The 60,948-nt window shown below is 38.6% G+C and overlaps 3 protein-coding genes across 6 annotated transcripts; 2 read left to right on the top strand and 1 right to left on the bottom strand.

Annotated features, from left to right (window-relative positions):
• The first annotated feature begins 602 nt into the window (after window positions 1-602).
• LOC127627471 (pterin-4-alpha-carbinolamine dehydratase 2-like) lies at window positions 603-10,779 on the top strand. Its single transcript, XM_052103858.1, has 4 exons — window positions 603-744; window positions 2,866-2,991; window positions 8,411-8,491; window positions 8,917-10,779. The coding sequence occupies exons 1-4, from the start codon at window positions 640-642 to the stop codon at window positions 9,010-9,012; spliced, it is 408 nt and encodes a 135-aa protein (XP_051959818.1). The 5' UTR covers window positions 603-639; the 3' UTR covers window positions 9,013-10,779.
• A 1,261-nt stretch (window positions 10,780-12,040) lies between these two features.
• LOC127627468 (cation channel sperm-associated protein 3-like) lies at window positions 12,041-19,426 on the top strand. 2 transcript variants are annotated; one of them, XM_052103854.1, is made up of 8 exons: window positions 12,041-12,472; window positions 12,576-12,681; window positions 12,794-13,042; window positions 13,137-13,319; window positions 15,039-15,179; window positions 16,843-16,962; window positions 18,202-18,278; window positions 19,025-19,426. In XM_052103854.1, exons 1-8 carry the CDS (start codon window positions 12,438-12,440, stop codon window positions 19,122-19,124), a joined length of 1,011 nt encoding a protein of 336 aa, XP_051959814.1. In that variant the 5' UTR covers window positions 12,041-12,437; the 3' UTR covers window positions 19,125-19,426. The 2 variants fall into 2 exon arrangements, with proteins under 2 accessions (XP_051959814.1, XP_051959813.1); XM_052103853.1 differs by having other exon boundaries at window positions 12,576-12,723.
• Window positions 19,427-20,489: 1,063 nt separating this feature from the next.
• Window positions 20,490-28,019, bottom strand: pitx1 (paired-like homeodomain 1). 3 transcript variants are annotated; one of them, XM_052104460.1, is made up of 5 exons: window positions 27,912-28,013; window positions 27,384-27,420; window positions 23,794-23,895; window positions 22,884-23,086; window positions 20,490-21,552 (listed from the first exon to the last, which is right to left on the bottom strand). In XM_052104460.1, exons 3-5 carry the CDS (start codon window positions 23,876-23,878, stop codon window positions 21,004-21,006), a joined length of 837 nt encoding a protein of 278 aa, XP_051960420.1. In that variant the 5' UTR covers window positions 23,879-23,895; window positions 27,384-27,420; window positions 27,912-28,013; the 3' UTR covers window positions 20,490-21,003. The 3 variants fall into 3 exon arrangements, with proteins under 3 accessions (XP_051960420.1, XP_051960419.1, XP_051960421.1); XM_052104459.1 differs by lacking the exon at window positions 27,384-27,420 and having other exon boundaries at window positions 27,912-28,019; XM_052104461.1 differs by lacking the exons at window positions 27,384-27,420; window positions 27,912-28,013 and adding an exon at window positions 24,137-24,275.
• Window positions 28,020-60,948: the final 32,929 nt, after the last annotated feature.

Below are 60,948 nucleotides of genomic sequence, written 5' to 3'. Positions count from 1 at the left end.
TTGTCACTATTTTTACCCATCCCTAATCCTTATTATTTTTATTAAGTTGAGGTTCAACAGCAAAATCCAATTATTTTGGTGTACCCCTGGATGGGAATGACTGCTCTATTGTACTACCCGTATGTAAAAAAAAAAATTATGTTTGTGTTTTTGGAAAACTTCAGACTGCATACTACTGGGGAATACTAAGCTTCCTCCAGGTATATGAACAGGGAGTAAAAATAGCTGTGATTTTTAACATGTTATTTGATTGGACTGCTATGATTTGAGATTGTTTTTTATACATATATAAATAAAATAATATTTCAAAGATAATATTAACTGGATGTCACAGCAAAATATTATTTTTGAGAAAATAATTGCGAATGTTTGACTAAGTCATGTGACATAATAAAGTACACTAAAACTGTATCGTTCCATACTGTTTCACATACTATATAAAAAAGGCAGCGTATATTGTGCAGTAAGCCGTGCTTTAGAATTCCATTAATCACAGCCCATTATTATTTTATTTATTTGTCATTTTGAAACATTAAAAAGTAGGTTTAACGTGTTCTCGTGATATTGTGTATGTTATTTCCATCAGGCAGTCTTTGGGGCAACCCCGCGGTGTTTGTGAGGAAACGTGCTGCTGGGGCGATGAGCTGGTTAATATTTACTTTGTGTTCAGGCCGTCAATGGTCAAGTGTTGGAACTAAACTAACCCGCTGTAATCTGTCTGCACACAACCGCACAGGTCAAATGGTAAGACGCGTTCGTTTGTTTCAAATAAATGAGCCAGAATGTCTTTCAGGGATGTGGTTGCCGCTGACGTTGGCGGACAGTCGACCAATCAGATACTTTTTTAAGCGAACGGTGCGACGCGACGCGACCAGACTGGAAAGCTTCATGATAATACACTACCAGAGATGCTCTAGCTATTTAGTACCGAAATAACAATAAAAAAACGGCCAGCTAGCGTGCAACGACAGTAAGTCACCGTTTGCGGATACCATACAAATAAATGGGGGGAGTCGTAAACTGAAACGTACCTGTCGCAAAATTGTCAGTGTCTTCTCTATTAAAACAACAATTTAATCGTAGTACACTCCACACATGGTTCATTCCAAAAGGATTGTTTAGTGTAAAGAAGGTTAGTGAAAAGGTGGTCAATTCATGAAGTGATGAGCTGTTTCCTCAAAAAAGCATTTTATTCAGCGTCGCGAAGCATCTGTTAAAAAATAACGACCTCTTGTCTTATCGCCAGTGTACCACCCATAGAATGTCAATGGGACGTGTAGGGTTAAATTGGTAAAACGGTTCTGTACACTAGTGGCGCACTTTGTTTTTTGTGTCGCGTTGGAAGAATAGTGATTGTTTAAATGCTATAGTAAGCGTATGTGCTTGTATTATCTGTAGCCTACTCAAAATCACGACGAACTGAACTCGAGTGCTGTCTACGGGATGTTAAATCTCAAGAGCGGTGTCGCCAGGTGTCTATCCATCCATCAATCATCACTTTTTTCCATCCATCCTCATCAGTCTTTTCTCTTTCTTCAGTCTTGTATCTATCTTAATCAGTTTCTTTACATCCATCCATCAGCAGGCATTCCTTTTTCCATCCATCATCGGTCTTCTTTCTTTCTATCATCAGTCTTTTATCCATCCATCCATGTCTAATAATACAAATCTAGAAAGAGTCACAAAGTTCAAACATTTTTAACAAGATCATTATCCACTAGCAAACACTGAGCTGCTTTGAATCAATGTAATTCAGATGGCTTTGTATGTAGTTTGCATTCAGTTGGAACAATAATTTGTTTTATTTTACAGTGAAATGGGTTTCATCAACTTGAAAATTTTATAACAATCTTCGCCCAACAGATGGCGCAAAGAGACTGTAGTCTGTGACCAATTAAAAGCAGATTTAAATAACAAACCAAGCTGGAGTGTTAAACATGCACGTTTGTGTATAACGGTGATTTATTTTGACTGATTTGTGTTATACACATTCTGAAACCTTACAGTGGTGCTCTGGAAAAGAGCTAGATTAAAAGTGCTTTATGTTTTGTGTCTTAACCTAGCCTTTTGCTTACTGAGTGATCACTTAATTTAAGTTCAATTTAGGATAGGGTCAAATGTGTGATAGTTACATTTTTGTATGTTTTTCTATTGCTGCTAGTAAATTACAAAATCACACAAATCAGGTTAAAACTGGAGATGTGTACCAAGATTTGTTAACAGGGTTGCAAAAATGGTAAATCTCATATAAAATAATTGTAAATACATCAGCTTGATTAATATGAATATGAATTCCTGATGTTGACAATCAGCATTTTCTGGTTTCATTTGCAGGTCATTTTCTCATTTACTATTTTCTTCAGAAAATCACAGACTGAAAAAGTCCATATAAATATCTTTTAGATATGATCTCTGCTGTCTCATATGTGTTATCCCTTTTATGAGTGTCCCTTTTATAAAATATTGCTTATAAGACACTATATATTGTGATATGTATAATTAATTTTCATTTTAATTAATAAAGGTTGAATACATGAGGTTTATTGTTGTTAATAAGACAATTATGATTGCTGAGAGAACAACATTAGAGAACTTTTCATGTGAAGAGGAAATATCAAGGTGTTTTGTTTATTACACTAATTTTATATAATTGATGTAGTTAATGCATTTAGGAAGTAATCCAAAGTAATGTTTGATTGTTCAAGATTTTAAACAGATGAGGCAACACTCAATCCTGAATACATAAGTATATTCGTCATTATCCCAGATGACTTGCACACACAGTACAGTGCATGATGACTGTATTGAGTGTTGTAGATGAAATCTTGGGAGTAGTGTAACATCAGGTGTTGTTCATGTTCTCAGGCCTCAGACTGGCTCCCTCCGGCCGAGAGAGATCAGTTCCTCATGGAGCTCAAGGCCACGGGCTGGGTGGAAGTAGAGGACCGGGACGCTCTCTACAAGGAGCTACACTTCAAAACCTTCAACCAGGTTAACCTTCACACACACACCTAAATAATAAATCTGTGATGTGTGTCTAGTTCTGTTGGTCTCTGCAGAAAACAACTCTTAATTTCTTAATTAGCAAATAAAACTCTTGTATATGATCTGCAGAGCTCTTTCTGCTTGTTCAAGATTTTTCACAAAGGCCTTGAGTTAGTGCTGGTTTTTATGTTCAAAATGTGTGTGTGACACAGCTGGCTCTGTTGCCCAAATTCAAGTTTTCCTGCCTTTATTAGTTGCAGGTGGAAGTCAAACTACATTTTCTCAAACCCTTGTTAAGAAGCATGTTTTCTTGGCACTATTTGTCAGTAAAAATACTAAATACTAAAACAGTATTCAAAAGATAAAAGATGTATTTTGTTGTTGTTGTTAAATGCAGTAGATGTGCATGACATGAAAATGCAGCTATATGTGGAAAAACACATTGAGGTTCTTGACAGATTGCTTGGTTGTACTTCAGTTTCACAAGATCAACATATAAAGAAGGCTTTTTCAACAAAATAGTGCATGAACGTTGATCCAGATATTAGCTGATTTAGTCCTCCATCCATCTTTTTAGATGTCTTGTGTTTGAAGTGTGAGGCCTAACTTCGCCTGGCTCATTTTCTCTCTTGAAACTCCCATCCCCCTAAACTTGCTCTCTCTCATGTCAGTTTGTATAACCATGAGCAAGAACAGAGCCGCTCTTGGGAGTAATTGAAGTTTTGATCAAAATGATTTATTTTACAAACAATCAAATTGGTTCAAATGTTTCATCTGCCTTCCAAAACCACTAACCGTCCCGTCTGTCTGTATGTTGCTGTTTCACGATCTCTGTTCTTCACTTTGTTTGCCTCTCCTTGTAATAGTGACTCACATTTTTCCATTTGCACATATATCAGCCATTTTCAATGTTTCTCTTGTGCTGGATTTTATACACTTTAGGTAGCACATAGATTGAGAATGATTTCCATGTCTTTAGATGAGTCAGGTTAGAGATTAGCATACATCAGATTAAAAAAATAGATATATATTATCTATATATATGTTATCACTTTGGAAATCCAGACTCTGATTGCCCTTTAGTGATTTATTATTTATATATTTGATAATTTGTTTTATAAATTATAATTTTTTTCTTATAATGAATTGCTCTAAAGGAATATTCCATGTTCAATACAAGTTAAGTTCAATCAACAGCATCTGTGGCATAAAGTTGATTACCATTAAAAAATGTATTTCGACTCGTCCCTCCTTTTCTTTAAAAAAGAAAAATCAAATATCAAGGTTACAGTTTTGAGGGTTTAAAGACCTAAATGTGAAGCTTTTAATTTTATAAAAGCACTTACATTAATTCTTCTGATAAAACTTGTGTATTATTTGAACTGTAAATTTTAAAAAGGTCATTTTACGGTTTGTTGACATTACATCATCATGGCAACAAAGTTGTAAAATTGTCTAACTTTCCTCAGATGTGGTTAGTAAGTGATTTTTAATCAAAAGGAGGGATGAGTTGAAATAAATTTTTTTAATAATCAATATTATGCCACAAATGCTGTTAATTGAGCTGAACTTGTATTGAACTCAGAATATTCCTTTTGCACATTAAATTGATAGCCCTAGCATGTACACAATAAGTACAGTTGTATCAAATGCTTAATTATTTTAATGTAAGTATATAGTAGTTAAAGACACCTTATATAAAGTGGGACTTTAATGTTTTAGGCATGATGCAAAAAGGAGTACTATCAATGTAATGCAAGACCTCTTGTGGCTTATTGCTCGTTTAAAACCCAGCAACAGCGATATGATAAAATATTAGATTAGTAATTATATTTATGAAAAATATAAATCCCTATAAAAAATTCTGAAAGTAATATAGTAACTCTTTACTCTTTAGCAACTTGCCATATATGTGGTCACAGGTGTGTGTTTATCATCATTTTACGGTGGCTCATCCAATCTGAAATTAGATTTGGAACTGTTGGAACAACTGAAACAACATTACATGAAAAGAATGCAGTCAATATTATGACTTACAAGAATAGTTCACCCAAAAATTATAATTCTGTCATCATTTCTCACCCTTATGCCTTCCTAAACTCATATGACTGTTTTCCTTCTGTGGATCTCAAACAAAGATATTTTAATGGTGTTAGTGATGTGCAATGGTATTCATTCAATGCAAGTCCAATACTTTCAAGCTCCAAAAAGGGCATAAAGATTATTCATATGAATTCAGTGGTTTAATCCATGTCTTAAGGAGCGTGTTCATGGCTCTGCATATGCATCAAGAGCTAGGAAGTGTAATCGATATTCAAATCATGATTGCGTCAAGGAGACCGCAATGTCAAAATTTATAATGAAAAAGAAGTTATATTTTGGTTCATTTCTCACACAAAACTGATGGTATCTCTTCAGAAGACATAGATTAAACCACTGGAGTTGTATGAATTACCTTTATGCTTCCTTTATTTCCTTTTTGGAGTGTGCAAGTTTTGACCACCATTTACTTGCATTGTATGGAAAATGATACTTCTCTCATCATTTTCTAATTTATCTTTGGTAAATGGATCCTATTTTAAGCAATACTGGAATATAGCAAACCTACTGTTGACAACTTATCATCTTTGATGTTTCAATGAATCGCGGCACACGTGAACATTACAGCATTTGTTCTTGTGCCTTAGGACTGAATCTGCAGTTTCAAACTCTTGAGTAAATCTGCAAAGTGCCAAGATCCCAAACTTCCACTTTCTGAGATTAGATGTTTCTTTCTATAATTTCCACATGAGACTCTTCTTAACAAAATATTCTAAAATCTCTCTCCTTTATTGGACCCGTTCCAATGGTGTACAACTAAAGCAGACGCCATTGAAAAATGGAGCTCTTGGGGGCGCTCGAGTTGTTTTGAAGGAAGAACATGATTTTTTAAATCATGTTCTGTGCAGCTTCAGTTCAACAGTGTGTCTTTCGTTTATAGAGGTAGTAAATAAATAGTTTTTCTCTCTTGCACTTAGGACCATGGCACAGATGAAATCAGCAGACACGTTGTGCATGTTTTACTTGTATTGAGGGAAAATCTGTGAAATTCTGCAGAATGGATTTAAACATGGTAAAATATGTTGACCTGAGCCTATTTAATGTGCGCCTGATCAGAACCAAAGTCCCTTTCAAGGCAAGTCAGTTCACATGGCTGCCATCTTGAGAACATTCCCGGGCAGCTATTTTCTATGGATACAATCGGGCATAAAAGTACAGCTCCTATCTACTTGAATTGGGAAAGAGCATTGGTCAAGATTATGGTCAAAGAACATAATTCATATCAGCAGTAAAATTTACAACAATGGTATAAATAATAAATAAATTGTGCTTCTTTAGGTCCGATCACACTAAAAAAACAATGTTTTTGGCTGGTCCAGCTAATGCACATGCACATTCTTGAGTAAACTGATTGCTTTTTTACCTGTAATGTAGACTTCCTTTTTACCTCTGCCGTTTTATGCATTCTAATTTCTCTTATTCATTTTAATACAAGCGCCCAATCTTGGGCTAAATAGTCTCCATTAGTACCTAGAAAACGTAATTTTAGGAGTAAAAATAGAGTATTATTGGAGCCAACTTTTGTGTGATGGAGAGTCAGACACTTTTTACAATCTAAATGATCCAAATAACAGAGTTAAACCGTACACCAAAAATATGATGCACTTCTGTTTTCATAAACAATAAAGCCAGTCTGGAGATAAGACTGGAGTCGTTTTGTTGCCATGTTTCAGAGTATTATTACGCATTATAAAAAGCCAATTGGCATCTGTTGCTAGCAGTTCCTCACATTAATACATACAATAATCTGGCTAATTTTCTCACTGCATCAAGTTCTCGGTGATGGATTGTAAAGCATCCTCATACTCCAATCTGTCTGCATTTAGCCCTGGCTGGTGGAGCAGCTGTCTATAAGCCTTATATTGCACTACAGAAAACTGATCTGTAAATAGCAGGCACATGTGTTTGAAACTACAGCCATATTTCAGCCTGCTACGAGCAGCGAATGCCCCTCCAACGTCAGAACGGTCTCATCAGCGTTTTATGACAATCACGCCATAATAGCGCAAAATGCCCCTAAAGTGGCATGTAGAGAAATGTGCATGGCGGTGGTTCTGATTATTTGAGATGAGGGCCTGTTACATGTCAAGTCAAATTACTGGCTGTGCGCCGAGGCGTTGGCTCCGCACGACACAAAGTAAACAAAAGAGCCAGAGAACGGTGGTCCTTGACCTCTTGTGTGTGTGGCTGTCAGAAGCAGCGCACCTAGGCCAATGTAGTGTTCCTGTCCACTGAGCTCAAGAGTCATGAAGGTGTCTGCAATGTGCACATACTATAAGCGTTCACTCTCTTTCAACTTTATGAAAGCAAACTCCATTTGATTAGGTTGAGATTTAGAAGAGCACCCCGATACAGTATGTTTTTGATTTCAGTCTTTTTTCAAAACTTGTTTTGTTTCCACATATTACCATTACTTTTTTATTTGCCTGTCAGGTCAGCTCTGTAATGGGCATAAATAGGAAATGTTTCGACACAAATGCCCTGCGATTTTAATAATGGCCAATATTCTTAATGAACATTGAGCAAAAGCAGACTCGTGCTTAATTTGGCGGTGGAGTCAAGTTGCAGGATTCTGTCAATCACTTTAAATGGATAACAGGATGGTTTCCTTGATCGTTAGTTTGATAAAATAGCCGATTGTGTTACGTCATGTGTTGGAGAATGAGTTCCCCAAATTGCTTACAATATAGTAAACTCTGTGTAATTTCCACTTTTAAAAAAAATGTTTTGGGAGTACCTCTGTTTGATTAAGAGAATTTTGGCAAAGCCCACAGATTTGTGTGCAAAGATAGCTTGTGTACAATGGTGTTTCAGTTTACATAATTAGCTAAGGAAGTATTTAAAGGCTTAATTGAGATTGTGTTGGGAAATTGCTCTGAAATAGCCAGTGATGTGGATTTAACTTGCTCCTCTTTGTAGCTGGTTGGAATAACTGTGGAGGATTTTTGTTTGGAGGACACAAATGGCACCCTTCACTTAATAACTTTCTAACTTCACACAATGCACTCATATCATCATTACCATTATTTGAAATTCACATAAAACTTCTTATGATCATTGCTTTGGTTATCATCGGGGTTATTTCATTTTAACACTGATGCCTCATAAAGAATTTGTCCTGTTTTCCTCTTAAAAATGAATAGGTGATTTTTCACCATTAATTATCCTTGTGCATTCACAATGACTTTCCTTTGTAATTGAGTAAATACATTTGTCAGCATTATAAACATTATTGGAAGTTGTTCTGCAGCACTAATAATCACAGAGAACTTGTAATAGTGGAGAATTACACTTTCCAGTTCTCAGTCTGTTTTATTCTACTCAGGCTTTTGGCTTCATGTCTCGAGTGGCTCTGCAAGCCGAGAAGATGAACCATCACCCGGAGTGGTTCAATGTTTATAACAAGGTAATAACTTCCATTGAGCCTCCTTCTCCTCACCCTGAGAAGCAGTTTATAATGTTTTTGCAAATGTTTAAAATGAATACTTTGTTGAAAGTAACCAAGAGGCCCCACACACCAGGCCTTTGAAATCATTGCATTTACATGGCAAACAATCATCCTATGTTGTATATTAGCTCACATTTCATGTCAGGTCCAAAGAGAAATGTGGGGAGCTCAGGAAAAATGCTTGTGAATGTTTTCTTGGTGAAATAAGCTGTAGTAGAGATGACGGTGTGCGGTAGGCGACTGCGCTGAATGAATGTGTACATCTTTATGAAAGTGGTTCACTTTTCACTCCACTGCAGCCCACCACATGCCTTGCTTCTCATAGCTGTTTCTTGTATAATAGAGATTAATGGTGACTACTTTTCTTTCTAAATGTCTTTCAGGTCCAGATCACTTTGACTACACATGACTGTGGAGGATTGTCAAAGAAGGACATTCGACTGGCCAAGTTTATTGATAAAGTTGCACTGTCCCTGTAGCTCCTTCTTAAAAAAAAAAAATAATAATTTAAATGTTTGAAAAGGTACAACATAATACATTAAAAACTGAGAATGACATTTGTGTGAAAAGTCGTCTTGGTGGAAGTTAAGCTTATTTTCATTATGAAAAAAAAAAGCTTTGTATTTTATATATTTTTTGCATTGTATTGCTTAATAAAAATTTAAATAGCTTGTTTATTCTCAAAGTTGTCTTTTTAAAATTACTTTTCTTGACCTGATATTCATGATTATGGTAAATGCACATCAAACAATGCCCTTGGGGGGCAATGGTGGCTCAGGGTTACTGACCAGAAGGTCAGGGGTTCAAGCCCCAGCACCACCAAGATGCCACTGTTGGGTCCTTGAGCAAGGCACTTAACTCCAGGTTGCTCCGGGGGGATTGTCCCTGTAATAAGTGCACTGTAAGTCGCTTTGGATAAAAGTGTCTGCCAAATGCATAAATGTAAATGTAAATGTAAACAAGGGATGGAATGATGTATGAGATCTGATTTTTAAAATAATTATTTAGATGCATTTGTTTACAATAAACAGGAAGACCACATCAGTGTTACTGTAAAATGAAGTGCACACTTATAATCATATGGGTCATTCTTAGCATTCGGTGCCATTTGAGTCCTCATGACATAATGTGGTATATTTTGAGTAAAAATGGGCTAATACTTGTTTTTAAATGATCATCTTAAATACTTAACCCCCCTTTACCATAGAACACAATAATATGTACCCAGGATTAATTAATTAAAAAATATTGACCCTGATTTTAGTGCAAGTAGACTAAACTGCCATGTCCCCAAGTAAGCTTGTATAACTTCAGCCACAAATATAAGTAATAAAAATCTAATAAATTCGAAATTTTTCAATATTGTTGTATATTCTTATTTATAATATTCCTCAACAAAATATATTTTTTGTTAGTAATACATTTTTAATGCTTAAAGTCTTTAAAATATGTTGTCTCCCTGAATTGAATGTCCCCCGTTACTCTTATGGAAAATCCCACTGAACACGCCCCTTGACTGTTACTCTAATCACATGACTCTCAGGAATTTGAATACTTTTTGGCAGCAAATTCTCTTCAAGAAGCAGAGTAAGTATCACTCCTTAATTCACCCTTGTTTCAATGTTTAAGAATGATTCACTGATGTGGTAAAGCATAAAATGTCCACCCTGTTATGCCTATTTATAGTGGAAACTTATAATTGTTTTTAATTTTGAAAATATGGTTAATAAACAGGTTAAAAATCTTCCTCAGTGATCACTGCGCACTAGCTTGTTTTTCATCACATGAGTAGCAATGGCTAACTTTAGCATAAAATGTCCCTCCTGTTACTGTCCACCCTGTTACTGTTTTGCACAGTAACAGGGTGGACATATTGTAACACAGTAGGTGTAAATGCTAAATAAATAAGTGTTTAAAGCTTGAATTGGTATTATAATTTATTATAATACCAATATATAAGCCATTGCTACTCATAAGATGACCACAACCTTTAAACAAGAGGTCCATCCAGCTAGAGAAGACAGTGTGGGATTTCATAGAAAAACACCTGGGATGCTGGTTTGTTCAGTAGTTTACTGTTGCTATTACTGTTATCTGTAAACATATGAACTTCAAAAAAGTGTGAATTTTAAGTTATCTAAAAAATGTTTAAGTTTGAATGTTGATGTGGACATGTGTCTTTCTTCATCAGGGGGTGCCAGGGTAAATGAGTTGATGACATTTATTGTTGTTCAGTGGTGTGATGTCCACCCTGTTACCCCTCTGTCCACCCTGTTACCTCTGTGTTGGTTTAAGTTAATAAAATAAGTTCAACAAATGTTATGCATATTTTGTGGTTAATTTTAGGGAATGAAATGGCAAAATGAAATAATTTAAAAATGGGGCAAAATTCCATTGAAATGTCTTTTTATTCTAAAAGAAATGTGTTAAAATTACCACTGTGCCTTAAAATACAACAACTTTTTTCAAGATAATGCTTGTTAATGAATACTAAGTTAAAATACATTTGCAGGGTAAAGTGAGGGACGTGTTAGCTCTTAGAAAATGTAAATATTACAATAATTGTGAATTCAAAACATTTATTAATTGAGATGAGAATGTCCGGTAACAGGGTGGACATTTGGCCTTTGCATGTGTGAAGAATTTGGTCAAAATTATTAAAGAGTCATATCCTTAGCTGGACCAATATATTTTTCTTGTAGTGTAACAAGCCATTCTTCAGATAAAATTATTAAATCATGGAAATTTTTACTTTTTTTGATAGAAATTTACCAAGCTGAAATGGCTCTGAATAGTAGGAATGACCCATATACATGATAATTGATATAATAGACATACTGAAGGATAAATGCTTACAAATATCACAAATTGTTTTGTATGGTATCTGCAAAAGGTGACTAATGCCTCCTACACACTACAGGACTTTCAAAGACGTCGGATTGTGGTAACGTTCATATTACACAACTGTCTGTCTTGTCATGGATGTCGCAGGGTTTTAAAATGACACGAGGAATCGGTGACAGGTGTGAACACATTACAAAACATTTCACTATTGGCGAAGCCCCGACGACTCTGTTGTGAAACGTAATTTGGAGTCCAGAACACACGAGAAGTGATACGAGATACAAAAACAAATGCATGATCATATGTTATGCATTTCAGAATATGATGTGTATGTTTTTTTTATCATATATTTTATTTGTTACAATTTGAAAAAAGTACCTCCTACTGAAAAATCGAACTGCTTACCTGATTGTCCAAGAGAATTGTCAATTTCTCTCCAACACTCCTTCTTTCTACACCCAGTTGTGGGACAGTTCAGATGAAACATAAAATATGCACTGGTGGTCTTGCCGATGTTCCACTAATTTTTCCTCCATTTCTTGACTTTCTTGGTACTGCAGCCATGCTAGATAATGTTCTGTTGCAGGTACATCAGGACTCCTCCCACTGAAACTTCCTGCGCCCCGTTTCTTGCTCTCTCATTGGCTGTAGGTCAACGCTGCAGTTGTATTCAGCCAAAATACATTTGTCATTGCGCGATTTGTAATCACAGACAGGTCCATATAATAACATTCTAGATATAACATTCTCGTGACATCGGCGACACGTCTGCGCTTCTTTCAAATCGTGTAGGCTATTTGATCATGCATAGGCCTACATTGCGTTCGTCGCTCACGGGAGCGAACTCCGATTTGCCTATGATTTGGGGGCTTTTGTCGGCAATCTCCACAAAACTGTCGGCGAGTGAAAATCGGACCTAAAATCGTGCAGTGTAAACTCGGCAATTTACGCTGCTCCTGAAAATTCAGGAGATTGGCCGATATGTAACCATAACAACCCCCTATACACTCTTCACGAAACAATCGTCCTGTTGTGTCCGCTAAAAGAGATCTCGGAAGAAATGTGTGAAAGCGAAAGTCATAAATGTGACAACAGGTGAATAAACGTGTTCTTTTGTAAAGTGATTTGTCTTAGCTCTCACAACACTTTAGTCCTGTTCAATTCAATGAACGACAAATTACGCGTTTTCTTCTTGCAGGAAAGAGTGTGATTTCCGAAAATACAGCTCGTCAATCACTCAAAGTCGCTGGTTTGAAGCTTTCAACATGCTGACAGTTGTATTGGACAGTATTTTCATAGTCCATGTAATCGACCCCTCTCGGGCGAATTTTCCTGTGTTCTTTTATGTAAGAAGTCTTTAGCGCAGATATCTAATACAACATAAGCACTTGTTTTAGTTGCATGGTTCTTTTACAGGTAGCCGACGGCTTTTTTCTGTCCGTCTATCTGCTGGAGTGTGTGCTGAAGGTGTGTGCTGATCCACGGGGATACTGGAGAAGCGCTTCGAACGTCCTTTCTGCGGTCATTGTGCTCGTCTCCTGGATTTGTTGGTTCGTGAATGTGCTCTCACAGGTCGTGTCTCCAAAGACCGTCATCGTCCTACGTGTCCTTCTGATCATCAGACTCTTAAAGATGCTGCCTGACACTTACACACGAGCTTATCAGGTCCACATAGTGCCAGCAAACATTAATTCTCCCTTTGATATTCTCACTTTGTGCAGTCTGCAGTTGCTTAGATGTGTGTGTTTGTTCTTTGCAGGCCTTTATTGCAGCCTTCTTGAGGGCAATGAAGACTGCAGTTTATCTGATTGGATTGATGTTTGTGGTGATGATGATTTATGCTGTGGCTGGATTTTTGTTTTTTGGAGACCCTGACACAGGAGATCCTGATAACTGGGGAGACATCGGCAGTGCTCTTTTCACACTTTTCAGCTTGGCGACAGTAAGATATGAACTTATTCTTCAGATACATGTCACCTTCTCAAACGTCTCTTTAGTAGGATACAAATGATCTGTAGGATGAGCTCTTGACAGGCTTGTTAAATACAGGTGAAACTCGAAAAATTAGAATATCGTGCAAAAGTTCATTCATTTCAGTAATTCAACTTAAAAGGTGAAACTAATATATTATATAGACTCATTACAAGCAAAGTAAGATATTTCAAGCCTTTATTTGATATAATTTTGATGATTATGGCTTACAGCTTATGAAAACCCCAAATTCAGAATCTCAGAAAATTAGAATATTGTGAAAAGGTTCAGTATTGTAGGCTCAAAGTGTCACACTCTAATCAGCTAAACACCTGCAAAGGGTTCCTGAGCCTTTAAATGGTCTCTCAGTCTGGTTCAGTTGAATTCACAATCATGGGTAAGACTGCTGACCTGACAGTTGTGCAGAAAACCATCATTGACACCCTCCACAAGGAGGGAAAACCTCAAAAGGTAATTGCAAAAGAAGTTGGATGTTCTCAAAGTGCTGTATCAAAGCACATTAATAGAAAGTTAAGTGGAAGGGAAAAGTGTGGAAGAAAAAGGTGCACAAGCAGCAGGGATGACCGTAGCCTGGAGAGGATTGTCAGGAAAAGGCCATTCAAATGTGTGGGGGAGCTTCACAAGGAGTGGACTGAGGCTGGAGTTACTGCATCAAGAGCCACCACACACAGACGGGTCCTGGACATGGGCTTCAAATGTCAAACGTCTTACCTGGGCTAAAGAAAAAAGAACTGGTCTGTTGCTCAGTGGTCCAAAGTCCTCTTTTCTGATGAGAGCAAATTTTGCATCTCATTTGGAAACCAAGGTCCCAGAGTCTGGAGGAAGAATGGAGAGGCACACAATCCAAGATGCTTGAAGTCCAGTGTGAAGTTTCCACAGTCTGTGTTGGTTTGGGGAGCCATGTCATCGGCTGGTGTTGGTCCACTGTGCTTTATTAAGTCCAGAGTCAACGCAGCCGTCTACCGGGACATTTTAGAGCACTTCATGCTTCCTTCAGCAGACAAGCTTTATGGAGATGCTGACTTCATTTTCCAGCAGGACATGGCACCTGCCCACACTGCCAAAAGTACCAAAACCTGGTTCAATGACCATGGTATTACTGTGCTTGATTGGCCAGCAAACTCGCCTGACCTGAACCCCATAGAGAATCTATGGGGCATTGCTAAGAGAAAGATGAGAGACATGAGACCAAACAATGCAGAAGAGCTGAAGGCCGCTATTGAAGCATCTTGGTCTTCCATAACACCTCAGCAGTGCCACAGGCTGATAGCATCCATGCCACGCCGCATTGAGGCAGTAATTAATGCAAAAGGGGCCCAAACCAAGTACTGAGTACATATGCATGATTATACTTTTCAGAGGGCCGACATTTCTGTATTTAAAATCCTTTTTTTTTATTGATTTCATGTAATATTCTAATTTTCTGAGATTCTGAATTTGGGGTTTTCATAAGCTGTAAGCCATAATCATCAAAATTATATCAAATAAAGGCTTGAAATATCTTACTTTGCTTGTAATGAGTCTATATAATATATTAGTTTCACCTTTTAAGTTGAATTACTGAAATGAATGAACTTTTGCATGATATTCTAATTTTTCGAGTTTCAGCTCTAGATGCTGAAGTTTGATAACGAACAAAACTGCTGACATTAATATCTTTTGGTGATAGTTGGATGATTGGACAGACATCCAGCAGAGACTCGATGACCTGAGCATGGAATTCAGCTGCATCTTCACCATCACCTTCATCCTTATTTGCTCCTTCGGATTCCTAAACATGATCATCGGGGTGGTTGTCACGGAAATGGCTGTAATACTCTGTTTCACAATCTGGTCTCACAGAATCATGTTACTATACCAAGATTTTTGCAAAATGATTCTTACGCGGCTCGTTGTGCGTATCGTGGCAGTTTCCTGTAGAAATGAACTTAGAGGCGCTACAACAACAATGATTTTTCACTAGTAAAACGTCAGATTATCAGTTCATAAACACTTACTTTTCACTTTGTTCCTCACAGTGCTATCTTATGACATCTAAAAACTTTTACTATAGTGCATGATGTAATCAACTATATTTACAAGCTTGTTCAAGTGTGATCAAATTGTGCGGTAGTTCAACTGAGTTTTGCACTTGTAATGTAAAGGAGCAAGGTAGCAGTCGTGAAGAGCATGCAAGTCCACACATGAACCCAAAGTGTCATAGAAATACCACAAATGATGTAGTTGCTTTAGCCATTGTGTTTTTCATCTCCCATTTGCTTTTCTGACACTATCGGTTAGGTTTTAAGGTTTAGGGTAGGGAGGTCGGATTTGTTGATTTAAAAATCAATAGAGCATTTGTTTTCGAGAACATTTAAACTTTTTTGTGACACTAAGAGGACATTTCACATCGAAACTACTGCGATACATGTAATGAACCATATTATGTCTGTTTGTAAAATTTTTGTCACTGTTCCATAATTTTCATGAGATCAGACTGCTCTTTCACAACTTAAAATCCTTATATGAACATAGTTAAATGTCTATTATTCTAAATTTCCCCAAAACCCTGTATTTTTTCTTCTTCAATGCAGTAATATACAATAGCTAAAAACAGCATAAGTAACCAGATGTTGTCCTTTGCTTAAGTGGACCTATCTGACAGTCTTGAAAAAGTTGAATTAATTCGCTTTTAACTGAAAGCCACAGCACAAACACTTAACATGATCCTTAGAGATTGTGGGGAAACAGATGTTAGTGGAGTTAGCATTTTCACAGTGGAAAACATCTCAATTCTTTATTATCCATAGTTTTCATGAGCAACCACTGGGCAGTGCCATGAGGATTCTGATTCCCGCTGTCAGTTTTCTTTTTCCGTTCTCCATTAAAAACTGTGTAAGAACTACTGAAATGAGCAATCCATGGAGAATAACAACCATTTTAATTGTTAGTTGGAGAAAAAATTAGTTCAGACCTAACTTGTGCAGTTGTTGGCTCTCACAACTCTAAGTAGTTAACAATATCAAGTAACTAACCTCAAGTCATCGTTTCATGTCATCTACCCTCTTAGGTGATGCACCATCAAAAGACGTTCATCGCAAATGCTTTTTGGTGACAATTCTTTCCAAATGTAATATACTAAACATCACATTATCCGCAGCGAGTGAAAACACTGGAGATTGGGTATAAATTGTAGATCGTAGAACATTTGTGAGAAGCTCTAGATATTCTGATCATTCTCTAAACTACCTCAAGGAAAATATATTTTCCCAACAGTGTGGAGTTTGGGATTATCAGAGCAATCCAATCTGTGAATCATGATAACAGGGTCAGCGCAATCCCTCATTATACAATCAGTTATTATCTGTTCATCTACCACCAAAGCCATGAACAGCTGTCACATTGGAAAAATTTTTTTTTTAAATAAATGTAAACAACAAGCTTTTAAGTAATTATGATGTTATTTTCATGATATCTTTACTGATATCAAATAGAATGCAGCTGAGCAGATTCAGAAGGATATTCAGTGTGAACGTAAAGAATCGGTGGACAAAAAAAAAGAGATAATCGTCCAGCAGCAGAAAAAGAAGATCGAACGGCTGCTTCAGAGACAGGTTAGCATTTGACTCATTATCAGTGTACTGCCTGACATGAAGAAAGTGTCTAGTACATTTACACATGGCATTGCATATATTTTGTCATCTACATTGTTGTAATCTCTTAAATAAATAATGGAAATAATAAAAGAAACACTATCACAAAAAAACACACAAAAAACGTTTTTCAAGAATCAGCTGTGAAATACTGTACAAAGCCAGTTTGCAATTCTTTAGCAATCGCTCTTCGAAACTGCTATACCATAGTAACAGGTTTTCACATTTCACACACACTGTCCATTGGCATATTAAAAATTATAAAAGAGATTAATTGATTGGTCAAGTGTGCTCGCGCTCTGCCATATTATTTCCTAGGCCTGTGATATGAAGATATGATTATGATTCTGTTTGATCACAGTAATAGTAGTAAAGAATTACCATTATGTTGCCCTCTAAAAGCACAAAGAAAAGTCTGAAATGTGGACAAAGTTGAAGAATGTAATAGAAAAATTGTCTTCTTGACGTGTTTGTTGATAGTCTGAAATAGTCCCTTGTTACTAACTGATCTAAAATAGTGTTTCTCAACTGCTGGTTCATGAGTAAAAATTGGCTCTTTTCTGATAGGGCCAGCAAGGAAAAAACAACAATACTAAATGCAACTAACCAGATAATCTTACATGTTATGATAGCAAATAAAATATTCATATCAACTTTTTAAAATGCTTCTGATATCTTTTGTTTTTGACATCAAAGACTGTGTGTCCATTCAAACACTATGCAGTTTATGCTAATATTAAAAAAAATCGATTGATTGGATTGAATCTTATTTTTTGTGTACTTTAGTAACAAGAATTGTGTTGGGTCACTTTTTGATGTCCAGTGTAAATTCTGGGTCATGAAGCAAATCAAGTTGAGAAGCACTGATCTAAAATAAATTAACTGATTAAGCCCATGTTCTTGATTTGTTTGAATGGAATTACATTAAGCCAGATAATGCATTTCAGTGTCCACATGACATATATATTAAATGTTATTCATGAGTATTACTCATTACTTTACACTGTAACATCATAAACACCTCACTCTCATTTTTCTGTTACAGCTTTTACTTTCAATCCAATGACAGCTCTTTCATGAGAAATCTCAAATGTCCTGAGTGTCCTCATCACTATAAAATATCATTGTTTTGTACATTTAGTGACAATATTACAAATGTTTTCATTTAGCATAACAATTCCATTGCTGTCGTCCATACAGACGGATGATGACCGAAGATTATACTTCATAAAGGAGTATCTCCACAAAGTGGAAGAACAGGATAACACCACAAAGGAGTGAGTAACCCTCTCCAGCACCTTCTCACCGCTGCTATCACTAAATGCAGCTTGTTAAACTGGGTTAATAATTTTCTTTAGACAGGATAACAGACAATTTTGTGAGTCAATAAAAAAGCCTTGATAGCAGTGCCAGATTCCTTCAGGTTTAGTGACAAATACAAGCATTTGAATTTGTGCATATTAATGGCATTTCCTGTTTTATGTTTGTGGGCTGATCGTAAGCATTTTTTTAATGAACAAAAGTGCCATTTTATTAAGCTAAATATCTCAAATGATGGTAGTGTTACAATTTACTGCTTAATTTTGTGTTTAAATTATTTGTTTTTCAGATAATGCTTTAATGCCTTTTTTCAGTACAATTTTGTCCCCTTGTGTCGTCTAAAGGGGTGATTTTGGGTCAAAATATTTTCAGAACATTGAATATGTTCTGGTATTATCTGCTAGTTATCTGTCATTTGCTGATATTGTTATATTGTTTCTTATAAATTCCATGTGATTTAGATTTTCAGTCACAGGTCCACATTATCTTCCTTTGCCAAATAACGTTTGTGTTTTTGTGACAGAACTATTACACTGTTACACAGTAATATCTCACATTGCAAAGTATAGAAGTTATTGTACTTTATAACATATACATACTCTTTTTATGTTTACACCAATTAATTATGATTACACATACTCATCATTTAAATGTTTAGCACAAATTAAGGCAAAATATTGTCTTTTATTGTCACAATGTATAGGTGCCTGCAGCTCTTCACTGACATGATGCAAATACTGAAAGAGGAATTAGAGGACAGGCAGACTGATCAGACACAGAAAGAGAACAGCCAACAAAACTAAAGGAAAATTAAACCCCCCAAAAAGAAGAAAGAATAAAAAGTTACTGTTAAAATTGTTTCATTCTTTATGCTAAAAATATTTAATATTTTTAAATGTTCCAAAAAAGTGTTAATATTTTTGATGTCGTTGTTTTTATTAAATATCGACCACTTGCAGTATTTTAAAAAGTAATGAGTGTCATCATAGCTCAACCAATGCAAATAAAAAAGTAACACTAACCATCATAATTAACTTTTGTAACACTCAAATGTAATAATAGAGACCAAATCGATACCATATTATTATTGCACTGGTATATTTGAAAGAAGATTGAACTTGAATGAGTAATTAAACATGTTGAAATGACATATATTGTTTCCTTGTCAATACCGATTAGAATATTACACACTGTGGTTTGACAGCACATCAGTGATTGATTAACCCCTAGAGAAGACATTCTGCACCGGCAATTTGCGGCCAATTCACGAATGACCGGGATGCTATTGATAGCAGACTACAAATAAATAAAAGAATATTAAGATACTATTTAAATTGGACTTTTAACCTGATCAGTTGAAACCCTTCTCGAAGTCATTAATGTTCATTCTCCTCAAGCAGAGTCGCTTTTCAAGTTAATATAGTGTAAATGTGGTGGCACTTACACAAGCAACACAAGTTTCTAGTTTTGTTTTGTATAGTATACATTCCTGGACCGACCGGTGTGAGGCAGAAAGACTATTGTTTGAACTGGGGAATGGGTTTAACGTATCCTTGAAATGGCTAAATGTCAACATTGTGCGGGAATTCATTCTGTTCCACTAACAGCCCAAACTAAAGGAAGTGACCATTATCATTGGCCTCTCTTTTAGGAAATTAAAGGGGTTATTATCAGTGGAAAAGGATCAGGAGAATTAAAGAAACAATTAGTTACGACAGACCTTATCATTAGAGTACACAGAAAAACAGTCACTTAAAAAAAAGCTGTTGAAAAAGCACGATAAGGAATTCCATTAATGATTTTTGCATTTTTTTCTCCTGTCTACATAACACAATTATCTGCTTGAGCATTAAAACAAGCCATATGAAATATAAATGACAATGTCACACACGCCATTACTATGTGTGAGCTGAAAAAGTCATTTAAAGAAAATACAACCAAAACACAGGAGAAAATAATAGTTTGCTTCCGCCCACTAAATCATGACAATGTTGCTCAGAATACAGACTCTGTTATCAGCCTACGCATGTTATTATAACTTATTTTTATTTTAGCCCAAAATCTCGGAATCTCATGTCAATTTTGCTTCAAATTATCAAGCTTAGCCTATAGCCCACAAGATGACCATAATTATCTTGAGGAATAATTTACAAATTCTTCTTCTTTTTTGTATAGGTTTATTCGAAACATTGCCATAAACATACAAGCACAATTTTCAATCAACATGAGTACAATATAAAGTTATAGCTTTGTTGTTTAGTCTACACATTCATACATTTCATAAAAAATATTTTTTTCACTTGGAATAAGCATGCGGTAAATCTATCGAATGAAACAACTAGTCCAGGAGGACAACACGACCTCTGCATGACATGAAATAAAAGAGAACATCACTCACAAACACGATTTAAGACTAAAGGCGATCGAGGTCTAATGACAGGTTCGTGCTTTGACAAACCAATTGTTCCCATTTTCAAATGTTGTTTCATTGTTCCACGTTATAGCTTATGTAGCCTACAATGTGTGAATATAACTGTCTTCATAAGTCCACTTGAATGGACATTTGAATTGTTGTGCAAGTTCAGAAACAGACAATCCGCTAATCCGTTTTAAAATGCCGATTGCACCTAATCCAATACGGTTGTCATTGGTCCAGCTATCCATTTATTGCGGTTTAATTAGTCAACTATTATACTGGCACGCGTTCACACTAGAGCCGGGACTCTGCAAGCCGCTATATCCAAAAGATGGATGCTGCTTTGATTTCAGTCTTAACGTGGCAAGGCTGGAGTTACAAGTGTCTCTGTACACACTGTACGGGGAGCCCGGAGGCCCGTACGGGCATGTGGACGAACTCATGGCGGAATTGATCGTGGCGCTGCCGACGCCATTGAGATTGCCGATGTTATTCAGACCCGTCGCGGGTATGCCGGGCACGGCAGAGTGTCCCATTCCGGACGCCATGCTCATGGACGAGATGGAGTTTGGGGCTGAGAACATAGACTGGGACGTGAGAGGGCTCATGGAATTGAAGAAGGCAAAGTTCTTGGTGGACAATGGGGTTGGAGTCAGTCCTTTGTTGGTCCAGTTGTTGTAGGTGTACGCCGGATAGACGTCGTCGTAAGGCTGCATTAAGCCGCTGAACTGGGGCAGATAACTGTTCTTACACAAATCCATTTGCTGATTACGCTCCCTTTTTCTCCACTTCGCCCTTCGGTTTTTAAACCAGACCTAAAGACAAAAAACGCAAAAAAATTGTTTTGCATGTTACAACATGAAGCACGTTTTTGTTAGGTTAACATGTTTTTAATAGCTAGTGATGCACAGAAAAAAAAACTTTAAAGTAAACTTTAAAAATGTGCTTTGTTTAGTAACATGTAAATGAACAGGTTTTTATAAATGTCAAAATTTATGTAGGCTATTATTTAACACCACTAAATCAACCTTATACAAGTTTATACAAGCAAAACAAATTTTAACGGTAAGATTAGCTAAGTAGAAATAATAAGATAAAAATTGCAGGTTAACCGCTTTGTGCAGTGTAGGTGTACATCCACTTTGCATTATACGTTAGAAACACTTGAGAGCAGTCAACTCTTTTTTTTTAGCAGTGTAACAAACACATGAATAACACAATAAAATGTATGTAAAACGTGCTAAGGTGCCATTGTCATCTGTAATTGTTAAGGAGCTATTTCTACCTGACCTAAACCTTAAATTAGTTTAGTTGTTGAAACCATTAGGTATTCAGGTTGATTCAGACAATATTTTTTTTCTTGAATCAAATTAAATCCTAATATTTTTTTTTTTTTTAGGTTAAATTGTATGTATTCAGTATCTGACACAGATTTGGTTCCAGCCAAAGGGCCAACATAATTATTACAGTCTGTTAAACTCTCTAAAATTAAACCAATGTAATGTAATCATTAACTTTATTTTGCTTGGGTACTGTAAGACTCAAGCGCCATGCGATATTTTACATGTTTTAATATATATATATATATATATATATATATATATATATATATATATATATATATATATATATATATATATATATATAAATCAAGCCAACTTTAAAACGTCCGTTATTTGCTAACAAAATTACGTGGTTCAGAATGGTTCTAGAATAGTGTGGGATGAAACTTGTTTAAAAGATACTAAGATTTATTTATTTTAATTTCATTGTTTCTTTTACTTTATTATTATTTTAAATATGTACAATTGTTTCTAGAAGTTTCGTAAATGAATAAGGACATATTTTTAATTGCAAAATTGCGGAATTTACAAGCAATCAATGCACAATACATGACATGTCATTTTGTAAAACTGATAAACATAAAAGCAACTGAGTTAACCGTTTGAATAATACTCCTCTAACTATACTAGAGAGTATGTTTAATTTGCAAATAATAATTTTGTAATTACATCATTGGTGAATAACTTTTTGATTTATTTCAATCTTGGCTTGAAAGGTGTGGTCACGCTAGCAAATGATCCGAAAAGTGACATTGTCTGAAACATTAGCTGTATGGTTAGCAAGTTCGAGAGGGTTCGCTTACCCGGACTCGGGCCTCTGTGAGGTGGGTCCACACGGCGATCTCCTCTCTGGTGCTCATGTCCGGGTATCGGTTCCTTTGGAAAGTGGATTCCAGCTCCTGCAGCTGCTGGCTGGTGAAGTGAGTCCTCTGCCGTCTCTGTTTCTTCTTTTTGGAGTCATCCGCGTTTCCATCGTCACTTCTCTGCTCGACAGACCGCTCCTTTTCTGCAGAGATGAGATCGGACTTGATATCTGTGCTCAGTCGGTTGAATAGCGGACAGAAGAGAATCGTTTGATGGCTCGCTCGCACGGACTGAACTTATTTGAAAAGAGACCGGTTTGCCCGCCATACGTGTGACTGTTATGGACAGTTAAAAGAAAAGTCGCCTATGCAGGCCCGACTCACTGTTGTTTACAGCCGCTAGAATAGATGATGTGAAGGTTTGAGGCGGTCAGATAGATCAACAGAGTCAAACAAATATTTTACTGCACAATGTATTTATTTATTTTTGCTGGTATTGTCTTTTGAGGTAATGTCTCTATGATCAAGGCGACAACGCTCAATTTTTAATACACAAATTTAACCCGAAACAGATATCCACAAATAGTAGTAGATGGCCCATGTTTAGAACGCAACAATTCAAATAGTTAAAAGCATCCGGTTTACGGACGCAAAGCAGCACGCGGTCTAATGTAGGCTACAGCAAGCACTGCAAGCTTTCTATTGCCGGAAGAAATCAGTTAGACAGTTCAGTAAGTTATATCAATGTATTAAAAACAAAGCGATTGATATAGCAGGGAGGCCGGGGAAAAAATATTCCCGACATATTAAATGTATGCTTTTTAGTCAAATACGGTTGCTTATATTTAAAGTGTGTTAATAGGTTAAGTTTAATGTATAGAAGAATATGGAAATGTGATGTGTCTTTTACCTGCAGTTTCATTGTCAGAAGACTCGCTGCTCGTGTTCTCTAACGTGTTTCTGGTGCTTCTCGGCAGATGAAAAGATGAGGCCATGTCCAAATTCGTTCCACCTTCAAAACAATCATGCGTGTTACAAAACCTTTCCCAATGGTGTCAAATAAGAACAATCCAAGATCATGCTCCGATTAATACATATGTGGAGTTTTCATATTCTGGTTCCTTTAAAACAATGCAGGTAGCCTACTCATGTTGAAGAGTGAGTGTTCTGTGTGAACCCACAGAAGCGGAGCACAGAAGCAGAGCCCCCCATTGTCAGCCCCACCCACTCTGCACAATCATTTCTATACATACTACTCAAGTTTTTCCTTTAATATATCTCAGCCGAGCTTTTGGCAACAGTTTGTGTCGGAAACTTTGCCAGATGGAATACTGTTATTCATGGTCTCGGGTGCAGTGCGTGACTCTGAGCAGGAGTTCAGTTTCATAAAGAAACATTTGAGACCCACTTGCCCACATTCAATGATGTCTAAAATGAGATTTCCCTCCTTCCTTCTTGTTTGTCGTCTATTTCTTGTTTGCCTGCTTGATTGTTTGTGTGTGTGTGTGTGTGTGTGTGTGTGTGTGTGTGTATGTATGTAATTTAATGTAGCTTATATGAACGTTGAAATGAAATGCACATGCTACATATTTGCCCAGACATTTTACAAACACAAAAATCACCTTATCCGCAGTGGTAGGCCCAGACACGACAACTCCATTACTATGTGTATTTGTGTTGTAAGGGCATTCTAATGTTACGCATGCACAATGTTGCACAGTATTTTAAAATAGGCACACTTCTGTGGTCTATTTGTTCAAGCAAAAGTGCCATCTCGATGACGACAGAAGACAGAACCCGCCGACCCAATTTATGTTCTGATGAAAAACACTTTATTGGCTAATGCTTTATCAAGTTTTCCGAATCAATGACTTATAAATGCATTAATATGAGAATATGAATCACATAACTACGAAAATCACCCATATCTTCCAAACCATAAATTCTGTCTGAAAATCTGCTATGAAATGACCATTCAAATAAAATATAATATACGACCGTTGTGGCTGTTTCTTCGATACTCAATAACATATCTCTTTCACACGTGGTTTTATGTTTGATTTTCTTTTTATTTATATATTTTTAGATTGTGATATTTCTAATCATAACAATGCTATGAAAGATTGAAGATCAAAGAAGCGATTTTTCGGAATTGCAAATATTATTTGCTTGTTTGTTTGGAAACGTTGAAGGCTGGGTTTGCCGAAGCACCGAGTAGGACGTAAATCGCCAGTATAAACTAAATATATTTTTCTTTCAGAGACAAATTTTGATAATTGGAAAGTCCTTGTACACTATTACTGAAAATAAAAAGTGTTGGAAGAAATTCACATTTAAAACAAAAGAAAAAATTAGACGTGATAGGTCAAAATTTCAATGACAGAAAATACGTATGACACGATATGTCCTAATTAATACCACTGATTAAACATAAAGATATGTAGGTCTACCCTGCAATAGAACTAAAATGAATAATTCAAATATCATTAGATTAGAGTGAGACTGTGCAACAAGCGGTTCTCCACTACCCCCCCCCCCCATCATTATTCTCTCCTTCCTTCCTCCCAATGGCTGCTTCATATAGGCTCCAGTAGTCTATAGTCTGTTTATAGAAGTGAAAATTTGTATGTTGCATAATGGTAGCAAGGCTACAAACTAGCACAGTGATTTTAACCCTGTTCTGTGCACCTGTTAAGTGCAGCCAAAGCAACATAACCATTATAATGACTTAGATCGCGTGCTATTAAGTTGAGCATGATCTGGACTAGTGGCGTATTCTTTCAGACCTTTATTATTATTATTATAATTTTAAATAAGATAATATTGATTAACCTTCAGCGACAAGATTAGGCCTACATGAAATGTCCATGTTTGGTCAAATTATGTGCGACGTTAGTTAAGATGATCTTATAAATTTAAATTGCAACTTTACCGGGAAACCCACTTCACTTCACAGTGAGCATTTGTTCTTATCGAAAAGATAAGGTACTGGAGACATTAACATTTAGCAATGTGACACAAGACCCCAAGCACTTCCTTCCAGTACATTTAAAAGAGTATCCCTAATGTAAATGAAGGAAAACACCATCATCAGTGAAGACTGAAAGCGGTTTGGCTCTCTCGCATATTTGCTGTTGAATTTAACATTGTTTCATAATGTGCTAAATTAGGTCATTTGCTTTAAAAATCATTCAAGCGTAGTAAAATGATTTAATAGGTGTCCTCAATGTATTTTATATGGAGATTTGAGAATGTGCCTCAAAGTTAATTTGTAAAAACTAGCCCACCGGTACCTTAATTGTACAAATATTAAATTATATATTATTAATATATTATTTAATACATTGTTTAAACACCATGCATTAAACTGATGTAGGGCAGAAGGCTGGATGAAGGTCAAGGTGTCGGTAAGTTTTCAAAAGTCTGGTTAATATGTCCATTGGAAAAATAAAAAAATGATGTGATGTTTGATGAGGAGGTCATATTTTTGCATATATTTGCCATAACCTTCATTATACTCATTCTTCATTCTCTGTCCTATACCTGTCAGACGCGCTCTCAAGTTAACTGCTTCGAAACGATGTGTATTGTGAAAAGGGTTACAAAATGACTGACTGTCTTTCTAACTTGTCATCATAGTATAACTTGATTAACAAACAAACAAACAAATGTTGAAAGAGAGAGAAAAATACCCATTCGAAGACAAATAAATGAAATCATTTTAATTTTCTCTCTTGATAAACGTGAAAATGTAGAGGGTCTCAACCGCACATTGCCAGTGGTGCTTTTTCACATTTGGGCCTTGATGTTAATTTAGATTTCGAGTGTTTAGTTCTTACACTGTGTGTTTCCACTAAATAATATGGATTTGGATTTTTTTTTTTAGCATTAAGCAGAGCAATAATTATACTAAATATTACTTTTATTTATTTCTTTTGACTTTTTGGCCTAAGTTGCCTGTGTTTTGTTTAGGATTCAAGGATTTAAAATGGATGTCTATTATCATTATGTGTATTATATATTTTGGTGTACAGTGTATCTATTGGTCTTTAGTAGCAACAGTTACTTTGCTGAAAATAAATATTATTAAAAATTATGGTAACACTTTACAACAAATATGCTATTATTATTATTATGGTAACACTTTACAACAAGTTTCCATTTGTTAACATTAGTTAATTAGTACATTAGGTATCATTAACGAACAATTAACAATATATTTTTACAGCCATTATTAATTGTAATGTTAGTTAATAAAACTACAATTGTTCATTGTTAGTTCGTGTTAGTTCATTAACTAATGTTAACATGTACAACTTTTGATTTAAAAAATGTGTTAGTATGTGTAGAATTTAACATTAACCAAGATTAATAAATGCTGTAAAAGTTTTGTGCATCGTTAGTTCATGTTAACTATTGTTAACAAATGGAAACTTATCGTCAAGTGTTACCATTAATATTATTAACACTAGCCTACTACAACTAGTTAGAAAAACTCACGTGACGTGCGGATTATGAAAGTGGATTAGTTCCCTTCCTGCAGAAAAAATTAACAATAAGCATTTACTTAAGCCAGACAGTTCAATACATTTCATTGAGTATAGGTCTACTATACTGATGAACACTCAAACACAATAATTCGCCTAACTTTTACAGACAGTGACAATGCCCAAAATACATCGCAGTTCTGTACTGTTAAAATATTGATACTGTCCTTCGGGAAACATTCATATGTTCAATTTGCACATAAGCAGTATTATAAACAACTACCCGCTGGACATCCCGCGTGAGCTGAAGCGGTGTGAATAAAACTCTTTTTTTATCATCACTCTATGCAAAAACACACGCCTGTCATATTGAAACATTTCCCCAGTTAATTTATTCATTTGTAGCAGACGACATCATCCAACGAGACTACATGAGAAATACTACAACACAAGCATCATTATACGGACACAGTAACATTACAAGTGCTGCTATATAAAGTTCCAAACAAACGTTGTAGAAAAGAGATGAAGCAGGACTTACGGGTCGATTCTCAGAAAGGAAGCTTGTTTCTTCTTGTGAATTAAATCGCCTCCATGCTTGTAAGCAATGTTCAAGTGTGTATGCGTGTGGAGATGCGGCCCCGCTGCCTGTGTCAGGCTGATGGGATAACGTCACATGCCGTCTGGATGATGTCAGAGCAGCAGTACATGAGGAATCACGTGACGTGATGGTGGATGGTAAGATTAACATTTCAGTACACAAAAGACTGTCACTGCGCCCGATTTAACATATTTACAGTCAGCCTGTGTGGTTATTTATATATTGTATACTACATTTACACGTACACTAACATTTGAATTCACTACAAATTATTTTTATAGGCCTACTGTAGTTTACATTAATTTCCTGTACTGTTTGTGTAACGGTGCTGCTGTTTTTGAGAATGTAAGGATATATCAGTAGGAAAATGTTATTGTTGTACATTATGGAAACAAAGTACTCTGTTCTTACTCTTCTCTTTTCTACCCTCTATGTAAAAGGTAGCTGGGGCACCATAAGCATAAGCAATGATTTCTTTGAAAATACTGTAAAGCTGCTTTAGCGACACACACACACACACACACACACACACACACACACACACACACACACACACACACACACACACGTATATATATATATATATATATATATATATATATATATATATATATATATATATATATATGAATCCTTTCATGAAAGAACTTTAAGAACATATAAAAACATCCATCTAGGTCGAATGAAATAACCATTTTAATTAAAATGGCTATTGTCTGGTAATTTGAAGATAGTTCATGTTCACAAAATATTTAGATATAGGCTACATGTTCTCAAAACGTGTGTTAACTATATGCGGCATGAAGCGACCACCGAAAAAAACGGTTGACGTAATTTTGCAAAAAGCAAATACAAACAATCGCTCACACCTAAATTAATACAAAATAAATAGACTATACTAATTAGCCTATACATATTATGAGCTAAATAACGTTGTAATTTATGAGGCGTTGTCCCAAAACATAGAAATTGGACGTCGTAGCCTATTAACTTATGCCTAATATTCTGGCTACTGGAAGAGAAAGCTAAATGTGTGGGAATTTTGGGTTCATTGCCCCAGTTGTCTTTATAGCTTGCTCTATCCTAAAATATAATTTGTTGTAAAGCTGCTTTTAGTGTGAAAAGCGTCATAAAATGGCGATTTAAAAAGTCCAGAAAATATCCTGCGCTTTATCTATCCCTCCAATAAGGAAATTAGACTGATAAATATGACTTTTATTTTAACAACACAGGCATTTAATCACTAACAATCCTAAGAACACGCATTGAATTCAATTGAGCAAGAATTTCTCGGTGAAGTCGCCAATTATAGACATGTATAATGACAACCCTTATATTCCAGCACATGGTCGCACATCTTCAAAGTGACAGATTTTGATTTCCCATAAGTCTATTTGTTTTATGACCTATCTACCACTGACAGTCTCAAGCCATTCAACCAAGTGGTAAGTGGTACAAGTGTAAGGCGTTCCCACATCGACATGTAGAAGAAAGATTAGATTTTCCCTCATGTTGTTTTTACACTGGAATATTGTGTGCGCTGACCGAGCCGCTTTGTAAAAAGAGCACTTTGTGACTATTACATGAAGGTCTGTTGATGATCCAAGACCAACTTGCAACCTTATTTGCCTTAGTGAAACATTTGTAGGATTATTGTCTCAGGAGAATTGACCCCTACAAACCCACCCGGATGAAGTTGAGGCAAGTGAATTGCCAAATGTTTATTTGATTTGGTATACTTACAGATCTTAGACCCATAATAAAGTGATTAATAGATGATAACAGTTTACTAAACTCCCAGAAATATATACCAAAATGTGTGCACCCAAAATATAGCAGAACATTTTTTCATTGTATGATGACTTCATGTGTCCTTTTGTGAAAACGCATTTGGTTTCACAAGTTCCACAGTTTTCTCTGAAATGTTGTTGTTTTAATTATGTTCTTACATACACAGTGATTATCTCACTCGGACAGTGTCCACATTTCCTGCTCAGCCTCTTTTAATTTGTTGAGATTATAGTCTCTGATTACTGACCTCCAAATGGAGTCTATGTTGAAATGTTTTCCTTAACATAACGAAATTCAAACTTTGTTTCCAGCAGTTAAACAATACCTATTTTTTACAAGTTATATATTATTAAAACTACACATTACAGTAGCTGAAACTGTAAGCTGTATTTTCATATTGAATGTCACAGCTTGCTTAAGTCACACAATACAATTTGCCTCAAGGAAAGATGTGCTTAAAAATCTAGGTTTTTCCATTGTTTTCTGAAGGCACAAAAAATTCACAGTAAAATAATGAACTAGAAAAAATAAGGACATGTGAACGGCGAGCTCTGTGCACTTTGCTAGTTTTTAATACTTTTGGTGTCATAAACTGGTGAGATTCTATACACCCTGTTCCATAACTGTTCTATGAAGACAATATGTCAAAGAATTCCAAATCCTCAGGCTCTGGAGACATTAAAAGACACTTACGTGCTCAAGCTCAGTTTGGACCGTGCAGCTGTCAAGCATGTCGGCAATACTGGTGAAGGTCGTTGCCGCCTTAGAGGATCTTGCTGTAAAACGTCGGAAATGAAATTTACTGAGCTCGTTATAAGACAACAAGAAACGGATCGATTATCTGGAGTCATCGGAGAGTGATTTAGTTGCTAACACGCTAGAGACCAAGACAAACGTGGAACGCATTTGGGAAAAGTTAGAAAACCTTGAGAATCGCAGACAGCGAAACAACGTCCGAATTGTTGGAATTCCTGAGAATGAAGGCAGCTGAAATATGGAGAAATTCCTAGAAGAGCTTTCCCCGAGTCTGCTCGACATAACAGGCCATAAGCTGGAAATCGAGCAAGCTCACAGGGTTCTGGCTTGGAAATCCACTGAGGGAGACTATCGATTCTGACCAAATTCCGATAAAGATCTCATGTTACGTGAGGAGTAAAGGAAGGCTTTCTTGGAAGAACCACATCATTTTCTTGTTCCCAGACTTCATGAATTAGACAAGAGAGAAACGTGATCGATTCAAGGAATGCAAGAAACGCTTACATCAACGGAAGGTTGCTTTTGCACTGATGTTCCCGGCCAAATAGATAATAGATACTAATATTTACATGCCCACATAAACAATTTCCTTCATAAAGTCAATGGAATGAATAAGTCATTGTTTATACAGCCGAGTGGACCTGACTCACTGAACATTCACTTGACTGTTCGAGGAACTGAGCGCCTTCTTTGTTCCTTTTTGTGTTGTTCTGCCTAGTGCTGGAGTTTGTTTTGTGGAGGAACACACTTTCGGAACAATTATGTGGATGAATCTACACGTCTTTGTGTTTATCCTGCCTATTGGCTAGAGTTTGTTTTATAGATTATTTTCTGCTGTGTAATTCTCTCTCACAAAATTTGTACAGAAGCACCGGACTTGAGCAATCTGACAACAAAGTTGTTGGGGGGCTCTCATAGGTGTCCATGGACTGTTCGAGTTTAGGAGGTATGGACGCTGGTTGGCACTTTCATGCGCGGGGTTTATGCGTATGTTTTCATTTTTCTGTTTGTTTGGTTTGGGGCGGAGTTTGGGGTTTGATTGTTGCACTAATGTTGGAATGTGGTCTTTATAATCTTGTTTTTGACACACAATCTATTTTTTCTAATATGTCAAAATGTCAAATGTTAATATGAGTGGATTGTCTCCCTCCATGTGGAATGAAAATGGGTTGGGGCACCCCATAAAAAGAAGGAAGGTAATTTCTTTTCTTAAATGTAAGAAATATGATATAGTGTTTTTTTTAAGAAATGCATCTTTCCCAGCAGGAAGCTAAACAATTGGGAAGATATGGGGTGGACATCTTTTCTTTAGTGCTGGCTCAGGTAATAGCAGAGGAATTACATTGATAAGTAAACATCTACAATTCAAATGTCTCAAACAGATTAATGAAAATTTTTTTTTTTTTTAAAAAGAGTCGTTATTGTTTTAGCAGAAATTCAGGGGCAAAGGTTGATTTTGGCTAATATTTACACACCTAACGTTGATGATCGGGGCTTTTTTATAGATCTTGAAGGGATGCTGGAGGCCTGTTGGCACCCCTCATGATATAATATTGGGAGGAGACTTTAATCTTTTGATGGACTCAGTCTTTGATAGTAGTGAAGCAAAAGTGTGCAAGCCTCCTAGAGCAACATTGATGCTTCACAGGATGTGTAAAAATCTTGGTCTTACAGATATTTGGAGACTTTCACATCTGGTCCATAAGATTTAATTTAGAATTGTATTTTTATATCTAATCCCTCATTTCATCTGTTGTGGATTGCTCAATTGGAAACATCTTAGTCTCAGATCACACCCTGGTGTGTTTAGAGGTGGCATGGGAGGCACTTAAAGCAGCTCTTAGGAGATGGATCATACAGTATGCCTCATTCATCAAACAGTGATCTTTATAGTTCCACGTCTTTGTCTACTGATTAAGATTTTAGAAACTTCTTAAACTGACCTCTGAGCAAAAAAAATATTTTGATTCTGAGATAACCTTTGAAGAGCAAGGCTCCAGGTCCAGACAGCTTTGCCGTGGAATTTTTTAGATCTTATGCTACAGAACTGGTTCCACTTTTCCTAGAAGTTTATACAGAATCATTAAAGACCGGAAAGCTTCCGTCAACCATGACACAAGCCCAGATCAGTCTGATTCTTAACAAGGACAAAGATCCAAGTGAGTGTAAGAGTTATCTTCCAATTTCCCTGATCCTGCTAGATGTTAAAATATTGTGAAAAATACTGGATAACTGATTAAATAAAGTTATGACATATCTTAAACATATAGATCAGGTGGGGTTTATTCGGGCCCGTAACTCTTCTGATAACCTTAGGCGTATCATCATTACCATGTGGTCAGTGGCGAATGATCAGACTCTGGCCACAACATGTTTGATATGTTAGAATGGGATTATCTTTTTAAGATTTTGGAAATGTACGGGTTCGGGAATACTTTTATTGAATAGATTAAATTACTTTATAGACACCTGGTAGCGGCGGTACAAACTATTCATTTCAGATTACTTTACTGTGGATAGGGGCACCCAGAAGGGTTGCCCTCTTTCACCATTATTGTTCTGTCTTGCCCTGAAACCATTAGCAGCCGCAATAAAAAGGAGGATGATTTTCCATGGGTGATGGGGGGAGGTGTGGCGCATAAGCTTTTGCTTTACGCAGATACATTTTAAAAGGGTCAGAGATGAATAATAAAATATGATTTTTATTATTCATCTCCGACCCTACTAGATCTATGCCTCCACAGAATTATTAATTCCTTTTCTATGTTCTCAGGATACAGATTTAATTGGTCTAAATCTGAAGCTTTGGCTCTGACAGCGTACTGCCCGGTAACAGCTTTTCAGCAGGGTGCCTTCCAGTGGCCCAAACAGGGCATTAAGTATTTGGGTATTTTATAAATGTGATTTAGTTAGAGATAATTTTGACCCTTTAATAAATAGGTTTTTAAGCGATATGGGCAGGCGGTCTTCATAAAATTTTTCTATGATTGGTGAGGTAAATGTTATTAAAATAAATTGTATTCCAAAATCCAACCACCTGCTACAATCTCTCCCTGTAGATTTCCCCTCTCTTATTTCAAGTAATTTGACAGCATAGCGAAGCCCTTCATTTGGAATGGTAAACATCCTAGATTACATTTCATTAAGTTGCATAGGCCGATACAAGATTTTGTTTTATTATTATCGGACATTTGGCTCATTGGTCGCTTCCATCTGAGAGAGCCCCTCCCTGATTTTGTATTGAACAGGAAGTTCCTATTTCGCCATTGCAAAGCCTTTCTATCAAACTAACCGGAGAAGTTAAGTAACGCCCCGTTCTCGCATTTGCACGCGGTATGGACAAAAGTGTGTTTAATTGGGACATTTATTTAAATGTTGCTTCAAGCATATGGGTAAATCCAAAGTTATGTATTAATAAGTTCCCTTTCTGCTCGACAGAGTGGATTGTGAGGGACGTTAATACGTTCAGTGACCTATATGAGAGTGGAGTGTTGAGATCCAACAATTTGGGATCACCAGGTCTCAATTCATTAGGTATTTACAGCTTTGCCACCTGCTCTGGACTATTTTTGGGAGTAGCATACACCCACCTAAAGCGGCAGATACTCTGCGAGTGGTGATTAATGCTTTTGGAAAAGGTCATGAGGCATCAGTGTATTACTCCCTGCTAATTCAGAGTCTGAGGGACGGAGCTTCAACATCTCTCAAGAGATTATGGGAGAAAGATTTAAACTTAGTATTGGAGGAGGGAGTGGAGGAGCTAGGATTCTAAAAAGCATCAAGTCTACATCTAGGGATGCAAGGGTGTGCCTTATGCAATTTAATATTTTACATTGATTCTATAGAGGGGGTCTAGATTGTATAGGCGTGGTCTTAAAGACTTACCCACCTGCTGGTGATGCCAATCAGAAGATGGAAACACAAACCATGTTTTTTGGTGGTGTGTTAAGATCCAAGAATTTTGGTTGAGGGTTCAGAGTTTTATGTGTGACATACATTATTGGGCACTCAAATTTTATTTTGCCCCATTCTCTATATTTTAGGTGATGAGGTGGCTCATTAATATCAGGGGATAAGTACATAAAAAATTGGGTTCTAGCCAGTGTTATGATCGGTAGACAAGTCAACCTTAGGTGATGGAAGTTCCCTAATTACAGGAGTGGTACACAGAGATGGGCAGGGTAGCAGCATTTGAGGAGATGGCATGTAGAAGGCAACCGGGATTTGTTCATCAGGAAATGGGGCAGCTATTTAGCCTTTTTGGAATGCTTTCGGGGAGGAACAGCAGAGAGAAACAAGTGGTTTTGGATGTGTGTGTGTGTTGCAACTTTTTTGTTTTTGAAAGTATGCTTTTTATATTATTTTTTATATATAAGAATTTTCTGCTGTTTTATTGTCTATTTATGTTTCTTTGTCAGTAGGCTTTTGACCACTGGGGTTCTTGTTTGTGTCGGGTGGGATGATGCTGTGTCCAGAGGCATCCATTGGATCTATTTTGTCCAATTGAATTATTTTGGCCATGTCCTGGCCATACATGCTTGGACCCCGATGATTGCCCCTTTTGGCTATATTTATTATTAGTTTGGCCATTTTTGAAAAAAGAAAATTCAAATCTAAAAACTAGCATGCAGGCTATAGAAAGTGTTTTGAAATTGTGTACAATGAGCTTCCTTTACCAAGACTACAGTTTTCTACAGCTTCTTACAAATGGAAGCTTAAATTACATTATGTGGTTCATTACATGTATCGCAGCAGTTTTGAGCTGAAATGTCCACTGAGTGGCACTAAATGTTCTCCTAAACAGATGCTCTTTCGAGTTTTAAATCAACAAAACCGACCTCCCTACCCTAAACCTTAAACCTAACTGATAGTGTCAGAAAAGCTAATTTGAGATGAAAAACATAACAACGTCATTTTTTGGCGCTTCTCAGGGCCGTAGCTAGTTGGGTGAAAGGTAGCGATTCTAGGGGCACACAGATCCAGGGGCCCCATAACAAATTCTAAACTGTAAAGGGAAAGGTGCCCAGAGCAACTGTAAAAGTCAAGGTGCCCAGAATATCTCTCCGTGGCTCTGGTTCCACACTTTTGGCTCACGTGTTGACTCATGTGCTCTTTGGGACTCGTACCAAGCTTTACATCACAAGTGCAAAACTCTATCAGTTGAGCTACTGCGCAGTTTGATCACACTCGAACAAGCTTGTAAATGTAGTTGATTATGTAATACAAACATGAAAATGTATAGTCTTACAAGTCATGCACTATAGTAAAAGTGTTGTGATGTCATAAGGTAATTGTAGATAAAACAGTTCTCAGTTCGTTAGATTGCATCACAGACTTGGCAATCTACAGAATTATTGTACACTCAATATATATTTAGTTATATTACACAATCATACAAATATTTTAGAACCCCTAACCTAACCTAACCTAACCTAACCTAACCCCATTCCTAAACCTAACAATAAAAATAACAAAAATGTAACCAACCAACAATATAACTGTCATGTCAAGCAGATGCAAGTACAGTCACAATAACCTACCATGTGACTCATGCAGCATTTAAAGTTTTCAGAAACCATACGATAGCTCTGTGTGAGTGAAACTGAAGGTGTTAATCACTGAAAATGTTCCTCTCTGTGAAAACACATCCAAACTTTAGCCCTATTATAATCAGGTTAAATCAGCCTTCAAAGGTCACTTCGAAGTGAGAACAATAATGATAGCCATGCTAGAAGAGATGAATTTCCAATTAAAATGACTTAAAAAGCGAGTTCCGAATTAAGCTTTTTTTTAAACCACACACCTTTCATCCCTTCTAAATGGAACGCACCCCCAGATTGTTGCTATCGGTCACGTGACACGCAAGATTTCAGTAGTGAGGGCAAAAAGTCCCCCGAGTGACATTCGGTCATGAAAATGTATAGAAACACCTTTTCAGTTATCAGAAATGTCTTTGAATTTACAAATGATGAGAGTTCTTGTTCATCTATCCATCTGGTAATTGTTCAAATGAGGGCTGGTTTAGGATTTTTGAGTTTTACTGTACATATTTAGTACATGACAGTTTGTTATGGCACAATAACTGTCCTGCCCTCATGAAAAAGTCTTGTGTGGTTTTCCTCAAGTTCTGGCCCTCGACCATAGGAGTTGTTACATATCTTCAGCCATGCTCTTTCAAGTGATGAGGTGCTTGAATAATCTTTACATTTTCAAGTAGGCATAAAAATATGTGTGCTATACAGATGCCAGCAGTATCTGCCTTCCTAGCATTACATTGGGAGGAAAAGCTTGTGAACTTCTCTGGAAAACACATTTTCCTTTTACTTGACTGGTTCTTAAAATGTAACCTGATTTTAATCTAGGTCATAATACTAAGATAGTCATTTTATAAACATGCACAAATGTTTGCAGCTTATGTAACCATGAAAGTTATTTGATGGAATTTGAATGGACAGTTCCGCTTCAGTGGAATTTAATGGTAGAATACATCGGTCCCTGAAAATACAAAGAAAATGCTTGTTTGGTGCAGGTCTAGTTCGCGGGAAGACAAACCATGCCAAAACAAAGATTGTAAAGATGATTGACATGTCTATCTGGTTAATATAATGCTGACACCAGAATCCAAACACAAATATGATGTAAATTGTTCAAAATGTTTTGGTGTATGAAAAAAAGTTCCAGTTGTATGTTTGTTCCATTAGTGCTGAGAATGATCAGTCTTCAGTTAACTTAAGATAGGCAGTTATGGTTCCCCTTCTGTCACTCACTCGACGTTGTGTTGAATTAAGTGACAGAAGGGGTCTTCCTGGGAATTTGCATGCCCCGCACCGGACATACATGCATAAAGGGAAGCAGGGCAGCGAGTGCCAGTCAAAATATTTCTTGGCAGCCGAATGGCTGTGCAACAAGCAAGCTGAAGTTCACGACTGTTTCACTCACCTCTGTCAGCGAGAATCATTGCTGTTGGATCTACGGCGCATTTCCAGCTGACGTTCTCTCTCTGCACGCTGTGCAGTCTACGTCCCTGGGTGCTTCGACAGCACTTTGTCACTGTTAAAAGAGTGTTCGTCTCCTAAAAGAGTTTGATTTCTCTAAAAGAGTTTCAGTTTTCCACTCACAAAAGAGCAATACACAGCAGCGTTGAACGTCCTTTTCAGGACGTGTCTTTTTCAAAATGACTTTCCGCCCCATGTTGTTCCTGGATACGGTCGATTTCTCCCCAAGACCGACGGCCACAGACGGTGCCTCGTGTGCCTGGGCAGCGATCACACTGAGGGAGCGTTCGTGGATGGCTCATGTACTCATTGCTAGAACATGACCATGGCAGCTTTACGGTCGCGGCTCTTCTTTCTCAAAGTGAATGCCACTTCAGCCGCACCCTGCATTGCTCCTTCTTCCCTCGGGATAGAAGACGACCCGGCTGGAGATGAAGGCGACATGGGGATATCGACGGGCTCGGTTTCGCCGGGTAAATCTCCAGGAACCACCCACCCCCCCGAAGCGCTCGCTCACTTCCTTCCGAGCTCGGGATGAGTGCGGCTTGCCTCACAGCCAGCCGGCATTCTCCTTTGAGCCCCTGGACTTGGATGATGACGCAGCTGCATTGGAAAGCATCCAGGCGTCTGACGCGGAAGACTCGACTGGGCTGCCGCCTTTGGGCCAGCAGATGGCCGACATGCTTGAGCGTGGGCTTGGACTGGAACCCTCCATCCTCCCCACAGCATTCGCTGCTTGACGACTGGTACCTCGGCTCCGGACGCCGCTCACAGACACGCCCCCCCGGTACCATTCTTCCCGGAAGTGCATGACAAGCTGATGAGGTCGTGGAGGGCACCTTATACTGACCGTAACTGACCCCTCCGCTCGTCCACTCTCACTACCCTGGATGGTGGGATGGCCCACGTGTACACAGAAGTCCCCCAGGTGGATAGGGCAGTTGCGATCCACCTGTGTCCCAAGAACGCCGCCACATGGTGGGACCGCCCGGTACTCCCCTCCAGAGCCTGTAGGATGACATCATCATTGACCTCCAAAGCCTACAGCGCCACCGGACAGGCCGCCTCTGCCCTGCATGCAATGGCTCTCCTGCAGGTCCATCAAGCCAAGGGACTTAAATCTGCCACTGACCTTGCTCTCAGAGCCACGAAGGTGGCTTAGTGCCCCTCGTGCGGAGTTTGGATGCGTGGCTTTCATTTTCCAATCCATCGTGCTGGTTGGCCAGAACTATCCGGCTTGGCTACGCGATTCAGTTCGCCCGGCTCCCACCTCATTTCAGCCGTGTTTGCTCCACTTCTGTGCACGGCGAGAAACCCAGTGCCTTATGAGCAGAGATCACGACCCTGCTCCTCAAGGAAGCGATAGAGCCCGTCCCTCCAGCCGAGTTGGAGAAGGGTTTCTACAGCCCTTACTTCATCATACCCAAGAAAAGCGGCATGTTGCGACCAATCTTGAACCTGCGAGTTCTCAACCGGGCCTTACACAGACTCCCGTTCAAAAAGCTCACGCAGAAACAGATTCTTACCTGCATTCAACAGCTAGATTGGTTCGTGGCGGTAGACCTGAAGGACGCGTACTTCCACGTCTCCATTCTGCCTCGACACCGACCCTTCTTAGGGTTCGTGTTCGACGGTCAGGCATATCAGTACAAGGTCCTCCCTTTCGGCCTGTCCCTGTCCCCTCGCGTCTTCACGAATATTGCAGAGGCAGCTCTTGCCCGCTAAGGGAAGTGGGCATCCACATACTCAACTACCTCAACGACTGGCTCATCCTGGCTCATTCTCGAGAGTTACTGTGCGCTCACAGGGACCAGGTGCTCAGGCACCTTAGCCGTCTAGGGCTTCAGGTCAACTGGGAAAAGAGCAAGCTCGTCCCGGTCCAGAGCATCTCTTTTCTCAGCATGGAGTTAGACTCAGTCTCAATGACAGCGCGTCTCACCAACGAGCGCGCTCAGTCAGTGCTCAGGTGCCTTGCTCTCTTAGAGTCCGGCACAGCGGTTCCTCTAAAACAATTCCAGAGTCTCCTGGGGCATATGGCATCCTCAGCTGCGGCCGTGCTGCTCGGGTTGATGCATATGCGACCGCTTCAGCACTGGCTACAGACTTGAGTCCCGAGATGGGCATGGCGCCACGACACATACCGTGTGACAATCACCCCTTATTGCCGTCAGACTTTCAACCCTTGGACAGACCTCTACTTTCTGCGGACCGGAGTCCCCTTCCAGCAGGTGTCCAGACGTGTCGTGGTAACCACACACACCTCTCGGCAGGGTTGGGGTGCCGTGTGCAACGGGCACGCTGCCGCTGGCCCCTGGAAAGGACCCCAGCAGCGTTGGCACATCAACTGCCTAGAGTTGTTGGCTGTATCTCTTGCCCTACAGAGGTTTCTCCCACTAATTCGGGGCAAGCACATCTTGATCCGTTCAGACAGCACCACGACGGTAGCATACATAAATGGCCAAGGCAGCGTGTGCTCTCGTCATATGTCACAACTCGCCCGCCATCTCCTCCTTTGGAGTCAGCCGAGCCTTCTTGCACCGGTGCTGTGCAAGATCAGGAAGGACGAGGAACAGGTCATCCTGGTGGCCCCTTACTGGCCCACCCGGGCCTGGTTCTCGGATCTTACGCTCCTCGCGACAGCACCTCCCTGGAAAATTCCCCTGAGGAAGGACCTTCTTTCTCAGGCACGGGGGACCCTCTGGCACCCGCGCCCAGACCTCTGGAACCTCCACATCTGGCCCCTGGATGGGATGTGGAAGATCTAGTGGATCTACCACCTGCAGTCGTAGACACGATCAACCAAGCCAGAGCTCCCCCAACAAGCAAATTTACGCCCTGGAGTGGCGCTAGTTCTCGAATTGGTGTTCTTCCCAAGCCGTAGACCCGCAGAGGTGCACAGTTTGGTCAGTGCATTCATTCCTGCAGGAGAGGCTGGAGGGGAGGCTGTCAACTTCCACCTTGAAGGTGTATGTAGCTGCTATCGCAGTCCACCATGACGCAGTAGATGGCAAGTCCCTAGGTAAGCACGACTTAATTATCAGGTTCCTGAAAGGCGACCGGAGACTGAACCCTCCCTGGCCTAGTTTATTCCCCTCCTGGGATCTCTCAGTGGTCCTCTCGGGCCTCTAGAGACCCCCCTTCGAGCCGCTTGATTCAGTTGAGCTCAAGGACCTCTCCCTGAAGACTGCCCTCCTGATCACGTTAGCCTCCATCAAGAGGGTTGGGGACCTGCAAGCGTTCTCTGTCAGCGACACCTGCCTGGAGTTCGGTCCGGCACATTCTCATGTTATCCTGTGGCCGCAGCACAACCGTCCGGGTGTTTCCGCTTGCATACAGCGCCCTTCACCAAGTTGATCCAGTGCGTCTTCTATCCCAGGTTAGCCACTAAGCGTCGCTCCCTGGATGTGGTGCTCTGTACTGGGGTCGGGCTCCATGGGGCATAGTTCCCTGTCCAGGCAAACTCCCTGTGATGTATTTCCTGCGGTACAGGCCCCCTGTCGGCAGACCCACGTTTCCCTTGGGCAGCCCCGCTGCCCCGGTCGCCATGCTTGTAGAGTTCCCCCTCATTAGGCTGGATCTACCACTGCGCCATTTCCCATGTATGGCTTCACAACCCTTGTGGTGTATTTGCCACATGTTACCCTGTGGTGTATTTGCCACTTGTTGTGTCCCTCCTGCCACAGCACTAGACCTACCACTGTAAACGGCCGTACCTTATTTTCAGCTCCTCAGTGCAAAATCTTGACTGGCACTCGCTGCCCCGCTTCCCTTTATACCGGGGCGTGGCATGCAAATTCTGTCTGCCAACTTGACACTGGCCTATTCTAAGGTTCAGAGGTACTTTTGGCGTCCCAGCAAGACCCCTTGTGTCACTTCATTCGACACAACGTCTCGTTCCTTCCATGGTAAAAACGCCCAACACTGTGGAAAGTAGCTGAATATATTTTTACTTATAGAAATATAAATAAAGATAAATAGAAATAGTTTTTGTTACCCTTTGGAAGTGTGATTTAGAAGAACAGAAAGCTAATGCTGCAGTGGGCCAACCATCTGTGTACCTCAGAAGAAATCAAGATTCATCATAGCAGGCTATGTTTTTCCAGTCTTTAACTTGCTAGTTTTGGTGAGCCTGTGCCAACTGCAGCCTCAGTTTTCTGTTCTAGGGGTGGAACCCGATGTGGTCTTCTGCTGTTGTTGCCTACCCGCCTCAATGTTCAACGTGTTGTGCATTCTGAGATGATATTCTGCTCACTACGGGGCGGCTGTGGCTCAGTTAGTAGAGCGGGTCGGCCACTAATCGCAGGGTTGGTGGTTCGAATACCAGCCCACATGACTTGACATGCCAACGTGTCCTTGGGCAAGACACTGAACCCCAAGTTTCTCCCAATGTCAGGCTAGCACCTTACATAGCAGCTCTGCTGCCATTGGTGTATGAATGTGTGTGAGAATGGGTGAATGAGTCACAGTGTAAAGTGCTTTGAATACCGTTAAGGCTTAAAAAGGCACTATATAAGTGCAGACCATGTACTACAATTGTACAGAGCGGTTATCTGAGTTACAGTAGCCTTTCTGTCAGCTTGACCCAGTCTGGCCATTCTCTGTTGACCTCTCTCATCAACAAGGTGTTTTCATCCACAGAACTGCTGCTCACTGGATGATTTTTATTTTTGGCACCATTTACATTTATGCATTTGGCAGACGCTTTTATCCAAAGCGACTTACAGTGCACTTATTACAGGGACAATCCCCCCAGAACAACATGGAGTAGTGCCTTGCTCAAGGGCCCAACAGTGGCATCTTGGTGGTGCTGGGGCTTGAACCCCCAACCTTCTGGTCAGTAACCCTGAGCCTCAACCACTGAGCCACCACTGCCCCTAGGCACCACGCTAAGTAAATTCTAGAGACTCTTGTGTGTGAAAATACCAGAAGATCAGACGCTACAGAAATATTCAAACCAGCCCATCAGGCACCAACAATCATTCCATGGTCAAAATCACTGCAATCACATTTTTCTGCATTCTAATGGTTGATGTGAACATTAGCTGAAGGTTCTGACCCATATCTGCATGATTTATACATTACACTGCTGCCACACGATTGGCTGATTAGATAATCTGATGAATATGTAGGTGTACTGGTGTAAACTGGTTGGTGAGTGAATATATACACATTATTTGCAGGGTAGGTCAACCCCCAGACACCATTAACTATCTTTTAAAGAGTTCTTTAGGGTTCACATAACATATCCATCAATGAACTTGATTGTTGAACTCATTTTTTCAGTGATGATATGGCACTGAAAATGTTGTGTGTTATTTGTAAATAAGATTTTACTTCCGTAAGATTTCTTCAAGGATTTTTTCTGAAGAAAATGTGAATGGTGTTTGCCTGTGCATCCCTTAGTGTCGATGTGCTAGGGTGTCATGGGTGGTCGCTGGGATGTTGCTATGCGGCTATGCTACGATGTTCTGGGTTGTTTCTGTGGGGCTGTTAGGTGCTGCTGGTTACTTTAGCCCTTTTTGCACCGACATGATTATGGTGTGGGTTCCTGGGCCGGTGCAAATTCTTGAACTGTTCCGTGCATTTCCACCACAGAAAAGGCTGTCCCGGGGCAAAAATTTTGGTTCTGCCGGGGGGTGGAGGGCGTGATTGTTTCGTCACCAGGTAGCTTCCAAGCAACAACAGTAGCTACTGTCTGCGAGGAGTACTTCATCACTCTATAACACCAATAATAATAAAAAAATATTAATATTTATATTTGCCAACTTTGTTTGCTTTTCAAACATTCTCTTCTTATTAAATTATCTGTTAATCTGTTAAATTAACCGGTGGGATTCTCAATCAAGACGTTAACATAATATTATATGTAATGGCAAAAATCCAAATATAACCATCTGCCACATCAATGTTAATAACTATTCCACTGTTACAGTTTTTAGTACTTAGCAGATTAATCCACTTTAAAAAGTTTATACATAATAATGTAATTACGTTACCTGTCATCTTGGGGGTAGTATCGTCTCGTCATCTTGTTGAACAATGTAATAATGTTGGATTGCATATCACTTTATGTATAAATATGTCCTAAAAAAACTGTAGGTTACACAAACACTTTACCTAAAACATAAACAAACACGGCAAGTCAGTTGTGTAAAACTACCATGTAGCCACGTAATCCCTTACATAACCCTTCGGGTCATGTGGTCAGAAAGTTTCCAAAACTACAATCAGATGTCACCTACATCACAACAAGTTGTTTAGGAGGGTTTCAAGAAAAAAGCCTCTGCTCTCATCCAACAACAAATTCAAGCATTTTTAATTTGCCAGACACTATTGGAAATTCAAATAGCACCAGGTTCTATGGTCACATGAAACAAAAATAGAGCTTTTTGACAGCAAACACAAGAGATGGTTTTGGTGCACACAGAGAGGTAGCCATATGGACAAATACCCCATGCCCATGGTTAAATATTGTATTGGATCTTTAACGTTGTGGGGCTGGTTTTATGCCAGAGGTCCTGGACATCTTGCTCGGATACATGGAATCATGGACTCAAATACCAACAGATAAAAAATCAAAACCTGACTGCCTCTGCCAGAAAGTTAAAATGGGCTGTGGTTGGATCTTCCAGCAGGACAACGAGGAACTCACTGACCACAAAATGAAGGTTATGCCATGGCCATCCCAGTCCCCTGACCTAAACCCCATAGAAAAACTGTGGGGTGAACCGCAGAGGAGAGATCTGGAGAGATTCTGTAAGGAGGAATGGTCTCAGATCCCTTGCCATGTGTTCTCCAACCTCATTAGGTATTATAGGAGAATACTCAGTGCTGGTATCTTGGCAAATGGAGTTTGCACAAAGTATTGAATAAAAGGGTGCCAATAATTGTGTCACATATATTTGACAAAAATATTAGTTTTTTTTTTAACTTGTTAAAAAACTAGTTTTTTTTACTTTTTTAATTGTTTTACATCCATTAGAGGATATATTTTTGTGAATATTCTGAATAAAAGTTCAAAAGGATAAACAATAAAGACATATTTTTCACAGCCTTCTTTGCTCACCAAGGGTGCCAATATTTATGGCCACAGCTGTATGTCATGAGAAAAAACAGTACGGGATGAGTTACATGCTGACGTTTAATTTTTAGGGTTTGTCATTTGTTGAAATCGTCGTAGAGATAGTAATGTTAATTCTTGCCTTAGTAAACACTACTAATTAGGACTTTAGACCAGTGTTTCCCAACCTTTTTTCTGCTATGGCAGACTTTTTACGACTAAATAATTCTACAGCACACCACTATCCCACATAGGCTAACCATCATCAGTATTTTTCCTTTTCAAGAACTTGTCCATGTTTTTGTCCATCTAAGTAGCATGCTTACTTGTAATGTTTGAAATTCGGTTGTGCAAAAAAAAAAACAACGACAAAAAAAACAAGTTACATAGGTAGGCTACGCTGTGTGAAGTCACAAGTGGCAAGAGCGCTAAATGGATAATGAAAAAACAACAAATTTGCTCCTTTTCTAATTTGTAGATTTGTTCTTACAACGCCACAACAAATTACAGGGATGCAAACTCATAAGGGGGTAAAAAGGTGAGACAATCACTGGTAGTGTAGTGGCTAAAGCACAGGGCTGTTAATCAGAAGGTCACAGGTTCTAACCCCACGGCCACCACCATTTTGTCCTTGAGCAAGGCACTTAACTCCAGGTTGCTCCGGGGGGATTGTCCCTGTAATAATTGCACTGTAAGTCGCTTTGGATAAAAGCGTCTGCATAAATGTAAATGTGACCCCTTCTGGAAATGTCACTGGGTGGTGACAAATGAGCATCTTATGTGCTATTAGTGAGTCAGTGAATCATTTTGAGTCGTTCATGACCGAAATCTACCAAGAGACTTTATAGTGTTTAAGCATTAAAAGAACAAAGCAGATCTATAGTCTTCCTTCAGTCTGAGCATTTTTTTTCATCCAAAAACACAACAATAATAGTCTAATAATAGTGAGTTTCAATAACGTCCTTACCTTCTCCTTTATTAAAACTTGCATGGCAACAAATCTACTGACTTTAGTAGAAGAATTAAAAACACAAAGCAGATCTATGGGATAATTTTGCTACAGTAGCCTATTTAAACTGCTGAGCATGACTTTTATCAGAAAAGACCACAATAATAGACAAATAATAATAATATTGAGCTTCAATAATGTTCTTTCTTCATTGTAAAGCACATTTCACATGAGTTCAGTCGAGGCGTCAACGCTCCGTTCAATGCCAGCGTCAAGCAGTGCATTGCCCTCCACATGACAAGAGTTGCAGAAAGCGTCACAAAGGGGCGATTTTACGAGTTTGCCACATAAAAAAAGCAGAGGTGTGCACAATAAACATTGAAAACTTATTTGGAAGAGAGAAAAAAAGCTTGCAGAAAGTAATAAAAGGACTCCTTTATGTTTAGGTCTAAGCGTTTTCTTGGTGAATTTAAATTAGTTCATAAACTGGGGTCTCTGATATTAGTAAACAATAAGGTAATATAATTTATTTATTTATATTTATTTAATTAAAAGAAATTATGAGACATTCAATGTCTCTTCACAAATTTGGGCAGTTTTTAATTATTTATTGTTGCTTAGTACTCTCAAAGACATTATTGGTGAAGCAAAAATATGTGTGAAAAACACTTTGGTGTAAAGTGACGTCACTTCATAGACTTCAGTGTATTCTGCAGCACTGAGGCATGCACATGTGATGACCCTTAACGTGTATAAATATCAGTCACTTTTGCACATTAATCATTGCTTTTCTCAATCACAAAAGTGACCGATTATGGTTTCAAAATGGAGAATTTCTCCAAAAGGTGAGGAGTTTGGATCCCTGAAATTATTATTTATTTTTTTCATGCATTTATATATTTTGTGGAATTTGATAATTTTCCATAGCACACCTGACAATCTTTCCCGACACACTAGTGTGCCACGGCACAGTGGTTGAGAAACATGTATGGTATAGAAACCATACATTAAGAAATCCAGATAATTTAAAAAGCTTTATAGTGCTGGACTATGCATGTTTATATAAAACACTTCATACAAAGACCTCGGGTTCATGGTAACTCTATTTTGTACTGAATTTAGTCATGTTTCTTGAGGTGCTACAAACTTCAACCTACTTCTACAGGGACTGAAGATGGAAAACATGAAAAAGTAATCTGTGGGAGTGCAGCACTTTAATGTCATGGCTGTTCTAACTATCCTGGGCTCTTTTTGTGTCCTGACAAAACGATTTATCGAGCAAACTTTACAGTTGTGAAAAATACATATTTAAACAATTTTTCGGACAAACAAAGAGACAAAGTTATCCTGGGCTCTGTTGCAGCAGTAAATGTAATGAGGTAGGGCATAGTGGAGTGTCTTAGTAGTCTCGCTTCATGGCTTCTGAATGATGAGAAGGTGAGCTGTTCACTCGGAGTCCTCAAATAAGAAAAGAGCTCTGTCAAGAGACACAAAAGCTAGAGAGATGATTAAACAGCTGGCAGGGTGTGTGCTAAATACAGATATGTGTGTTTGCAAGGAGCAAATAATCAAGAAAATTAATTATTTGAATGGGACAATATTGCATTAGTTTGTGAAGAAAAAAAAATTCATGTAGTTGTGGCACTTTCATTAGCAGTAATTTTGCTGTGAATCAAAAAACAAAAAAAAAAAACAAATCAACAATCACTTCAGCACTTCACAGATAAAGGTTTAACTGGTTAGCGTTACCCAGTTAGCCCCTGTTGGTAGATGTCATAACTACACTTATCTGGACTTAGAAAGCATTTTCCTCTATTGATAATCACTCAAAAGAAGCTGTGTATTCTGATTAATAAAATGTCTAAAAGCAACCTATTCATTGCAAATATTTAATTCTATTATTTTTTTTTTAGATGCTTTTGTGACCATTTTTTTTCCCTAGTGAATTTTCTTGAGGTGCCATCAGCAAATCAGCTTTTTAAAGGTGTTATTTCCTGCAGCTCCAAATTTGTCACATGACATTTATGGCTCTGCTGACTGGCAAAAAAGTACTGTTCATTATTATTTTTTTTCCATGCATTGCTCATTAGCAAAGATGGCAGAATTAAATTAGTGTATTCCTGGTCTGCATGTGTCAGAATATATAGTTCTGTTCATGGATATCTAGGGCTCTATTTTTGTGAGTGCGCAAAGCGCAGCACAATACGCTACGACCGTGCGCAACTTGTTATTCAATTCTAAGTGCAATTTTCGTGAGTCAAACTCATGAGTCTTCCAATCTATCCTCTCTGTCTGGCCACAACAGCATCCAGCTCCATCACTCTCTGTAAAAGATAGTCAAGCAATTTAGCAATTTAGGAAATGTACTTGTCAATACTGAAAGACAAGAAGATTACAGCGCTGTGTATTGTACAAATATGAATTCTTACCTGTACATACAAAGTTCTAAATTGTGAGGAAATGTAATTGTTCCCCATCTAGCCTAAGTCTATCCATATGACAAATATTACAACAATACCACATAACTATTATATATCTAATATATGTGTGACAGGTTATTGTGATTGCTGGTTGTTCTATTTAGCATGTAGGGATTTACACAATAAATATGCATATAATTGCATTTGAGATTAATATCATTCAATAGCAAATTAATGCAAACTATTTTGATCTGCAAGGCTTACTCAATGCATTTTGTGCCAAAGCAATTATAAATTACTATAGTCATGTAAACAAATGACCTAATGTTCATATAGTTAGTCATATAGTTTGATGAAATTTAATAGTCATTTGACAATTGTGCCAAAGCAGTTTGAGAAAACTGTATTATTCTTGTATATTTGAAATTGCATTTATGATTTAATTTTGACTAGAACTTCCACAGTTGTCATAGAGTTATTTTTCAGTCACTGCAAAAAGGGCCAGTGGAGACGGTAACATTTTTGGATTTAAAATGTAACTTAATTAACAAGTTTTAGGAGCAAGTTAATTTAATCACTAATCAAATAGCCAGAGTAAGAGTATATAAACAATACCTCTACATAGCACTGAGAGTTTCTGGCATTCAGCCATGCCCATTGCCCACGAACAGGCCCATGTAAATGACTCGGATCGTCGTATGCAACTTCGCTGCAAAGCATTTGCCTTCACATGAACAGCTCTTCCATCCAAACAATCTCGCTATTTAACAGAAGCTGCCACAGCAGCTCATTTGTTTTTGCAGTGTTGACCGCTACCATGTTAAGTGTTATATTCTTACTCTTACTCTTTATAGCGTGATGTTGCTTCCAAAAACTGGCTGCTTCAGCACGGTGTATATGTAAAACAGCCCTCTACGACTGCTCATATGTGCTCCTATCTAAATTTCCCACCCGGAACGGCCGACTGCATGAAGCTACTTCTGCAATCTGGCTGCTTCGGCTCTGTATACATGTCAAACAGCTCTCTACTACTTCTCATATTTTCTCCTATCTACATTTCCACCCGGAGCGGTTAATCACGTAAGCCTGCCTCCGTGAATGGACGCTGCTCCAGCTCATGCCTTTCAAATTCTATTACAGATTAATTTGAACGTGAGGGAAAAAAGATTAACTATTTAATTCAATAACCATTTCAGTGCTCCCCAGTGTTTCAATCTGTCAGCCTCATTACCTCGCCACGCAGCTCGTTTAGGGCGTAATCCATTCAGCGACTCTGTCAACTTCTAACATGAATATCACGATCGTTCTCCCTTCAAAGTGCCCTTCGGAGCACTATTTATTTATTTCGGATCACAGGGGCAATCATGCAACAGCAAACTCCTTCCAATCGACTGATACTCTAAGTACAACTTCTTTTCAAACCAATGCAGACATTTTAATGCAAGCTCGATGCCACGCAGCACTCGCTCTAACCATTCCACAGCAAACTGCATTAATACTCTGCAAGAGGCGGTTCACGCGCCGCATCCCAACGCATTCATAATCATTCCGTAAACTTGCCTCGCCTCCTCTCAGCATTTGAGTTCTCCTCGCCACACAGCCCCGATAATGCAAACAGTACTATGCGCAGTCCAACAGTGGTGTCTTTAGGGCCATATGACAAACTCTACTACATGGCAAACAGCACAAACACGGCATTTAAGCGCCACCACCTTTCCACAACCGTAGCACATCTTTCAGATCATGCATCTTAGCCTCCATGGCTTCGTAACCCATATTATGCCACTCATACCAAATTAACCATCACCCATCTAGCAACTGACAACAATCAGGCTGTTTCAGGTGTTCCCTAAAAAATTAACCATAAGCCTGCATCTCTGCATCAATCAATCAATTTCATTTGAACATAGACTACCATATGCCCTCATGTCAAATGCCATGCTCAACCCATTCCTACCATAGAGTGAGTTGTTGCTTATTTGCAGCGTAAACTTTTCACATGAAAACATGGCCTCTCACTGTTAAACTCCACGTGAGTCCGCACCCGAGGTTTTGTCTCATTCATTCTACCATTGAATGCTGTGCAGGCCCACACCTGTGGATCCAGCCACTAGAGCGAGCTCAGTAAAATTCAGCATAAACATTCTCACACAAATCATATGGTCTCCCATTGAACGCTATGCGGTCTCGCACCCAAGGATTCAGCCCGTTCATATCATACAAATGCCCATGTAAGCACATATCCTGACATTGCCTCGCATATGTTCCAGATGCCTTAGTTTTCCACACAACATATTCTCTCTGCCAACATCCATCCCTCTACCCCTTCCTATCCATGGGCCTCTAGAGCGGATTCCCACTTGAGGCTGCCTCTGCTGGAGAACTCTGCCCCAAACCCATTCCCTCCCCAACTTTACCCCTCTTCATTCTATCATCCTAATCTCCCCCACTCTGGAGCCGTTCCTTATGTGAGGCTGAGACTTTCCAGCTTGCCTTCTAATCTTCACTCTACAAACAGATATACCTCTAGCCTTTCCCTCAAACGCTGCAGTCTCAGAACCTCCGCCAGTCTCCAACTGCCTCCGCTCTCAAATCCTTGCAGAGATTCAGAGTTTTGGCCCCAGAAGTGAACCCAACACCAACCGCAGTCCCTGCCTGTTCAGAACTTAAATTTCTATAAACCACCCTCTCAGACTCCTCCACCAAGCTTCCTTAGACTCCACCCTTCATGCCGTTTAACCTCGTACCCTTCAAACCTACTGGATGGCGTGGAAATGGTTAAAAAATTTCACCATATTTTCAACCTACCATTCCCAGATTTTACCTTCTCTCCACATCTTTCTTCGCCTCACACCTCAATCAATCAAAACCCATTCAGAAACCGTCAAAGCAGCCATTTCTTCTACAAATAAATTTTTGGCCAAAACTCCTCCACAATAAACCATCCCCAGATCTCACTTTTCCTTAAAAGTATCCACAAAATCCCAATCCACCAGAACCGACACCAGGCTCCCCCTCACCATCAACCTGCTAATCAGATGTTTAAATACTCTCCAACAGGATTTCATTTCCCCAAACACCGCAAAAACATTAGACGCAATGTTCATCTTCGCATTCTTCGGTTTCATTTGCTGTTCATAAATCACTTCCACAACTAAATTCGACCCAAGAATCCACCCCACCATTTCGGCCCTTCATATCATAGACAAGTAGACAATCAGATACTTTATCAAACAAAATAAAACAGATCAGACCAAAAAAGGGCATCCAATTTTCAATTTCAATCTGCAAAGTCCTATCCGGCCCTTCCAATCGCTAGCACACTATCTCCATTACAGAAAATCACTTACCCCTCTCGATCCACTTGTCGTAGACAACAAAAACCATGCAGTTTCCCAATTCTGGTTCCAAAAACACCTCAAATCCATCCTGATAAAATCTGGCATCCCTAAAAAACTATGCTCGAGCCATTCATTCCGCAACTGCGGTGCAACCTCAGCAGCCCGAAAAGGGCTGCCTGACCAACAAATGCGCCTACTAGGCTGTTGGTCATCGGATGCGTACCGCAGCTACATTCATACTAACCTTATCCATATCAGAAACAGTCAAAAAGCCCTCATCAGCTAACCATGAGGCATTCATGACCAGGGCCGGGGGGATGCTTGCTTATCCCTATCAACCAGGCTGGCTTCATCGTTTGGACGCCACAGGGGTCTCTCCGGCCAGCCCAGGTGCCCCCCATCTCAAAATGCTGATTGGTCCCGCCACTACGCTCAAGGGTCCTCCTGATCAAATCGTAGCATGGGGTTCTCCAATTCGAAAGTGTGCGAGCTAACTCATCTTTATTCGTATCGTGGGCTTTCGCTGCACAAGACCATCTGTAGAAACCAAGCCAGGAAGGAGAATTAAGGTCGGCCTGGGTTGTCAGGATTCTCTCCTCCATCCAGGATGACCTTCTTATGAATGTGCTGTCTTTGTTTAAATTGTTGGTGCTTGAGGCAATTGACTTTATAATAGGACACAGATGCTGGAATAACCAGAAAACAACCTCAGAATTAAATTAAACTTGATCATGCCTTTTGCGCGTTGTGCTTGCGATTTCGCCAAACCCACTTGTGACTGGTTCACTATCTGTCACTCACTCGAAATTGTGTCAATGTAATGACACTAGGGGTCGACCTTGGGAGCACCAAACACCTCAGATTTTTGAGAAAAGGCCAATGGGAATTGGCGAGTGGAATTTGCATGCCACTCCCCCGGACATATGGGTATAAAAGGAGCAGGCTCGCATCATTTATTCAGATTTTTTCTTCAGAGCCGAGCAGTTGTGTTCAGCGAGCTGAATTCCGCTGCCGATCCATTCACCTCTCAAGAAAGCTGTTGGATTTATGGCGCATTACAGTGGTTTCTCCCCATCGTGCACCAGTGGAGTGTAGAGAACACCCCTTAGTGTTTTAGCAGCCTAAAAGAGTATATTCTTCCAATAAAAGAGTATATTTTCCTACTACAAGAGTGGCACTGACAGAGTGCATCTTTTTAAAGACCGCTCTCCGCTGAACATCGATGCTTCTCTGTGGAGCTCGTCAAGAGCACTAAATTCCTTGGAGTTCACCTGGCGGAGAACCTCACCTGGTCCCTCAATACCAGCTCTATTACCAAGAAAGCCCAGCAGCATCTCTACTTTCTTCGAAGGCTGAGGAAATCACATCTCCCACCCCCCATCCTCACTACATTCTATAGAGTGACTATTGAGAGCATCCTGAGCAGCTGCATCACTGCCTGGTTTGGGACTTGCACCGTTTCGGACCGCAAAGACCTGCAGAGGTTAGTGAGGACAGCTGAGAAGATAATCGGGGTCTCTCTTCCCTCCATCAAAGACATTTACAAAAACACTGCATCCGCAAGGCAACCAGCATTGCCTTCCTGCGGTCTGGCAAGAGGTAACGAAGCATTCTGTAACAGCTTCTTCCCCCAAGCCATGAGACTCCTCAATACTCAGTGACTGGACTGACACACACACACACACACACACACACACACACACACACACACACACACACACACACACACACACACACACACACACACACACACACACACACACACACACACACACACGTGTTGTGTTTCCATGTTTTATGGGGACTTTCCATAGACATAATGGTTTTTATACTGTACAAACTTTATATTCTATCCCCTAAACCTAACCCTACCCCTAAACCTAACCCTCACAGAAAACGTTCTGCATTTTTACATTTTCAAAAAACATAATTTAGTATGATTTATAAGCTGTTTTCCTCATGGGGACCGACAAAATGTCCCCACAAGGTCAAAAATTTCGGGTTTTACTATCCTTATGGGGACATTTGGTACCCACAAAGTGATAAATACACGCTCACACACACACACACACACACACACACACACACACACACACACACACACACACACACACATGCAGTTGTGTTTCCATGTTTTATGGGGACTTTCCATAGACATAATGGTTTTTATACTGTACAAACTTTATATTCTATCCCCTAAACCTAACCCTACCCCTAAACCTAACCCTCACAGAAAACATTCTGCATTTTTAAATTTTCAAAAAACATAATTTAGTATGATTTATAAGCTGTTTTCCTCATGGGGACCGACAAAATGTCCTCACAAGGTCAAAAATTTCGGGTTTTACTATCCTTATGGGGACATTTGGTACCCACAAAGTGATAAATACACACACACACACACACACACACACACTTGAATTATTGTCACTTTCTACCTGGCTGCCACCTCAATAACTGCTATGTGCATAGAACAATCATCTCTTAGTATGTTATGTTTATATTTGGCATTTTTAGAAACTGTCATCTTTTTGCACTGCTGTGTACTGGTCGTCTCTCACTGCCTATCGTCCTGTTAATTTTATAATTGATTGTACTTTCCCATACTTTTTGCACACGTTTGCATGTGCACTTTATATAGGTATGTTATTTAGTCTGTGTAGTCTCATGTGGTTCTGTGTTTGTCCTATGTTGTTTTTGTAACACCAACTTTCATGTTGTCATTATGGGGTATTGTTTGTAGAATTTTGAGGAAAATAATGAATTCAATAAATTTTGGAATAAGGCTGCAACATAACAAAATGTGGAAAAAGTGAAGCGCTGTGAATACTTTCCGGATGCACTGTAGGGTATGTCCTGTTTACTTTCGTAACCTCCGTTCTCTGATGGAGGGAACGAGAGGTTGTGTCCCTCCTGCCACAACACTAATCTAATTTAGCTAAGTTATGAGCTTTGATGTTGTCTTCTGGTTGAGCAATGTAATAACTTTGGACTACATTTCTGTGTTTGTGTAGGTTTATAGTAAACTCAAGATTGCCCCAGCCATGAACCAGCTGAGCACAGGCTCAGCATGAGAGCCATTGTCATTTCACTGGAAAAGGACTGAGCTGCCCCTCCTCATGGCCCAAGCTGAAATTACAGCTACTTATTTGAATGAATGTGAAACTTTCTGAAACATTTGATTTGTAATTACAGATACTCTTAACCCAACCCAAAACCTAGACTTACTCCTAAACCTAATAGCGCTAACACTTTCACTTCTTTGCAAATGTAGTGTCTGGTATGTGACGTCATGGAATTGTGCCGCTTGTCTGGAATTTTTTTACTTTTACAATACAAACTTAAATGCCAATTTCCCATGTGATCATGTTGGTAGAGCTTGCCACTGGCATGAAGTGTGTATTTCTGAATATAGTTATGGATAGGCAATTATTATTGCTGCTCCGGGATTACACTACTCATAACTCACCCCTCAAATCAGTGAAAAAGTGGAAAAGCTGACTCTAGATCAGTGTTGGCAGCAATCTTACATTGTTGTAAGGCTCTTTCTGCAAGTGGTGGTTCATGAGGATATATTCCATAGAGTCTAATATGTAAATCAATATTGACTGATCAAACCAATCAAAGATTGTTTTTTTTATCATCATGATTATTTGTGAATAATTATGCTCTGTACACAGAGGATCTCTTGCTGATATCCTAAAATAATCTTTCTGACCATCAACATAACCCTTGTCAATGTAATAAATCATGCTGTGCCATCTACACAATATTTATAAATTCCATAATTTTATAAATGAATAAAGGCTGTGCTCCATCTAACATCTACACCTATGTGTACAGCATGGGTTTTTAAAATCTTAGAGAGTGAGCCCCCCTTGACAAAATTTATGAGACATTTACTTATTTTTAGTTTTTACTTGGCAAGTAAATTCTATCATTCTCCACACCCCTTCAGTTTTAAAAGCACTGGTGTACAGCAAATTCATCTTCAGCTCCGTCACTGACTCAAATTTATGAATGTCATTCAGTCTTTTAGTTCTTTTGAGATTTAATCATTTGTATGTCATATATATTTGAACTTAACTGTAAGACCTGTTAACCACATGCGGCCTTGATGATGCACATGACGTGATACTGAAAGCTAATTGGTTTTAAAGGTTACCTCTGATAATGATTGGTTATTAGTGCAGAAGGAAACAAATTTAATTTTGCCTCTGTTTTGTATTTTTGTGCATTTTATAGTTTGTTCACCTTACCCTCTGAATGTAGCTACTCAGCATTATGTCTGTTGTGAACAGAATCCTCAATGGAAAGAACATGGAAGATTAATATTTTCTCAGTATTGTATTGGAATACTGAAATATTTAGTATTGGAAAAGTAAAGCTGAAAATATTTCATAAAAGATGAATCATATAGTGGAATATGGAGTGGTACTTTTCTGCAATTAGCCAAATTAGACCTTTTCTGTTAAAAAAAACATCACAGATTTAACAGGAAGAAATTACTGCTTTTCCAATCATGAAATGAAAGAATATATTTCTGGTGGGTTGTTGCTGTCAAGTGACCATTAAATACTGAGTTTACTAGAAAGTTTAAAAGTTTTTCTCTGCCAAAACTGATTAGTTGAAAAGGAAATTAGTGGTGATTTACATGTTCTGGTCTGATTTACAGTCACAGTGAAATGTACATTCCAGCTTCTTCAGAGTGAAATAATTTCTGTCGGGAATAGAATTTACTGCCTGGCCAAGGAATTCAACATGCTCCAGATCTGGGAAAGGCTGTTTCAAATGCCACAGTGAAGAACTCCTCTGGCTTTTTTATCTAGATGGTCAGATAAATGCTATCTGCACCCATAAAGCTGCTCACTGGGCTCTTTAGCAGGAGGCAGTTGTATGTCACTGCGGCCACGGCTCTGATAAAGCTCAGAACAAACACATGCTCGTATAGAAGGCCAATAAAAGACTGCAGAAGCATGGTACCTGGAAATGATATGAACTCCCCTTCTTGCTTTCTCCCGTTCTGTCTGTTTTTGTCAGTGTGCATCCAGGCACATACACAGACAGCAGGCACAGGAGGGGTGGAAAAATCACATGCACTCTGGATATCCTCATGAAGAATAGAAAGTGATGTTTCTCAGCCGAGCCCACACACAGTTTTAAAGAACTCTGATGGAGTGTTTGCAAGCATTTCTCCAAAATCAAGCATCTGAGTGTAAAGCTTGGTTAAAAAGTATGTTTCATCCATTGTAAAAATGTAAAGGTGACTCAACACAAAATGTTTTTGTAAGCGGTTCCACAACCTTTTTAAGTTATCTCCTTAACATTATGGTCTTTGTTGAGAAAAAAGAACAGTAGTGACCACTTAAACAGAATGAGAATAAAAAGTTCAAACAAAATTTTAATCAGTTTAATAGAGGCAAAAACATTCTAGAAAATAGGCATCAGTGATCATACTGAGCATGATCAACAGCCTATTTGATTTCTTTGAAACATTAAAAGTTTGTATCAATTTTCTTTTGCTTTTATGCTTCATTAGTTAAAATAAACAGTATCTTTATCAAATAAAAACTTGGCAATAGTAAATGTTAGAATATACAGTATATATATATATATATATATATATATATATATATATATATATATATATATATATATATATATATATATATTTTGCATGCCCCTCTGAATTTTATATTCTGATTGGTCAATCATGCCATCCAGTAGTCTGATATTTCTGAATGACAGCCGTGCATCAGGGAAAAATACTGCGTCTTTTTTTACCCATTTTACCCGCACGTCTAAATATTATAAAATAATTCAAATCAATGTTTCATCTCCATTTTTTATTTATTTGGCATCAGTGCTGGGTAGCTTACTTCTGAATTGTAATCTGGTACTGATTACAAATTACATTACTAAAATTGTAGTCTAATTTTTAAGGTAATCTAATCTGATTGCTTTTGGATTACTTCTGATTTAATTCTTGTTTATTTGACGTTACATGCATTTAAGCAGAATAATCTTGTACCATTTTGACATAATGTTGCTTAAATGCATTAAAAGAAAACTCACTTAATGGATTAAAAGAAAACTCACTTAATGGATCAAAATATAAGGATTGATATATTTTATGCATGTGTTCCTCGCTATATGTTTCTTAGCAAAATAAAAAAGGCTTTTAAAATGTTCTTACTCCAGCAATTTTGGCATTACAAACGGCATCCATGTGTGGTTTCAGATCAGATCGACTTTCGCCAGAGGACACATGTAAACGCATTCGGGGGAGACGTTGATATAAACATGGAGACAGTGCACAACAGTGAAAGCCGTCCATATGGCGCAAGGTCATAGAGGAAAACTGACTTACTGAACATACAGTATATCAGCTGTAGAATGATTAAGAATGAAAATATTTAAAGAGAATAAGAATTAGAGGATCTATAAAATGTGAACAATTTACTGCCTTTGCCTGATTAATATGTAATCATGTAATCCATAAAAAGTAACCGTAATCTGATTAGAGTATTTAATTTGAGTATTTTAAAATGAAATTGTATCTAATCACATGTACTTGATTTTTATAATCTGATTATGTAATCCAGATTTAATACAATCCATTACTTTCCAGCACTGTTTGGCATACTGTATATTCATGTAATAATAGGGATAATGAGCAGTCAGATGGTACATTTTCACAAAATAAACACAACAAAACTCTAACGCAAACCGGAGGTGGAATTCAGCTGTTTCTAGAGACTCTCATACCATAATTTGTATGCAAATCAATATTTTATGTGTATTTATTTATGTGGTAGGTAGCCATGTAATAAGATGTATAATGTACAGTCGACTGGTCATTATGTAAAGGATGATGTACAGAATAAATATATTTGTAATGTCAGACATATCAACATTCCATACAGGATAGGTTTATTTATTGACATCACAGTCAAAGAGGAATACGTAGAACCAAGTGTTTCGCACAAATATTTGGGAGCTACACTTTTAAATGACAAGTAACATCACATATACAGCATGCCCTTATACACACATTTTGGAACTTAAACTAAAGGAGAACACACCCCCAAACCCGTTTCACATATCCCCAAAATACTCAATTAGTATTTCATCCTGAACCTGGTCGGGATTCAGCCAGCCACTTAAGTGGGACCACTTATCTAACAATTATATATATATATATATATATATTTTTTTTTACAGTGCATTACATTTTAACTCTTTAGCTGTTTTGGATATATGATCAGCATGGAGAAACAACCACAATTTTGGCTAACAGTCTGCTGCTGGCGGAGGATTTTACTCCCATAGACACTGATACTTAAGCATGTTATCTTAGAGGAGAAGTCCAAACATGACGGGCTGTTTATTCATGGCGAATACACCTTTGTCTGGGCCTCCAGGTGAGATAAAGGAGACAGACAGACAAAGAGGGCATTAAGAGCACTCCTTACAGGACCACCAGTGTTGTGTGCATGTGTGTTTGTGTGGCAGTGTTTGCCGCTGTGTTTGTTGCTGGGTGTGTTTGTGTACATTTGCAAACATGTGTGACAGCAGTGGAGTAAAGAGGTGTACTGACTACATCACTCTCATTCTCAACATCAATGGAGGAATAAGTATGATAAGCAGACATTGGTCCAGAGGAGAGTCCAAAGTAAAGAAACCTGCAATAGACTGCAATTCATTTAAATGGAGAGCAAATGGAGACTTTAGCTTAAAGGTGAAGTGTGTAATTTCTTTGCCACTATTGTCACCAAATGATTCAAATAATAAAATAAATAATAATAATAAAAATATTTTTTCCAAAACACACCCACTGAACACTTCCATCGAAATAAACCTACCAATAGGCCATGACTCACTTATAGTTTTCTTTGTATCTGAAGAAATAATTTACCTTTAAATCTCCTGATTCTTAGATATTTCTCCTAAAAATTTGACAAACTACTTGTCAATGCATGCAGATGTAATAGAGCTCAACAGTGCCTGTCCACTTTTTTAGCCATCTTTGTTCAGGAAATATTTTTCCCATTAATTTTTTCCACAGAGAAACCCTTTCATAAAAGAGTTCAAACCAATCAGCTCTGAGGTGAATCATTACAAACTCTGATTTGAAGTAAAAAGAATTTGAAAATCAGTCAAAAAGACAAAGGTACAAGACTGGGTACTTTTTTAAGGGAATTAACTACAATCCCATGGAGCATTGCGAATTTTGCAATATTGAGATACATACAAATTAAAAGTAGATTAAGAGTGTAGGGGGAACTAATTGATTGTCATTCACAGTGCATCATGGGAGTGGGTGGAGCTGCAGAGCTCTTTTGGTGCGATTTGTTGGCCCTGATTCTCTGATTGTGAATCTTTCTCTTAAGCATCATGGGTAGTGTAGTTGTTCACCAGCAATTCTGCTAAAAAAACATGATTTTTTAAACAATGAAGTTAAAATAATGAGGACTTATGGCTTCAACAAAGGCATATACCATTGATGAACAACCTTTGAGCTCACAGTCTGCCTTTAAAGGGTTAAATCATAGTTGAAAATCAGTTAACATGTGGACAAAATAAATGGGATTTTTACTTTGGTAACCAGATTGTTGTGCTTTACACATCATGCCAAAAACAAGTTCATTAGTGGTTAAACATGTCAATCAGGTTAATGGTCTCTTTATATCTGAATGAATGGTTCTTGGGCAGAATAAGATGAAATATGCTGAAGATTACAGTATTAAAAGCTGTCTTGTATAGAAGGAATCCAAGAGAGTACTGGCAGTTTACATGCAAGAATTCCTGGTACTGTGAATAGCATAGTGCATAATTTCCAGTATGATGTACCAAGCAGTGCTTTAAAACTAGTAACTAAAACTAACTTAAACTAAAAATGTATTGCCCTAGCAATACAAGCAATACTGGTGGCATAAACTCATTTACAAAGAAATCAGTGTATCACAAATTTTGCTTTCTGGAGGTTAGCATCCAGTACAATAAAAGTAATATTCTCTGTGACTGGTTAAGTTCAAAACTTTCTATTTAATAAACTAATGAAAATGGCTGCTGTTAGTCAATAAATGAGACGTATTTGGTTGCATTTGATATATTTTCCACTGGGAAAGAACAAACAGTGACTAAAAACAGTTCAAGGAACGAAAACCAAAAACGTCTAGGTTATGAATGTAACCTCCGTTCCCCGATGGTTGTGTCGGAGAAGCGACACTAGAGGTCTCTCTCGAGCACCGAATATACCTCTGATCTATGAAAAAAAGCCAATGAGAAGTTGGCAGCTAGTATTTGCATACCCCACCCCCGGACATACGGGTACAAAGGCGAGGCAAATACTAGAGTTCATTCAGGATTTTTCTGAGGAGCCGGAAATGGTCCGGCCACTACACTCCCGTGGCCGGGAAGGACACAACGTCTCGTTCCCTCCATCGGGGAATGGAGGTTACATTCGTAACCTAAACGTTCCTCTTCTGTCGCTCTCTCCACGTTGTGGTGACACTAGGGGTCCAATTTAAATGATGCCATGCGCTGAGCCGTGTATGTGGTCTGACACAGGAGCGGGCAGGTGTTTTTTACATGCCAGACAACCAGTTGTATCAAACTACACGTACCCTTCCCCAATGCCCCACCAAAGTTGTCGGAATCCT

This window comes from Xyrauchen texanus, chromosome 34, assembly GCF_025860055.1.
Source record: "Xyrauchen texanus isolate HMW12.3.18 chromosome 34, RBS_HiC_50CHRs, whole genome shotgun sequence".
NCBI lineage: Eukaryota > Metazoa > Chordata > Actinopteri > Cypriniformes > Catostomidae > Xyrauchen > Xyrauchen texanus.
The sequence above is the reverse complement of the archived record's forward strand: the minus strand, read 5'-3'. Positions and strand labels throughout refer to the sequence as shown.

Bases quoted from the DNA above. Each gene is read 5' to 3' on its own strand.
- LOC127627471 (XM_052103858.1), top strand. From the start codon at position 640: ATGAGCTGGTTAATATTTACTTTGTGTTCAGGCCGTCAATGGTCAAGT. The intron at 745-2,865 runs GTAAGACGCGTT...TCATGTTCTCAG, and splicing joins ACAACCGCACAGGTCAAATG to GCCTCAGACTGGCTCCCTCC. The intron at 2,992-8,410 runs GTTAACCTTCAC...TATTCTACTCAG, and splicing joins ACTTCAAAACCTTCAACCAG to GCTTTTGGCTTCATGTCTCG.
- LOC127627468 (XM_052103853.1), top strand. From the start codon at position 12,438: ATGTGTGAAAGCGAAAGTCATAAATGTGACAACAG. The intron at 12,473-12,575 runs GTGAATAAACGT...TTCTTCTTGCAG, and splicing joins AGTCATAAATGTGACAACAG to GAAAGAGTGTGATTTCCGAA. The intron at 15,180-16,842 runs GTAATACTCTGT...GATATCAAATAG, and splicing joins TGGTTGTCACGGAAATGGCT to AATGCAGCTGAGCAGATTCA.
- pitx1 (XM_052104459.1), bottom strand. From the start codon at position 23,878: ATGGCCTCATCTTTTCATCTGCCGAGAAGCACCAGAAACACGTTAGAG. The intron at 23,087-23,793 runs GTAAAAGACACA...TCATCTCTGCAG, and splicing joins TTCTGACAATGAAACTGCAG to AAAAGGAGCGGTCTGTCGAG. The intron at 21,553-22,883 runs GTAAGCGAACCC...TTTTGTCTTTAG, and splicing joins TCACAGAGGCCCGAGTCCGG to GTCTGGTTTAAAAACCGAAG.